The sequence below is a fragment of the Beta vulgaris genome, chromosome 3 (genome assembly GCF_026745355.1).
Source record: "Beta vulgaris subsp. vulgaris cultivar EL10 chromosome 3, EL10.2, whole genome shotgun sequence".
In the NCBI taxonomy this organism is placed as follows: domain Eukaryota; kingdom Viridiplantae; phylum Streptophyta; class Magnoliopsida; order Caryophyllales; family Amaranthaceae; genus Beta; species Beta vulgaris.
The window spans coordinates 47,111,409-47,183,497 of NC_079204.1; the positions used below are offsets into that span (position 1 = coordinate 47,111,409).

The 72,089-nt window shown below is 36.4% G+C and overlaps 5 protein-coding genes and 4 non-coding genes across 11 annotated transcripts; 4 read left to right on the forward strand and 5 right to left on the reverse strand.

The window, feature by feature from the left end:
• Positions 1–3,757: 3,757 nt before the first annotated feature.
• LOC104889175 (uncharacterized) lies at positions 3,758–7,493 on the forward strand. The gene is made up of 3 exons (XM_010674331.3): positions 3,758–4,768; positions 6,888–6,967; positions 7,062–7,493. Exons 1-3 carry the CDS (start codon positions 3,905–3,907, stop codon positions 7,153–7,155), a joined length of 1,038 nt encoding a protein of 345 aa, XP_010672633.1. The 5' UTR covers positions 3,758–3,904; the 3' UTR covers positions 7,156–7,493.
• Positions 7,494–27,000: 19,507 nt separating this feature from the next.
• TRNAQ-UUG (transfer RNA glutamine (anticodon UUG)) lies at positions 27,001–27,072 on the forward strand. Its single transcript has one exon. It is a non-coding gene; the product is annotated as a tRNA-Gln (tRNA).
• Positions 27,073–29,638: 2,566 nt separating this feature from the next.
• LOC125495726 (F-box protein CPR1-like) lies at positions 29,639–30,868 on the forward strand. Its single transcript, XM_048640529.1, has one exon. It carries the CDS (start codon positions 29,639–29,641, stop codon positions 30,866–30,868), a length of 1,230 nt encoding a protein of 409 aa, XP_048496486.1.
• Positions 30,869–33,037: 2,169 nt separating this feature from the next.
• TRNAQ-UUG (transfer RNA glutamine (anticodon UUG)) lies at positions 33,038–33,109 on the forward strand. Its single transcript has one exon. It is a non-coding gene; the product is annotated as a tRNA-Gln (tRNA).
• Positions 33,110–33,657: 548 nt separating this feature from the next.
• On the reverse strand, positions 33,658–33,739 carry TRNAS-GCU (transfer RNA serine (anticodon GCU)). Its single transcript has one exon. It is a non-coding gene; the product is annotated as a tRNA-Ser (tRNA).
• Positions 33,740–34,522: 783 nt separating this feature from the next.
• On the reverse strand, positions 34,523–44,644 carry LOC104889176 (thioredoxin-like 3-1, chloroplastic). Of its 3 annotated transcripts, XM_048641562.2 has the most exons (6): positions 44,426–44,639; positions 44,004–44,192; positions 43,392–43,466; positions 35,005–35,071; positions 34,874–34,891; positions 34,523–34,767 (listed from the first exon to the last, which is right to left on the reverse strand). In XM_048641562.2, exons 1-6 carry the CDS (start codon positions 44,449–44,451, stop codon positions 34,669–34,671), a joined length of 474 nt encoding a protein of 157 aa, XP_048497519.1. In that variant the 5' UTR covers positions 44,452–44,639; the 3' UTR covers positions 34,523–34,668. The 3 variants fall into 3 exon arrangements, with proteins under 3 accessions (XP_048497519.1, XP_010672634.2, XP_048497518.1); XM_010674332.4 differs by having other exon boundaries at positions 44,004–44,637; XM_048641561.2 differs by lacking the exon at positions 43,392–43,466 and having other exon boundaries at positions 44,004–44,644.
• Positions 44,645–46,267: 1,623 nt separating this feature from the next.
• On the reverse strand, positions 46,268–47,526 carry LOC125495728 (serine/threonine-protein phosphatase 7 long form homolog). The gene is made up of 3 exons (XM_057393399.1): positions 47,375–47,526; positions 46,524–47,261; positions 46,268–46,444 (listed from the first exon to the last, which is right to left on the reverse strand). Exons 1-3 carry the CDS (start codon positions 47,524–47,526, stop codon positions 46,333–46,335), a joined length of 1,002 nt encoding a protein of 333 aa, XP_057249382.1. The 3' UTR covers positions 46,268–46,332.
• Positions 47,527–47,594: 68 nt separating this feature from the next.
• Positions 47,595–48,876, reverse strand: LOC130590829 (uncharacterized). Its single transcript, XM_057393400.1, has 2 exons — positions 48,634–48,876; positions 47,595–48,227 (listed from the first exon to the last, which is right to left on the reverse strand). Exon 2 carries the CDS (start codon positions 48,222–48,224, stop codon positions 47,595–47,597), a length of 630 nt encoding a protein of 209 aa, XP_057249383.1. The 5' UTR covers positions 48,225–48,227; positions 48,634–48,876.
• Positions 48,877–52,332: 3,456 nt separating this feature from the next.
• LOC125496166 (small nucleolar RNA R71) lies at positions 52,333–52,439 on the reverse strand. The gene has a single exon (XR_007272868.1). It is a non-coding gene; the product is annotated as a small nucleolar RNA R71 (small nucleolar RNA).
• Between the last annotated feature and the right edge of the window lie 19,650 nt (positions 52,440–72,089).

A 72,089-nucleotide genomic window follows, 5' to 3' on the forward strand; every position in this document is an offset into this window, starting at 1 on the left:
TATGGTAAGGATTTTAATTTCTCAATCAAACTTAATTTTTCCTATTTTGATTGTCAATCAACCTTAGTTTTGGGTAATTATATAGATTTTCGATTGTCACTTAAACAATTTAAATTTAAATATAGTAATATCAACATCTATGATGTGAAGTTAGAAAAATTCATCCTATGTATTAATCTCCAAAAGCATACGTCCAATTAGCAGCTACAAAATCCGTAGTTCCGTAAAAAAAATCGAAGTCCATGTGTACTGAGCCTAACTCGAAGCCATGTGGCATCATGAGCAATCATCTTTTATAATCAAAAATGATATAATAGGCATGATTTGCAGCAATGAGTTAGGATCTAATTAGTATATTTATCAAATCATGCAACAATTATCGTCTTCTTGGTACGAATAAAATCCTACTCATTGATATATGTAGTAATAGTAACAAGGAAGATCTTTAGGAAACGGATGTGGTAGTTAATAATAAATTATAGTATAATGTTCGAAAATCAAAATATACAACTTAATGGGAGAATTGAACTCTTGAAGGATGTATATACAAAGTTCAATCTATTTGATATAATGAGCAAAGCCGGGGAAGGATGTATCATCATATAGATTGAACTTCGTTTATTGAGCAAAGCCAAGTTCCAAATTATGCAAAAAAAAAAATCATGACTTGCTTATGTAGCTTCCGTCAATCAAGGAAATAATTTGCATATATGATATAATGGACGTATTACTTATTGACTAAAAACAAAACAATTAGTAAAAGAATATAATTTGTGTATGTGTTTTAGGGAGTTGGGGTTTACATATCAACATTTTTTTTTGAAAATATAACTTTTTTCTGAATATACCGGATCAAAAAAAAATAAGGATTTATCATATGTTGAAGCGTGATCATGTGCCATTTTGCAAAAAAGAAAACATAAGACATGTTTTATGCAGCTTGATTTCTTTGCCACATAAATACCATGTCAGTTAAACAATATTATTAGGGAACTCTTTGAATCTCAACAAGAGAAAAAATAGGCAACTATTAAGTTAAATAAAGTTAGGAACTGATTAGGTGATCAGTTCAATAAGTATATATTAAGAAAATAATATGAGAGAGTATTATACTTATTATTCGAAATAAGTCATAAGTCATCAAAATCGTATAACACATTTAGTGGCGGATCCAGGATTTTACAGTTGGCGAGTTACCACTGTCCACAACAAAATGTCAATCAATAATCAATGCATGAAGTTAAAACTTCATAAAAAGTTTCATTCTGAAAGTAATACTCCGATCCAATTTTTCGAGATTTAAACCATATTCATATAAAATATGTTTTCATTAAAAAAAACCATAATGAAATCAAAGACAAACTAATATAAGATACTCAAAATACGAGTTTTTAAATATAAAACTAAAGATTTGCTAATTTCAAGCCAATGGGTACATTGGTACCACAACTTGAAGTTCTTCACCACACCCTTCTAAACTTTTCTAATTTTATCAATTAAAACTCAGTAGGATACATTACCTACTTGAAAATTAACAAAAATCCATTAACAAATTACAAAATCAAAAGAAAAAATGTATGCAAAATGAATGGAAAAAGGTACATGTAGATTATTGCAAATAATGGTGTCCACTGAATGGCCTAATGCTGGTGGTGCAAGGTAGCAAGATAGGAAGGTGAGAGAGATTGTAGGTAGCGGGAACAAAAGTGGCTCAATGGCTGAGTACGAGATGTGGTCAAATTGTTTGATCTGATCTAATCCTTTAAATGAAGTTGTAGGCAAAGCAAAAAAAAAAATCAATCAATAAAAGATTAATAGTGGGTTACGTAATCCACAGATATTAACTACATCAACTGCTAAACACACGGATCATAAGCCATTTTCAAAGTAAATAAATACATGATTATAAAACATTAAATCACAAGATACTATTTATACAATGATTTAGGAAAAACAACATAAAATCTTAAATTTATGGAACAAAATTTCCCGTGCAATTTGCACGAGTCTATTAGCAAATTAAAATTTACATTTGTGTATACACTTATTTTTTTATTCCTAACTTTCATATCATCTATTTGATAGATAAACGGGTTAAATATTGTCACCCTAATTTTAGGGAAAATAACATAAAATATTCAATTTATAAAAGAAAAAACTCCCCATCAACTACACGGGTATAAATTTAAAATCATGACTAAGTGGACAGCTACCAATGGATGGCCAAATACGATGCATCAGTGGTGCAAGAAGATAGAATAAGACTTCCATAAGTGGTTGCTGAAGCCAGCGTATGACTGAGTGTTATTGATGGTGCGAATTGTGATTTCATCAGAAACTCTATAGGAAGCAATAGATAGAGAAAATACTATTTCTATCAACTTTTAAAAAAAAAATATAGGTGGGTCATGTGATCCACCATGACATTAACTACATCAGCTACTTGATACACGGGTTATAAGTCAGTTTCTAAAATAATCTCAATACATGATTATAAGATCTTAAATCACAAGTTAATATTCACCACCACGATTTTAGGACAAACTTCTTAAAATCTTCAATTTATAAAACAAAACATTTTCCGTACGTGTCGTATGCACGATGCACACGAAGTTACTGTTATTTCCGGAAGCAATGTCGGAGAAAAAATATTTATCCCAAGAATGACACTAATCCCGTCTGGCTTCACTATTTCCTATTAGATTTCAGAGACGACAATTTCCGTTTATTAATGAGTTTTTTTTCTATGACTATAAATAAAAGTCAAGGACAAACTGTCTCATCTAGGCATGTATCTTTCGATACCTGTTTTCACCCATGAACAATTTTATGTTGTCGTTTCCAGAGTTACGAGAAACAAAAGGTCTCAAGATCCTTCTGTTTGATAAAAGCATTGTTTCCATGCAAATACACCAAATGTAGTTTACAATGAAGTATTCGCAAATATATAAATTGATTTGGAAATTTCATTTGTAATTTTTGTTCATCACCACTCATACTTTATGTTTTATGATTTTGTGTAATATGGGAAGTTAACTCAATGTTATTATGTAACTTTCTTTAAATATGTAATAAGGCAATAAATACTCCCGTGCATTATGCACGGGTCTTAATACTAGTAGTCTTCTATAATAGAATAATCTAATTATTACAATTTATTCTAATAATCAAATGGAAGTCTTATATAGTACAAATAATTTAAGGGAAAAGCTATATGCAGCCCTAAGGGCTGTTTATAAGAAGCCAAAAATGGAAATTAGTTGCATTAATTGATCATTTATTACATCGGTTAATGCAAAAAATTTCCATAAATTCACGACTTATTTCTATTTTAAGTAGTGTATTTATGTCTTATATGCAACCATAAGGGCTGCATATAGCATAACCCATAATTTAAATATTACTATTATTTTTAGCAATCATTTCTTTAATGGGAAAATCCTATATAATACAATTAGCTAAAAGTTGAAGTCTGGTTATACATAACTAATACATTAACATAAATAAGAAAAAAGTATTGGTTGACTCGGAGTCGGAGTCGGATTATTTTATGAGATTTGACTCTGACCCTTCTCCGACTCGGAATCAGACTTTTAACGGAGTCAGAGTTGAATTACTTTTTTCAGAATAGACTAAATTTTTTTTCTTCAAATAAGAGCGGATCAGAAACAAATCCGAACTGAATTGTCATCCCTACTCTCAAGTAAGGAGAAATTATAGTAATCAACATTCTAGACTATTCTCTAAGTCGGAACCCTCTAGAAAAATCTCTCAAACACTCACACACACTCTCTTTTATTTTTCACCCTTCTTAGTTCTTCCTCGCCTCCTTCATCCCCATTTTCTCTCTCTTTTTCTCTCTGCAACTTTCTATCACAGTCTGACTTTCTCTCTCCTCCCATCAATGGCGAAATACGGTGAAGGAGACAAACGTTGGATAGTAGAAGACCGTCCAGACGGAACCAACGTCCACAATTGGCACTGGTCAGAAACTGATTGTCTAGAATGGTCCAAAACTCAACTCTCAAATTCTCTCTCCTCTCTCCCCATCCTCACTGGTGAAGGAAATCTCTTCATCAAACTCACTAAAATCGACAAAATCGAAGGCGAAGCATATGTCAACATTCGCAAGGGCAAGATTATTCCTGGGTACGAGCTTTCACTTTCGATTCTCTTCGAAGGCGAAGCAATTGATGAAGCTGGAAATTCTATCCTTAAAACAGATGGTAAAGTTGAAATTCCTTACATTGCGGATGAAAATGCAGATGAAGATCCTGATTTTAGGGTTACAGTTAACGACGAGGGTCCAATTGGGAAACGGATAAAAGAGGCGTTTTTAGGGAAAGGGAAAGAAGTTGTTTTGGAGAAGATTAGGGAGTATGTGGAGAGTATGGCTAAAGGTGGGCCATGTAGGGATGAGCTTGAGAGTAAGAAGGTTGTGCCGAAACCGGGTTCGAAGATTGTGGCATCCAGTGAGGTGAAGAAGGAAGTGAAGAAGGAGGTGAAGAGTAAGGAGAGACAAGGGTTTAAGACGATTAAGTTGAGTGAGAAGTTTAGTTGTAGGGCAGTTGATTTGTATGAGATTTTGATGGATGAGAATAGGTGGAAAGGTTTTACTCAGAGTAATGCTAAGATTAGTAAGGATGTTGGAGGTGAATTTAGTATTTTTGATGGGTCTGTTACTGGGACGAATGTCGAATTGAAGGAAGGGAAGTTGATTGTTCAGAAATGGAGGTTTGGGAATTGGCCTGATGGAATCTTCTCTACGGTATGTAAAGTCTCATCTTATTATTGCGAATTCGACTTCTTGCTGTGGGTTGTCATATGTAGTTAGTGGTGATTGATTTTCACTGTTGTTTTCATTTGTTGTGGAATTTTAGTTATGAGCACATATTTTATGCTTGGAATTGGAAGTGGTATTGTTAATTAGTGTTGCTTAGATTTTCAATATTGAATTTGATTAGGCTTGGAATTATATAGTGAAGGTTATTGGTTTCGAACTTTGGAGGAAGTGATGCTATTTCTTTTATGAGAATTTGTGTTCTTAGTTTGATCGATATCGATTGAGTGAGTCTACACATCTTAGAAACTTGTCATTTAGGCAATTAATGAGAATAATGGTAGATGAGGAGAGGGTTGAAGTGTAATGTTAGTATATCCGAGAATATTGATTATTGATCTTGAGGAGGTGTTTTGGCTGTTTGTTGAAAAGATTGAGCTTCCAACTTGTCATAGGTCTTGCTGGGCTGTTGGAACGTTTTGTGCTTTTATCTTCAAGGAAGTCTCCCTGAGGTTTGATGTATGATTTTATTGTTCAAATGTCGACAATTTCCCAGAGGGTGTAGGTTTGGATTATATTACTTAAGTGATAGTTAGATTGAGTTACAGCGCACGACTGCATTCTGAAAGTCTAGGAGCTTGCCTCAAGTGTGATATGACATTGGTAACAGGACCATTATTTCCATCGTGACGCGAATATCATTAATACCTCCTTTAGTCCTTTACGATTCATGTAAGTCTAAGTGGGGAAATTAGTGGAGAAACTTAAGGTTACTTTTGTGCTCTATGTGGCTGGAAGTTTCCTGCGTCTAGTGAAGACTTATCTGCCTTGCTAGGCTCTTGGGTTTGTGTTACACATTGAGTAGTTTAGTTTCGGCTTGAATAAGTGCTGCCCATGGCTTGAATTTAGTTTTTCCATGTACTGGTTTAGTGTTATGTTTCTTTTGTGTGAATTGATAATCTTCTACACATGTAAGTTTGGCTTATTTACCTTGCCGGCTAAGGGATGTAAGTATGCAATACTTCTTGTTTTTGCCCTTTGTCAAAGGGGGAGGGTGTATGGGGTAAGTTTGAGGAGCTTTTGTTGTTGAAGCTGTTGCTTTGTAATTTGTAGTATGCTTTTTTTGAAGGAGTGTGCTCATATTAGTAGATTAATCTGTCAGGCTCGTCTCAAGCGAATGCTCAGTGGGGATGGGAAATGAAGTCATCATGAGATGTTACTGCACAGTGCACACTGAAATTCATGTCTTGTAGTGGAAGTGTGTGCTTACATATTCGACTTTTAGTCGAGGCCTTCACTTGATCAGATTTTTCATATCCTTAACTGAAATAGTTTTACCAAATAGCCTAGTGTAGTACTTGGACCTAGAGACATTTTTTTTTGCAATAGTGATGGAGTGAACTGTGAATACTTATCATAATCAAGGACTTCTTATATTTTGCATTGTATATCAACTATCCATATGAAGCCCACTTCATTGTTGAAAGTTTTAGATCTTTGATGCCCAGAGTCTCCTCTTACCTTTAGGATGAAGTATTTCCTTTTTTACCTAACGAGAGCTATGCTGATCAGTTGAATTTAACTTCTAGGATTGCAAAATAATAGAGTCCATCATGTTACAGATGATTTCCCTATCATAGGAATAGAACTGCCACCTGCTTGTGAAAGTTTGAGACGGACCTAGTGAAGAATTTGCGTTTGCAAATTTCTATTCGGAAAGGAGAACCTTTTTCTCTTTCTTCAATATCCATTTCCCCACATATTTCCCCAAATATTTGAGCATCGAGATGAAAGCGAAGCTGAAAGCCTTTCTCCAGAGACAGTTTATGCATTGTAAATAAAGAGATAAGTTTAGTTGCTCGATTGGGTTTTCTAATATATAATTTTTGGTTTCGTAGGGGTTGGAACGTTTACTACTGAATTCATAAACTCATATACATGTTTTAAACCACATTTTTGTGGTGTTATTAATGTTTCAGTTTGGTATTTTGAAGTAGTAGGAATCTACAATGTTATACCATTTTGCAATCACTTCGCATGCTAGCATGTCTGTGAACAAGTTAGCAGTGTACTACTACAGTGTTCTCATGATAGTGGGTGTGTTCAGGTGAAACTGACTTTTGAAGAGCCAGAATCAGGAGTCACAGTTGTGAAGTTGGTCCAAACTGATGTTCCGGAAGAAGACAGGTTGGTGGGAGTTTAGGGCTGGGTTACTTGGTGTACGACATACAATTCCTCTTGTGCTACTGATAGACTAATGGCGCTTATGTATGTAATGCAGGTATGGGAATGAAACTGTGGCAGAGAACACGGAGAGAGGCTGGCGAGATCTTATCTTCCACAAGATACGAGCTATTTTTGGCTTTGGACTGTGACCGCTCAACCAAAAACATTCCTTTGCTATTCGAAGTGTAACAACATCAATTGATATTCCTCTTGTTGTTTAGCCATGAATGTTATTTGTTGAAGTGGCTGGACTTATTTTATCTCATCATCTGTGGACAGTTAGTGTCTCCATCTCTGCAATATTTTTGGAAGTAATGGAGGAGTCTATCTTTGGGTCTTTTGTTGGTTTCAATTCCAAAGTGTTCTCATCTGATCTTGTTGTTTTCTTCTTTTCCTGTGTCGTTTCGACTTTAGGTGTTACTTCCTTTTATCTTTCTTATACTTGTGAAACTCTTGATTTACGGGATGAAAATATTGCTTTCGATAATGTGGCAATGACAAAGCTGTGTATCTCTTCGTTAGCCTACGCATGTATTCTGGATGTCTACAACTTTCGGAACTTGTCTTAGTCTCTCTGTCTATTTGATTTGGGCGCTTGTTCGATTATTATAGTGCTATGATGCTTGGCTCTCTCCCCTTTCGTTGGTGGAGGTTGAAAGCAGCCCTTCGGAGCCATGCAGGGTGCGATCTATAAGATTTTACAGTTAGCTTCTGTTGGTTGAATGGATTAAGGTCATTCAGATTTCAGGTTCGGGTTCGGGATATAGATGGAATCGAGAGGGCAGAAAGAGTCCGGTTTCAGAGGCTTGATCAACTGTGTAATCATGGATCATCAAGAAATCCCTAAATGCTTCTTTATACTGTCGCCACGGAAAAGGTTCAGGTAGGGAGAGGAGAGTGTTTTTAGGAAAATTATTTGCAACACTTTCTTCTATTTGGTTTGGATTGTCTCTGGGGTGGGCTGAAAACCTTTTTTAGGGGGTCCTTTAAGGAGGCAAGGAAGTTACACTTTTTCCTATCCTATCAAATAATTACACAACACAAGCATATTAAATAATTACACAACACAAACAAATATAATTACACAACACAAGCATATTAAATAATTACACAACACAAACAAATGAAAATATGTTCAAAGAAGAGTTACTTTCCTTGTAATTACATAAAAGAAAATTAATATAGAATCAACTTTTTTTGAAAATGATTTTCATGAAAAATCATTTTTTCTTAGAAATGCTTGTCGTCTAACCAAATATACCTCTTAGGTTTGTTCTTCCCACCTTATTTTCAGTTCAGTTCAATTCACTTCAGTTCAATTCAATTCAGTTTAATCTGGATAATCCTTTTACTCTCACATATCATTATTCATTTTAATTCAATTCAATTCAGTTCAGTTCAATTCAGTTTAGTTCAGTTCAATTTAATTTAGTTCTGTTCAGTTGAGTTCAGCTGTTTTATGCTGAAAAAAACAGGTCCTTAGTTTGTCCTTGTTTGGTTCAAAAGATAAGTAGTAAAGGCAAAAGGTAATGGAATAGGGAGGATGGATTAAGGAAAGGTGAAGGATGGGAAGGAGCAACGTATTATTCTCTCCCATGTCGGGGAAATTATTTTCCACAAGTTATACGAGTGTTCTCCAAAGAAAAAAAAAATCAAGGAGAGTGTGTTATGTCATGTCCATATATATTTAAAATTCATAGCACATAAATGTCATATTGTCACATGTATCTTTCTCTCTGAAATAAAAAATATAAAGAAATTAATGAAAATATATGTGTGAAGATGCAACCTGTCATTTGACATACAGATATATTAACCAATTAATTTGCAATATCATTTTGGTTTTTTGTGGGGAGAAAAAAATAGTATAACATACATTTAAATTCAACATTTAAAGATATTTACATCCCACAATATACCCCATAATTATTGAGTAGAACCACCATTACATTCAATTATCTCAAAAGTTACGACCTACAGTAGCTTATGTGACCCGCCAACATTATTGGAGCAAAAGTGCACAGACTACCGCTAATAGTCCTTCCTTCATTTGCTTGCTTCATACCCATCAAAAGAAATCCATACCAACCATCATATACATACTCGTGTGGCTAATCAAACCCAAGATTATCATATAAGTAATAAGTAGTACAACTACTAATCCTTCCTTCCCCATTTAGGTGGTGCATACATGATGTCATATGTACTCCTTCCTTCCCCAAACAAATGATGCAAAGTAAATATGATTTGACATGTCGTCACATATACTCCCCTCCCTAATCAAATGAAAAAAAAAAAAATTATAAAAATATAGTGCTTAAGGCTAAACACATGACCTCCTATTGAAACGCATATGCATTAACCAACTAATTTACAATTTCATATTTGTCATTGTGGGGGGTAAAATTATTTATAGACAATATAATATTCGAATTTCAAGAAAACGGTATATGATTGACATATTTGGAAAGTTTAGTATCTAATATCTCATACTCCCTCCGTTTTTTTAATTGCTACATTTTTCTTACATGATTGTTTCTTTTTAATTGCTATATTTTTCTTATTTGGGGTACTTGGCCCACCATAAAGTAATACATTTATATTTGTTTTTCTCTTTTTCTACCAAAAAGTACTACTTTTTCTCATTATTTTACATTAAATGGATCAAAAAATACTCTCTTTTTTTTTTCTTTTGATAAGGAAAACAGACTTAGACTGACACCCTAGTCTGGGGGCCAGCCTAAAACATCCTTTCGGATGATAAGGAAAAGATTCATACAGTACAGGGGGAACCGGTACAGTAAAGAGGGGTAGCCGTGCGCCTTCTTGGCCATAAAGTCAGCCGCCTTGTTTGCTTCCCGAAAGCAGTGACGAAACTGACAATCCTGGAACCGACGAGAATCCTCACCTGCATCTTTTACAATATTAGAAATCTCCCATGGAATACGCCAAGAATTCTTCATAGAATTAATGACAATAAGGTTATCTCCTTCAATTATAATATGCGAGATATCAAGAGAAATAGCTCCTTTAACACCTTCTCTAAGGGCCCAAGTCTCGGCTTGAACAATAGAAATGTGAGGCCCCAAAGACTTAGCCCCATCCAGCAAAACCTCACCATTACTATTACGAATAACAAAACCTCAAGCAGCATTGCCAGTGCTATCTTTAGAACCATCAAAATTGAGCTTACAGAAATTAGCGGGAGGGGGGGACCAAACAAGATTGGGACTTGCTATGGCAACCTTTGAAATAGGCCTGATGATAGTAGGGGAAGGAACAATGATATTATTCCCACCTTCAACAGCAGACTTACTCCACTGAGCAAAAAAACTGCTAATCATAAAGCTAACCCTACGAGGGGAGAAACCTTTATCATTGAAAATAACTTTATTTCTGATGAACCAAATAAACCACCACACTCATGCCAACTTAGAAATAGCATCAGAATTAAGAACAGAATGACACACCTCAATCCAACACCGAAAAGAGGAGTAGTTAGACAAGTTAATATTACCCGGGAGACTAGGCCAAGCATCACAAACTTGGAGACAAGCAAAAATCTCTAACGTAAACGGGCACTGAAAACAAAGATGAGAGATAGACTCTGAGGCATTACAACATAACACACATTGCTGAGGAACAAAAACTTTGCATTTTTCAAGCCTATCCTTAGAGGGAACACATCATGACAAGCTTTCCATAAGAACATTTTAATTTTAGGGGCGACTTGCTCAAAATTTGGATTAAAAACACCCTGAGCTAAAAGTGACCCTGTTTTGACTGAATACTCACCGTTAGTAGTCAAACCCCAAACCCGAGAGTCTTTCTGAGAAGACGAAGGGAGATAATAAGAACATATCCTGGAAACAATATGTGAGGGAACTAATGAACCAATCTTGATTCGGTCCCACCCCCCAAACTAGTCCATAAGATCACTAACCCTAAAGTTTTCTGACCCAGGAAGAGGACTAACCATCATCCTAATAGGATACTGGAACACCCAATTGTCATCCCAAAAACTGATATCTCTACCATTCCCTACTTGCCATCTTAAACCCTTTTTAAACAAAGGCCTAAGAGACATGAGTTTTTTCCATTGCCAAGACGCAACTGAGGAGACTTTATGAGTAAGAATATCTTGAGATTTAATATACTTCTTTTTAACCAAATTAATCCATAAATTATCTTTTAGCTTGATAAGTTTCCAGAGAAGTTTCATCTGCAAAGCTACATTGTTGACATCAGCTTTTCTGATGCACAAACCCCCATATTGTTTAGGAAGACAAATTTTGTCCCAACCAATCAAATTTGCAGTCTTGTTAAGATTGTGTTTATTCCAAAAAAAAATTCCTATAGGATTTATCCAAACTAGAGAGAATTGGCTTAGGCAGATAGAAACTTTGCATCTGATAATTAGCTTTAGTCGCCAAATTAGCTTGAATTAGGACCGTTCTACCTGCTCGCAGTAGGGAATTCGCTTTCCACTTAGGCAACTGGCTAACCACTTTACAACAAACTTTCCCAAAAGTTTCCTTTGTGACTCGAGAGTCTATAATTGGGCAGCCTAAGTACTCGCCTAAATTGTCTACCTCAGTCATACCCAACATAGAAGCAAAATTAATTTTGGAAGAATCTGGAACATTCGGGGAACATTGAAAAGCGGACTTATGAAAATTTACAAGTTGACCAGACATAGAACAATATTTATCAAGAATCCGCTTAATAGTAGAGCAACTAACTTCAGAGGCCCTAGCAAAGATCATAGTATCGTCTGCAAAAGTAAGGAACGGGATACGAACACCAGATTTTCCTATAGAGACTCCAATTGGCTTGTCTCTTTGGGCATTAGCCGCAGAGAGTTGCCTAGCAAGGAGCTCCGCACAAAGAATAAAGAGATAGGGAGATAGAGGGTCACCTTGACGAATACCTCTAGAAGGGATGAATCTATCACCCGGGATACCATTGACTAGCACCGAGAAAGAAGGAGTTGAGATACAACATTTAATCCATTCTACCCATTGAGAGCAAAAACCCAACTTTATGAGAGTAACTAATATATAATTACATTCTAATCTATCATAAGCTTTTTCCATATCTAGCTTAATAGCTATCCACCCCTCAGAACCAGTTTTTTTACTGAAAGAGTGAAACACTTCATGAGCTATTAAAATATTATCTTGAATGACACGTTCAGGAACAAAGGCACCCTGAAGGGGGTGGATGATTTTTCTAAGGACTAATTTTAAGCGATTAGTAATGACTTTAGAAATTATCTTATAAATTGTGGAACAAAGACTAATAGGTCTAAAATGATTTGCACATGAAGGATTACTATTTTAGGAATGAGAGCAAGAAAGGTGTGATTAATTTCTTTCAAAATATTCCCAGAATGAAAAAAAGCTTTCACCGCTCTTACAACTGAATTTCCAACAAGGGTCCAATATTTTTGAAAAAAGAAAGGAGGAAATCCGTCAGGACCAGGAGATTTATCAGGAGCAAGATCGAAAACTGCATCTTTAATCTCTTCGGGTGAGACTATTGCTACAAGCAAAGCATTATCTTCATCTGAGATAATAGGAGATAGAAGACTAAAATCAACCTCTTCATTAAAGTTACATAAAGGGTTTGAGAGAAACCTTTTAGAAAATTCCTTTGAAATTTGACTAGAAATAGTCGCCGGAGATGAGATTATTTGACCCGACTCTGTTGTAAAACTTTTAATTTGATTTTTGTTTCTCCTTATAGACGCATGAGTATGATAATATCTAGTATTAGCATCCCCAAGATGAAGATAGATAGCCTTACTTTTTTGTTTCCAATATTCATGACTAAAAGATAACAATTTTTCTCTTTTTTGGAGAAATCAATCTTGCTGTAACTTAAGAGAGGAACACAAAGGATTAACAATTAGCTTAGCTTGAATATCAACCAGCTTAGAATCTACAATTCTAAGCTGTCTAAAAACATTCCCAAATTGAGACTTATTCCAGTTCTTTGATTCCTCCTTTAATAATTTACATTTCTTTACAAGATTAAACATATGAGATCCATTAAAGCGATTACATCCCATTTTCTTAACAAGGGTATCATAATCTTTACGTTGGCACCACATTTTTTCAAATCGAAAAGGAGGTGCTTATATACTTTTGTTCTTCGTTAAATCTAAGGAGACTTGACAGTGGTCTGACGAAGTAAATGGATGATGGAATAATTTTTCCAGAGGGAAGCAATTAAGCCACATGGGACTAGCTACCCCTTTATCAATACGGTCCAAGATATTATTTGGGCCTGTTCTTTTTTTTCGCCATGTATATCTTGAACCCAGGAAAGGAAGCTCAACACAAGAAATTGGAGATAAAAGATTTCTCATATTTTGAAATCTGTTAGAGTTAAAGGCAACACCCCCTAATTTATCTTGTTCACAACTAATATCATTAAAATCGCCAAGAATAACAAAGGGGGAAGTTAAAGAGTTTACATAATTAAAGATCTCATCCCAAAACTCTGCTTTGTGCTCATTTTTGGGAGGTGCATACACAAAGATGATAATAACAAAAGACAAATTATCATTTAAGAGAGTAATTTTACTAGCAATAAACCGAGAAGCTTTATGTAACACTATTAGATTAAAAGGAGACTGATTACAATCTTTCCAAAACAACGATAATCCACCTGCTAGACCAAGAGTGAGCACAAAATCAACATACTGAAACCCACATTGAGTTGCTGTGATAAGGGAGGGGGGAGCTTTAGACTTAACTTCATAAACCATGAATACTTTAATGGAGTTACTTGAACAAAAATCTTTGATATCAGTCAAAGAGTTCTTTTTTAACACACCTCTAAAATTCCAAAACCCAACAATCATAATTATTTAATAAGCAAAAATTCGAACCAGAATTTAGCTCGCATGGGGGACTGTGGGAAGCACTCAAGTGAGTGACAACTTGTATAGTAATATAGAAATACTTAACATGCTTTTTCAGTAAAAGATGCTTTTGTAAGAACGTACGACTAAGGAAAATGAGCGCCTTTAGAAAAAAGACAAAATGTAACCGGGAAGCCTTGTTTAATAGATGCAATAGAGCTATAATTTGCAACCTCATCTTAGTTCGAAATCTAGAAGTAAAAATCATCCACCTGATCAGCCAAGAGAATAAAAGATCATAAAACATAACCAAAATTCTAAAAGGCAACATCAGATTAGCTAGATGTCTAGAAGTGGAACTCATCCACCTAATCATCCAAAAGAATAAAGGATCATAACCTTTAAACCATCTATTATCATACAAAGCTAATACAAACAATCTTTGGCTATAATCAGAGAGGATTTCCGAAAGCATGATCTGCATCAAGTCCAAAATGGACAATTTCCACTGTGTCATATGAAAGAGGGGGATATCATAAATAATAGCACCAACACTTTCGGTTACTAAGTTATAGGATGAAATGCTAATGAAGTCTACAAACTTTAAATAAGTTAAGCAACAAGATAAACCTTGTATAACTAGGTAGATGATAATCAGAGCCAAAAAGGCAGACATCTTTTGCTGCCCATGAACCCAACCACCAATGGACGTCACACCCAAAGAGGTACTACCACCCTTAAAAGAGCTTCATCTGGATAGGAATTGACAAATAAAATTACAAGCAATGCTGCACCAACCCTTCAGATTAAGGATATAATCAATATATTGAGAAATTCTATAATAACAAACGATAGGCAGAACATGAATATGGCCTTTAAATTAACAAATTTACTGAAGATGAAAATCTGCCACATAATATTTTGAGCCAGCGGGTGATTATCAATATCAAACAAGCTAAGATTAAGCAACCACAGTTTTGTCAAAATCATAACTAGATAAAAGGCTATCCTATTTATTTTTTTTAACAAACGAAAGTTCTTACACAAGCTTCTAAATTTGAGATCGCTGACATTAACAAACATCCATAAGATCTTAAATGATAGCATTACATATTGAATGGCAGACAATCTATATACATTCATCGAAACATATCTAATAGCTTGCAAAAAGACATTGCATTTTTCTTTCCTAACTTTCCGATGAACAAAATAGTCAAGGCCCTCTTTTGGTACATGATGACAAAACCATTTTTCTCCATTCCAAAAGCTTCTAGGGCCTAGAATGGAGTGAAAAAATTCCAATCCAATAGCTTCGGTAGCCTAAATCGGAGTTTTTAGAAAATAACAAGTTCTTGCAATGCAGACATAATGAATTTCTGCAAATTTTTTCTAAGAATTGACAAGTCTTGAACAAGCTTCTAATGTTATTGGATAACATAATTATAGCATAAAACAAATAATTACTTGTACTAGAGAGCAATAGGACTATATAATGCCATACCATAGCAGCTAATTCAAGCTTCCATTGTAAGATAACAATGGAGACAAGTAACTGCAACTTCCTACTCACTTTGACCCCAAAAAAGGGAAGTTTGGGTTCTGAAAGAACAAGGAAGTCACAATACAGTGACTTCCTACTCACCAACACCCCCGAAATCTTTTGAGAGAAAAACACCATCACCTACTCGAGCACCATTGATGAGCAGCAGCGAGCTGCAGAAAGCAGAGAAGAACCAAATCCAAGCATCCACCGCAGAGAAACCCGAAACCCTTAAAACCCTAGCTAAGAAACCCACTTTAAACTTGAAGGGAAGAAAAAAGAATTCTTTAATACCATCAACAACATGGAGCGAAATCTGAACTGAAGAAGAAGATGAATTTAGTTGGGGAAATTCAGATAGAGAACAATTCTTTCTCTTAAAACTCAAAATTTTCTTTTGAGAGTTTATAACCCCAAATTGAGGAAATCTTCTGGTATGAATTATGGAAATCTTGGATAAATAGATTCCATTGCATCCTACAAACAATGGTATAATGGAGATGATGATGATTAATCTTAGCAAATATTTCGCAAATTGGGTGACTAGGAATTTCTTGAAATCGATTTGGGGAAAATGCAAGGGGATAGGTTTTCTATTTTTTCTGATTTTCAAAGACTTTAGTCTAGAGCCTCTCTCTCTCACTTTCTCTCTCATCTTTTTTTTGCCTCAAAAAAAACTCTCTAAAAAGCTTGAAAATTACATTGCATAAATTGTTATGCATACAAAAATGTAGCAATAAAAAAACAGAGGGAGTAATTTATAGCTACAAATTATATTGCTTCTGATTTAAGAACCAAATTGGAACCATGTTTGGACGACATGTTGACCCGTCTATCCGAAAAAGCCAATAAATATGAAAATTTATTGTTATAGGTCGGGTAACCGACACAAATGAGATGCGAAAATCGGGGGGTTAATGGGCTTGCTTTTAAGTTGAACGTGTATCTCGGATAAACAAATCGTTATATACTGTTTTTCTCTTTCTTTTTTCAGAGTTACATTAATCTCTTCTTACAATAAACAATTGTGAAAATGTATTAAGTTAGCCAATTAGCTACTCAATACCACATTGTTGTGCTTGTTGTTAAAAACTAATCTAGAAAAATCTAGGAAGATGATGAAAAATCTAGAATTTAAAAATCTAATGTAACTAGAAAATTCTACTTAGAAACATATTAGTAATCTAGAATATCCTAGGAATATGACTAATCTAGAATATCCTAGAAATGAATGTAAATGAAGACTCTAAAAGAAAAGTCTAGAGCTACCTAAAGTCGGTTGACATTGCCGACATAATGTAGTATATTGTATCCTACAAGAATGAATGAAGAAAATAAAAAAAAAAACCATTTTGTCTTCAACCTAAATGCTCTAGCCATATCACTCAAATAACCATCTTCATAATAAATTTTGCCTACAAACACAAAACCCACTAACTTCTTCTTAAAACATAAAACCATCAGTGGTATCAAGAGCCACTATAATCCAAAGCCTTCAACAATTAAACACAAAATAAACCAACTCCCTTAAATTAAAACCAAACACCACATAAATTAAAATGACTTCTCTAAACACTTCAACCTCAACCACATTTAACTACCCCCAAGTAAATTGGGTACCTACATTTAAGGGAGAAAAATATCAACAATGGTTTATTCAAATGAAATATATATTTATCTCATACGATTTGTGGGAGTTAGTACAAAATGGTTATGAGCAACCAAATGATTTAATCCAAGAAGCTACTTGGGATGAAACATGACGAAAGCAATATAAACAAAATCGGATAAGGGATAATTATGCCATATCCTCAATATATCGTGGAGTAGATGAAACAATCCTCCCTACTATTATGGCTGCTACAATGGCCAAGGAGGCTTGGAGTATCCTAGAGACAAAATATAGGGGCTCCGTAAGGTAATACTCTTCAAACTCCAATCTTTATGGAGAGACTTTGATAATTTATTAATGGTGGAAAATGAAACAATTCAAGAGTTTTTCAGTCGAGTAACAAATATTATAAATCAAATCCGAACTAATGGAGATAAAATTGAAGATGTCCAAGTTGTTCGGAAAATATTAAGAAGTCTCCCCAAAAATTATGATCATATAGTGGCTGCTATAGAAGAGTCTAATAAAGATTTATCTAAATTAAGTTTAACTGAATTAATGAGCTCCCTTCTAGCACATGAAGATAGAATGCGGAGATTTACAAAGCAGGCACTAGAACAAGCATTTCAAGCTAAATTAAAATTCTCTAATAATGGAGAATATAAAAATGGCTACGATAAAAATTTCGAAAGGAGGACTCATATAACCGTGCAGGGGGAAAGGAAGTTATAAAAAAACAAACTCAGAAAATAATCAATCTTGGTCCTATTGCAATTTATGTAAGAAAAATGGCCATAATACACAAGATTGCCGGTATAAGTGTAAAAGATGCAAAAAAACACTCATTTTGAAAAAGATTGTTGGTTCCGGCAAAAGGAAGAGGCCAATTTTACAGAAAATAAGGAGCCCAAAGATCAATTATTTTATAATGTTTAAATGCTCACCAAGAGTCAAATGATATATGGTATATCGATAGTGGTTGTTCAAACCACATGACTGACAACAAAAATTCATTTGTCAGTCTGGACGAAAACATAAACACACAAATTACTCTTGGTGATGGAAGCAACCAAGAGGTTGCTGGCAAGGGGACAATAGCCGTTAGAACAAAAAACGGCTCGTCTAAATTTATTTCTGATGTATTCTATGTCCCCGGGCTTGCACAAAATTTGTTAAGTGTAGGCCAACTAATTCAAAGAGGCTATATGGTGAAATTTGATGCTAATAAATGCCTCATATTTGATAAGAGAAAAGGACAATTAACTACTACTCAAATGGCTCCTAATAAAATATTTCCATTAAGAATGCAATTGGAGCATAATGTTGCCCTAAGTTCTATGGTGGATGAGTCCACATTGTGGCATTTAAGATTCGAGGATCTAAATTTTAACAGTTTAAAACTGTTAAAACAAAAAGAAATGGTGATAGGGCTTCTACCTATAACTAATGAAAGAAAAATATGTGAGGGCTATATATATGGAAAAATGCATAGATTGTCATTTCCTACTTCATCCTGGAGGGCCAGAGCTCCATTAGAGCTTGTTTATGCAGATATATGGGGCCCTACCAGAAATCCGTCTCTTGGCATAAAAAGATATTTTCTATTATTTGTCGATGATTTCACTCGCATGATGTGGTTTATTTGTGGAGCAAAAATCAGAAGCATTTTCCCACTTATGCAATTTAAAGCCCTCACAGAAAAACAAAGTGGGCATTCAATAAAAATTCTAAGAACAGATTGTGGAGGAGAATTTACAAGTAAAGAATTCAACAACTTCTGTAAGGAGCATGGAATCAAAAGAGAATTAAATATCAGACGCACACCTCAGCAAAATGGTGTTGCGGAGAGGAAAAATCGGACCATTGCTGAGATGGCCCGAAGTATGATGCAAGGCAAAAACTTGTCCAAATGTTTTTGGGCCGTAGCCGTACATACGGTTATCTACATTCTCAATCAATCTCCCACGAAGGTCGTCATGGTATGACACCTTATGAAGCTTGGCATAAAAGAAAGCCAAGAGTGGAGCACCTCAAAGTATTCGGGTACGTCGCATATGCCCACATCCCGAAAGAAAATCGGGAAAAACTCGATGGAAAAGGAGAAAAATCACTAGTAGAATAAATGCTATTTGCTGCGGTGGTATTGCTGCGGTTTCACCCATACGCAGCAATATATCACGTTAAAAGAAAAGGTAAATATAAAATAAAGATATTGCTGCGGTTTCTACCAAAAACCGCAGCAATATCGTGTAATAGAAAAAAAAATTTAAAAAAGTTGACTTTTTGACCAATTATATTGCTGCGGTTTTTTTTAAAAAACCGCAGCAATATATTAAAATATTATTATTAATAATATTTTAATATATTGCTGCGGTTCTTGTACAAAACCGCAGCAATATCAATAAAAAATATATATATAAAGCATGCTCAGTTAGGGTTTGTCTTATTTCCTCTCTCACAACTCACAGCCGCTCTCTTTCTCTTTCACCCTCACTCCTCTTTCACGCTCACTCCTCACTCCTCTCTCTTTCACCTTCACTCTTCACTCCTCTCTCCTTCGCCCCCTCACTCTCAGATCCCACTCGTCCTCTCACCTTGACCCTCACCCTCACCCTTCATCTCGACAGTGGTGGTGGACTCTAATATCGGTTTTTTTTCCCGATCTGTGTTCTGGTGGAGACGGTCGTTCGCCCGCTTCGTCGATTTCATTCGCACCGTTCGCAACGTTCGCACCAGCGCCGTCGACTTCATTCGCACCAGCGTCGTCGAGTTCGTTCGAACCAGCGCCGTCGAGTTCGTTCGAACCAGCGCCGTCGAGTTCGTTCGCACCATTCGCACCAACGCCGTCGTGTTTGTCGCACCGTCCGGCTGTTTTGGCCCTCGTCCACTTATGTCTTTCTTTTTGTTTTTAATTTCCGTTTTTTTAATTTTTTTTCCAGATCTGTTTTATTTTTGTTATATACTCCCTCTGTTTTTTTTTATCTTTCTCACTTAGAATCTTGACACTATTCATGCATAGAGAGAATCTTCTCAAATGTTCTCAATTTATAAGAAAAAACATAGTCATGTGGGGTCTTGTTTGATTCGTCTCAATTAGTACTTTATTAAAATTCAATCGTTATAATTTTTACTAATATATAATGAAAGATATTTAAGTTTTAAAACGTGCATTGGCAAACGTGCAAAGTCAAAGTAGGAATGATAAAAAAAAACAGAGGGAGTATTTTTGTAATTAGGGCTTAATTTAATTTTCAATATTAATTTTATGTACTTCTGTCATATATGGTTACGAGTTCTAGCAAAGAAAGAGATATTTGCTCACGAGTTTGAAGCGGTCAATGAAATGCTTTACTTTAGTAAAGGAAAGATCCGACTTTTAGCAGTCTCACTTGAATTCTCCCTCTCTCCGGTGGTGATCTCACTTCAGTAGTGGGATGAATCTGAAGGGTGGTCCACGATTTTGACTCTGGTGGTGATCTTTCAAATTTGATGACAAAATACCAAAAAAAAAAAAAAATTTTTTTTACCTGTACTATTACATATTGCTGCGGTTTTACGGGTAAAACCGCAGCAATATCCCTTATAAATCTGATAAAAAAAGTAATATTGCTGCGGTTCTGGGCCAGGAACCGCAGCAATATTACCTTTCTGGGCCACCTTATTTCACCACAATTCCTAATATTGCTGCGGTTTGGTTATTAAAACCGCAGCAATATTACGTTATATTGCTGCGGTTTAAAACCGCAGCAATATTATTTATACCTATTGCTGCGCCCTTAATTGCTGCGCGCCCTATTCCGCAGCAATAGGGCACTTTTTAACCGCAGCAAGTAGCCTTTTTTCTACTAGTGAATGTATCTTCATCGGATACAGTGACGAGTCTAAAGGATATCGTCTCTATCAGCCCGAATCCAAGAAGCTAATCATCTCAAGAGACGTCATCTTCGATGAAGGAGCTCAATGGATATGGATAGAGAAGGAATCTCAACCACATAAAAGGAGATTTTCTTCCACCAAACCCAAGAGAAGATGAAGACCCAAATCATACAGCAACACAGTCATCCTCAAGTCCATCATCACCGAGATCTCCAACAACATCCTCGAGATCGGTGAGTCCAACATCAGGATCAAGCTCTCAAAGCTCAGCTCCAGTAGTGCGACGTTCACAAAGAGATCGGCGACCACCAAGCTACTTGGAGGATTTCCAGTGCAATCAAGCTATCATGGCTCTCTTCACAAGCGAACCACAAAGCTTTCAAGAAGCATCACGAGAAGAGAAATGGATCGAGGCCATGAATGAAGAAATCAAGATGATCGAGAAAAACAACACATGGGAGCTTGTTGAGAAACTGAAGACAAAGAAGTCATCGGTCTCAAATGGGTCTACAAGGTCAAGTATAACGAAGATGGCTCCATCCAGAAGTACAAGGCACGTCTCGTTGCAAAAGGTTACTCTCAACAACCAGGGATTGACTTTAACGAGATATATGCTCTCGTTGTCCGCATGGAGACTATCAGGTCAGTCCTTGCTCTTGCTGCTCAACTTAAATTACCAGTCTTTCAATTAGATGTCAAGTCAGCATTTCTAAATGGGGAGCTCGAAGAAGAAGTATATGTTGAGAAACCGTAAGGATATCTCATCGAAGGCAAAGAGGACAAAGTATACCGCCTTCGTAAAGCCCTTTATGGGCTTAAACAAGCACCCAGGGCCTGGAGTAGCAAAATAGATGGCCACCTACTTCAAAATGGGTTTATAAAAAGCCCAAGTGAGCCATCACTATATATCAAGGCCCAAGGATCACAAGATTTTCTCATATTGTGTCTCTATGTAGATGATCTAATCTACAGAGACACTAATTCAAAAATGATTAAGGAATTTAAGAAGGCAATGATGTCGGAATATGAAATGACCGACCTTGGAGCCATGAGATATTTCCTTGGCATGCAAGTCAAGCAAAGCCCAGGAAGAATATTTCTCTCACAAGAGAAATATGCAGACGACCTACTTAAAAAGTTCAACATGAGTATGCAAGCCATTGGCTACCACTAGGGGAAAAAACATAAAAGGCTGCGCAGGAAGGGCTGCGCTTTTCGTAAAAGCGCAGCCCTACTAGTGAAGGGCTGCGCTTTTTTAAAAAAGCGCAGCCCTACTAAGAAGAAGGGCTGCGCTTTTTAAAAAAGGCGCAGCCCTTCACTAGTAGGGTTGCGCTTTTTCAAAAAAGCGCAGCCCTTCTGTAGGTAAGAAGGGCTGCGCCTTTTTGAAAAGCGCAGCCCTACTAAGTGAAGGGCTGCGCTTATTAAAAAAGCGCAGCCCTTCTGCTTAGTAGGGCTGCGCTTTTTTAAAAAAGCGCAGCCCTTCCTGAAAAATTTTGAAATTTCGGAATCGCGCGCTTTGAAATATTGAGCGGGGATTCGTCAAATATATTATCCCTCATTCTCTCTCCTCTCTCACGTCCCTCATTATTCCTTTCCTCCTTATCTCTCACCCTCTCTTCTCTCTCATCCTCTCTTCTCTCTCAAAAACTCCCATAAACATTTGTCTCAAAAACCCATTTTAAGTTTTTCCGATTTGCACTAAACATGACGATGGAGTCCGATTGCCTATTGTGATACCTTTTCGAAAGCGGAACGAGCCAACGAGTCAAACTATGTTTTTCCGAGTTCGTTTAAGCCTCCAAATACCCATTTTAAGTTTTTCCGAAATTTTTTTTTTCCCTTAAATTATGTATTTGGGTTTTGTTTTATGTATTTAAACATTATTAGGTTGTAGTTCTTGTATTTTCAGATCTATAATGTTCTTGTATACTTCTCTTTGTTTATATGTTTGATTAATGTTCTTGTATACTTCTCTTTGTTTATATGTTTTGATTAATGTTCTTGTATACTTCTCTTTGTTTATTTTGATTAATGTTATTCTTGTATGCTTCTCTTGTTTATTTTGATTAATGTTCTTGTATACTTCTCTTTCTATATAATTTCTTGTATTTTCATCTTTGTTTTGATTAATGTTCTTGTATACTTATTGTATACTTCTCTTGTATATTAGTTTTTGTTCCTTTTTTTCATTTTCGTTTCATTCTTTTTATTGTTTTGGGTTTAGTATTTTCGTTTCGTTTCTCTTCTCTTCTGTTTAATTTCAGAAAATGTGAGATTATGAGTAAAAAAAATGACAAAACAAAAAAAAAATTTTTATTTTTTTTTTGGTAGGAAGGGCTGCGCTAGTTAGGAAAAAGCGCAGCCCTTTAGCCCAGAAGGGCTGCGCTTTTTCTTAACTAGCGCAGCCCTTCTGGGCTAGAAGGGCTGCGCTTTTTCCTAACTAGCGCAGCCCTTCTAGCTTAAGGGCTGCGCTTTTCTAGCGCAGCCCTACTTAAAAAGTGAAGGGCTGCTACTGAAAGGGCTGCTGTCAAAAAGCGCAGCCCTACATGCCTTTTTTAGCGCAGCCCTTCTTCATTTTTCCACTAGTGTACACTAATGGCACTTAATGAAAAGCTATCCAAGAATGATGGCAAAGAGAAGGTCGATCTATCAATATATCGAAGTCTGGTCGGCTCTCTCATATATCTCACACACACAAGACCAGACTTAGTTCATTCTGTAAGCATTGTGTCAAGGTTCATGAGTGAGCCAAGTAAATAAAGCTCACCTGGCAGCAGCAAAAAGGATTCTCAGGTATGTCAAGGGAACAAAAAGTTATGGAATTCTGTACGAGACAGAGGAAAATCACAAGCTTACAGGATATACAGACAGCGATTGGGCCGGAAGCATGGACGATCGGAAGAGTACAAGTGGCTACGTCTTCCAGCTGGGAACCAAGGTTATTTCTTGGTCATCAAAGAAACAAGCTACAGTAGCTCTGTCATCAGCAGAAGCAGAGTACGTAGCAGCAACAAGTGCAGCATGTGAAGCAGTATGGGTTAGAAGAATTCTCGATGATCTACAACAGACATCAGAAGAACCAACAACTATCTACTGCGACAACATGTCTGCAATAGCGATGACAAAGAATCCAGTCTTTCACAGTCGCACGAAGCACATCGAGATACGACACCATTTCATTCGAGAACTAGTCGATAAACAAGAGATCGAGCTTCAATTCTGCAAGACGGGGGAGCAGCTAGCAGACATATTTACAAAAGCAATTCCAATAGAGAAATTCATCCAGTTCAGAAGACAACTCAGAGTGCAAGATTTTTCAGATTAGGGGGAGTGTTAAAAACTAATCTAGAAAAATCTAGGAAGATAATGAAAAATCTAGAATATAAAAATCTAATGTAACTAGAAAATTCTACTTAGAAACATCTTAGTAATCTAGAATATCCTAGGAATATGACTAATCACTAGGGGAAAAAAAGGAAGGGCTGCGCTGCGCTTTTTCCAAAAGCGCATCCCTTCTGTTATGTAGGGCTGCGCTTTTGAAGAAAAGCGCTGCTTCTTAAAAAAATTTGAAATAAAAAACTCGCGGGCTTCAAATATTAAGCGAGCTTCGTCAAATATATTTATTCTCCTCTCTCACGTCCTTCCTCCCTTTTCCTCCTTCTCTCACGTCCCTCCTCCCTTTCCTCCTTCTCTCTCATCCTCTCTTCTCTCTCAAAAACTCCCGGAAAAGTTGCGACAAAAAGCCTGAAATGATTCGCACTAATCATGCCGACGGAGTCCGATTGCCTATTGTAATACCTTTTCGGAAGCGGAACGGGCCAACGAGTCAAACTCACCGTTTTGCTGTGATGTTTAGGCTTTTAAAGCCATCCGAGTTCGTTTAAGGCTCCAAATAGGCATTTTAAGTTTTTCCGAATTTTTTTTCTTCCTTAATTATGTATTATGGTTTTGTTTTATGTATTTAAACATTATTTAGGTTTATGTTTGGAGGTAGTTCTTGTATTTTCAGATCTATAATTTCTTAATCTTTTTTTTTATTAATGTTCTTGTATTTTCAGATCTATAATTTCTTCTCTTCTGTACATTAGTTTTTGTTCCTTTTTTTTTCATTTTCGTTTCGTTCTTTTTTTTTTGTTTTGGGTTTAGTTGCATTGTAGATCTATGATTTCTTCTCTTCTGTATATTTGGGTTTAGTTGCATTGTAGATCTATAATTTCTTCTCTTCTGTAATTTCTTCTCTTCTGGATTTGGATGGTTTACTTTAAAGTTTAATGCAAATGTTAAAATTCTGAAAATGTGAGATTAATAGTAAAAACATGTCGAAAATTTTTTTTTTTTTTTGGTAGGAAGGGCTGCGCTTTTTAGGTAAAAGCGCAGCCCTTCTAAGCTTGAAGGGCTGCGCTTTTACCTAAAAAGCGCAGCCCTTCCTTGTGAAGGGCTGCGCTTGTCTAGCGCAGCCCTACTTAAAAATTGAAGGGCTGCTATTGAAAGGGCTCCTGTCAAAAAGCGCAGTCCTACAAGCCTTTTTTAGCGCAGCCCTTCTTCATTTTTCCACTAGTGAATCTAGAATATCCTAGGAATGATGTAAATGAAGACTCTAAAAGAAAAGTCTAGAGCTACCTAAAGTCGGTTGACATTACCGACATAATGTAGTATATAAGACACTTGTATCCTACAAGAATGAATGAAGAAAAAAAAAAAAACATTTTGTCTTCAACCTAAATGCTCTAGCCACAAATAACCATCTCCATAATAAACTTTGCCTATAAACACAAAACCCACTAACTTCCTCTTAAAACATAAAACCATCACTTGTGACTTTCAGAAGGGAAAGAAAAGATAAATAATAAGAAGAATCAACATTTTATAGGAGAAGTTGGACTAGATGAATGAACAATTCATCATTTTAAAAAAAAGGATATGATGATCAAATCAACATGTTAATGGAAAAATTAGTTGTGATGCAATCTACAACGGAGCATATTTACGTTATGGTTGATCGGCAGTAGATCTTTCGAGAAATGAGGATAAAGTTAGCATGCAATTGACTTGACACTAATGGTAGTACCCTAAAAAACTATAATTAGCATGGATCGACATTTGACATTCATATTAGTAACTTATTCTATAGCTCATTTAATGATTTATTTTTCATAAAAAAAATGACACTTTTGCGAGCATCTGGTGGTTTAGGGTCGAAATCATGGGTTGCTTTTCTTAGCTACCCGTAAATACGGGTACCCACATATTATAATACCCGCATATTTGGGTATCCGGATAACTAGGTTATCGGTTATGAACATCCCTAAACAACAAACCAATCTCATTAGTCGATTACGTTCTTTAAAAAAAAATGCGAGAAAAAGAACGACATTAACCATCTTGAGTAACTAAAAGTGTAATACAAAATTTAGATTAACCTCAGGGCATCGAGCGGGCCAACAACTAGTTTTGTTTTAATATTTAATAATCTTAAACGGTAACATAAATGTTTCTAGTAATAGGACGTCATGTTATCAGTTTTAGTGGCTATCTTTTCGAAAATGATAGTTGGGATTGAATTTTATGAGTAGATGTTTCGAGTAATAAGGCGTCATGTTATCGGTTTTAAGTGGCTATCTTATCGGAAATGATATTTGGGATTGAATTGTATGATTCCGAGAAGTTAATTGCTTGCTACATATAAAAGTAAAGGGGGCTGTTACATTTTGGTACCAATAACTCTATTTTGGTACCATTTTGACTTAACTTTGGTACCAAATTTTCGTGTGATGTTATTTTGACATCTCACTGAGACGCCTATAACACCTCGTTAGGGGGTTTAAATTTCTGACTTCTTCTTGTATCTTACCCTGTATGTAAAGGGGTCGATCATGAATGGAAGTACTTTGTTTATCTTATATACTATTTGAAATTTCTTATTTTTCATTACAATAATCAAGGAGACGCAAATTTATTAGCCGTCATAACTGTTTCCAGTTGTCCAAGTTCCATGAATAAAAATGCATATTTAGTACAGTAATATATGTAAATCCTAATAGCATCAGGAATTTTCACTGTTTAAAATTTTCAAGGACAAAGTTGTCGTCATCAAAGGTTCTATGGTGTAGTGGTTAGCACTCTGGACTTTGAATCCAGCGACCTGGGTTCGACTCCCGGTAGGACCTTTTTTGCTTATTTGCTTATTCCTAACAGTTTGCGCATCTTCACCAATTGAGAAGCACAAGTCTCTCTCCCCCGGCCCTTGCTGGCTTGAATTTTTATTTTTATTTTTTACTTTTTAAAAAAAGGTAAGAAGAAATCTTCTGAATTGTCCTCGCATAGGGCTCTACTCAAAGGTCCATTACAAGTCAGGTACTTCCCAACCTCCCTCTCAAATCCCAATCAAATGCTTGGAGTAGGAATTGAACCCTACATCTTGCTTGAAGTATTATTCAAGATGATAAATTGATAATCTTATTTAGCTTTCGAATCTATATGAATATATTAAAAAGCACACTTAAATAAGGAATTGTACCATGTAGCGCTGTCTTTAGTGAGTTTTACTTCATGTAATCCATGTACAATAACAAAAACTTTGCATAGTATAGGTTTTGATTTTGTGACCTCAAGTTTATATACGAAAGTTTTAACCACTAGACCAAGTTGTATTTAATGTTATCATTCTAAAGTACAATAATAATAAATGAAATTTTTTCTTACATGTGGCATAGCTCGGCGAGCCTAATAACTAGTTTTATAATAATTAGGAGCTATAGTTTGGTAGTAATATATAGAGTAGCACTTCAAGTTAGGAATTAGAAACCTCTTACAACTTTTTATGTTTTTTTTAATGAGAGAAATTTCATTAATTGAAGACCAAATCATATCTACAATATGTATTAAAAAAAACAATATACAATCAAATAAGATCAAATCAAATTCAACTTTGAAGAAACTATAATGAACTAGATCGAACAATACATGCAACAAAACCTTCTTGTATTTGCTGAATCGTGTAGGTATTGATAAGGAAGTCCATCATTTTAACAGAGTTTGGGGAAGAACATTCTTGATCGAGCCATGTTGACTGTATCTGAATTTCCAATACCTTCATGTTGATAGTCTTGAACTTCAACCAATGAGAATAGTTTGCCATGCCTAAAGACAAACAAATCAGACTCACAACTCCCATAGGGGAGAAGGAGATCCTCACAACAGAGACTAAAAACCCCATAGCAGGGTTCGAGAAACTCTCATAAAGAGAGACTAATTTATTCAATAAAATGAAAATAAGAGCGGAAGAGGGGCTTATCGTGGACAAAATCATCCATGATAGCCCCTCATTGATGAAGAAGGAGGGGGGAAGAAGAGAGGGGAAAGCTAGAGAGAAAATTAGGTTTTGGGAGAGGGGAGGGGGTAGATTCTTCTTTACAAATTTATATGTTAATGGTAATGCTTCATTGATTTCTATTTGTTCCTCATGCTTTTCTCATTGGGGTATGTCATAAAGTTTATCGTGTAGATAATATTATTTTATTTCGACAACTAAAAGTATGAGAGAAATGTCAACATATAAGAAAAGCTCAAAAAGTAAGAGATTAGTTCCAAAAGTTAAAAGAGGAAAAGTGTAAAAAGTATGTTCATTTCTTCCTACATTATAAGAGCAAGAAATAAAAATGGAAGAATAATATTTAGTATTTACACATATTGTGCAATTCCTATAGTAGTTTTTCTAGTAAGTTATAGCTTAAAAAAGTTTTTGGTCATCATCACTTATTTTTATGCCTAAAGGCTCTGTGGTAAAGTCGATGCAATATTTTAATTATTGCATTATTTACATGTCATATTTTAATCATAATTTCTTTTACTAATTGATGCGGAATAGAACTAGGGCTTATGTTTAGTTTGCTTTTACTATTGTTTTTTTTTATTGGACTTCCTTAGGTGTTTTGAGCCTAATCCAGATTGTACGAGTTAATTATTGACTTTACTTTAGCTCACTAATTAATTCTTTAGGTACATCTTCAGTGATTTTATATAAGGACATACTTATAATTTTTGCTAAAATGTAATTGTAGCTTAATCACTAGAGAGAAGAACATTAAACTTGTAAGCAGGTGTGTAGCCCAAACAAGCAGAGTAATTATGATATGCCATGTAGAAACTTTTATTAATTTTTTTTTTTAATAAAACGATAAGCTACAAAGTTTTTGTAGCTTAAAATTAGGAGACTTTGTAATTAGATATGTGACAAGTTAAGCTACAAGGTGTTGTATTGTAGCTCATCATTAGAGTTAATGCTTGAGTATGTTTTTTGGTTGAATACTTGAATTACCATGCAAGACAACTCTACCTATAAGGCTATAATTATGAATATAGATTTAGGGTTGTACAATAAATTTAGAGATTATTGGATATTTGGACCTGGCCTCGGAAAAGGCCCTTTAGAAATCAACATTAAAAAGTTTATAAGAATTAGGTAGCATAATATTATAATTTTTTTGGCTAGTACCACGATTAGTGGTAGACAACCCATAGTAAATAGCATAATACTGTTTCTTTACTCTCTTTTTTGTTTTTCTTCTTCAAAAAATAATATCATATTTATTTCCTAAATCCTAACAACAGAGGATACCAAATCTTTGTCAGAAAACAGAATCCTAATCCGAGTATAAGTTGGTAATAGCTAAAATTTTCTCTATATATTCTTGTGCAGCCAGAACAACATTATTAACTGATGAAAACAAAAATATGGCAAGCAATGATCTTCTCCTAAGCTTTCCTAATGATATTGTCCACAACATTATGGAAAAGCTACCTCTAAAATCAATTGTTCGATCCAAACTTTTCAACAAAGAATGGCAAAACTGCATCAGAAACTCTGATTTCGTACAACATCATCTGAAACACTCCCTCAAAAACTCTGAAAATAATGCTTTACTCTTCTTTAAGTCTGGAACTTCCCTCTACTTTGTCGATGATCTTAGCATATCACCCCCTCGTCCTATCAACCTTCCTATACCTTCGACATCTCAGTACATCTCGATCGTAGGCTCGTGCAACGGCGTAATATGTATCGAAGTAGGCTCGTTTTCGAAGTCATATATATTGATCAACCCAACCAATCCGACTGTTTTCGAAACCATTGATTTTTCACTGTCTCATATATTCTGCAATGTTAAGCTGAAGCATAATCCCAACTTCTTTGTCACTATAGTATCAGGATTCGGTTATGATGACAAGAACGACGATTACAAGATTGTGTATATTTGGTCATGGAAAAATGACAAAAATTCTGTTAAGATTCGAGGAATGATTTATTGCTTAAAGTTAGGAAAGTGGAAAACATTACACCCTCCAAATGTAGGAACAAGTTGGAATTATTGTGGCATTGTAAACAATTGCTTACATTTTGTCACGGAGAGTAACAACGTAATTATTAGCTTTGATCTCCATGAAGAAAAATGGGGTGAGGTGAATTTTCCTGATATAAAAGCAAAATACGAGGTCAAAGAAGTATCTATTTTCGAGGGATGTCTAAGTGTTCTGATAAAGACTTGGATATATCATGAATTATGGGTCATGAAACAATATGGTATTACAAAATCATGGACAAGATTATTAATTTTACCTATTCCAGAAACTTGTCGTGTTCTATTTTATTCTACAAGGGTACAAAAATATTTGTTATCAGTAAATTGTAGAAGACTAGTTTGGTATAATGAGGTAGATGAGTCTATAGAGGAGGTTAAGATTGATGGCAAACTCGACATTGATGATTTCAGAATGGTTATTGGAAGCCTTGTTCCGATTCAATTCAAGATGTTAGATCACCATTTGAGTAGAGAAAGGAAAGGTCTTTTTGGAGGACAAGATGATGGCGATACTGGCGAGTGTAGAGAAGGAAGTAAACAAAGAAGATCGAAGAAGTGCAGAACAAAAACACAATATGCACGAGTTATTTTCAGAAAGGAACTTTAATTTAATGAACGATCTTAGTTTAATTCATTTTTATTAGTAAGATGAATAATTCCGAGCTATCATCGCACAAAACTCGTCCATATGTCCAAGCACTTGGAAGGTGGGGGAATTGTAAAGAAAATCTTCCTCCAAGTGCCTCTCCTTTGGTGGGATTTGAATTCTTAACCTTGAGGACATGAGGTAAACAAAATCCCCAACAAGTGAGTCAAGCGAAGCTTGATCATTGATCTTTAACTATGTCTTAGTAGAATTTATCATATGGTGAAATATTACATACTTTTCTTCTACATTGGCTTTTGCATCGAAATCATCATAAGTTTGTAAAGCTCTGATTATTTTAGGAGAAAAACGGGAATTGCGTTAAAAGCTATTTGTTGGCCCACACGATGCCCCGAATCATTTACTAATGTGAATTTGAAGTTTTAATTTAAACTTCTTGAGAGAAGTGGGAAAAAAGAGTTATATGCATTGATTGTGCTCATAAAATTATCTTCCGGTTGATGCTTTTAAATTTTTTATATAATATATAATAATATGAATAAATGTTCATCTATACAAATATAACCCTCGGCTTCAAGAGAGTACATATATTAATATATATGATTGCATACAAAGAATAGGATACAATCTTGTTTTAAATTTAGTTTAATGTGTAAGGATATAACCGATGTAATAAAATGGTGTAATAATGTTAACTACGGAGGTTATAAAAATTTTGAAAAGCTTTTTTTAGCATAAGATTACTACAAGGTACGACATGTTATTTTTAGCAGTAGCTCAATGAGTACTAATATATATATTTGCATTTAATTGTTTCTAAAATAGAAATATTATCTTATCTAAATAATTCTTTTTACCACAAAGATCAATATAAGATTGTAGAGTACTTTGTTTGTGCATTTGTATCTTAAATGAGAGGTTATGACTTCGAGTCCTATAACACATACTTTTATTATTAATATGTCTCATTAATTTGATTGTGTGAGGGAAAGGAGTGGAATGAGTTCATATATACTTACATGAGAAATGAGAATGAATTTTACGTGCTATAACTCTTATAAATTAGTGATGTAACTCTAATGAAAAACTGAATAATCAAAATCCTATCATGTTAATTTCATGAAATGCTATGTGTTATTTGGTGCATATTTCTGAATTTTTTTATCTTGAGATGTTTCAATATGTTGCAGGTTTGTGATTGTAGTGCTCAACATATTTATTTGAGTCTAAGGTTGTGTTGTCCTAGTCAATTAACCCTTTAATAAAATAAAAGGTAAAAAAGACATAGTATATCGCTTTTTGAATTTGTAACAAATGAAAGTTTTAGTTTGATAGTAATATTATGACACTTTAAGACTCCGTTTGGTAGGGTGTAAAATATTTTCCATGAAAATGAGTTTTCCTTTTCCTTTCATTTTCCGTTGTTTGGTTTAAGAAGAGATGTAAGACAAGATTTCCATCAAGGGAGCTTTAGGGGAAAACACATTTTCCTTTCAAAATGAAGGGAAAACACATTTTTCTCCCTCTTCCTTAGCAACCTTTTACTATCTTCTTATCCCTCCTCTCCCTTCCCTTCCCCTTCCCCTTTCATTTTTTTTTTCCATAACTCTTTTTACATTGAACCAAACAAAGGAAAATTAGCTTTGCATTTGAATTTTCCATTTGTAAAATGTTTTACATGAAAAATCATTTTACATCGAAAATATTTTACATCCAACTAAACGGAGCCTAGATGATGGATCAGGAGTTTTAAAACCTCTCACAAATTTCTATTTGAATGATGATGCTCATCATTTTCCAGTTCTTTCTGCTATTATGACATTATTTTCAACTTAAGGGCCTAATCATCATTTTTGTCGTTGGGCTTGCAAATAAATGATATTGAGAGAAAAAAAGACGTAGTGTATAATTGAAATATCATCCAATTTAAAGGAGCAATTGCGTAAAATATCCAATAATTATATAATATTGAGAAAATTAGATAAAATATTTCAAGGCATTGAAATTCGAAAAGAAAATATTTAATTTATTTTTATTTTCTGACACGGATGGAGTTTTTTTCCCTAATCTTTTAATTAAAAAACATCAAGTGAATCTCCCGTAAATTCGCCAATCTATGTAACTTGCCTATCCAAACAATTTCTAAGTAAAGCAATTTCGAATATCAATGGTTCTATGGTGTAGTGGTTAGCACTCTGGACTTTGAATCCAGCGACCTGGGTTCGACTCCCGGTAGGACCTTTTTTCTGGATGGTATCTCTTTTCTAATTTGGGCTTGGCTCTAGGACGCTTTTTTTTTTTTTTTTTTTTTTAATGTTTGCCAAAATTTCAGCACTATAACTCTTAGGTCGCTAAGGTCTAAGATCCGGGTGTAGGCCAAATTTTTTTATTTTTGCCAAAATTTCAGCATCATTTATATGCCCATGGTCTATAGGCTTTAGGGTTCGGGTTTAAGGTCTAAACGACATGTAATGTCTGGATAAATACAAACGTTTTTCTCTAAATACAAATAGGCAAAAAAATATTAAACAACTTTAATGTCTAAGGATAAGGTTTGACACCTAAATTAAGCTCCGGTCTAAAATATTAAGACCCAATCTCATATTCTAAAATATTAACTCGAGCCGTCCAAAAACTTAGACCCAAACCCTTAAATTAGGCTGCATCCATATTTTTCAAGTAATCCCAATAGATTACCATTTCATTAATGGATTTCTCACAAAAGTCTAACGCCAGAGGCCCAGAAAATTTCAAATGGAAAAAATAACGTCGCCTGAGAGAAAAAATAACGTCGCCTGAGAGATTCGAACTCTCGCGGGGAAACCCCATGTACTTAGCAGGCACACGCCTTAACCACTCGGCCAAAGCGACAATGTTAATTATTCGATCATAAAACTGCTACTAGATTGTGAATTCTTGTCAATTGTTTCAAATCTCCATGCTATGCAATCAAGTCAAATAAAACTGAGTGTTAGTAACTTTGATCTGCACAAAATAATAACCGATAATATGTATAACCCTGTTACATTTTTATTGATATCAGTTAATTATCCAATATTTCAATTTACAAATCTAATGTAAAGTTAAATTTATTTATTAGCACCAGCAAATAAAAGTTGATGCTTTGAAATAATCAAACTAGAGATTATTTGAATGATGTACATGGTCGAATTGTATGTAACTATCAACAATAATCCATGGTTATTTAACTTATTCAAGACAAGGGTTTTTCAAATATTTTCCTTTGATGGATGGTCAAGCATGAAGCATATCATCACTTTGGGTTCGTTAACCCCACTATCTTCCATTTGTTTTTATCAGTAAAATCCTAAATGAAAATACAATGTGAAGTTAAATAAGTAAAAATCACTTAGCTCGAAAAATCTAGATTTCAATCAATAAAAATCTGGTGTTCATCAAAAATATTAGTTTCAATGAAAATAGAATGAAGTGAACATGATCAAAGTATAAAAATTAGATTACATTATGGACATTATGGAAATTGTCAAAGATAGTTTATCGAAGCCGAAAAGAAATTGTTGCTAGTTTTAATATATGGTTACGGTTAGAAGTTAGGGTTAGTTAGGAGTGGACATGGGGATATCTGGTGAATTTTTTAAAAACTCGGGTATCAGGTGAAAAAACCGTTTAATATACAAGGAAAGAAATGTAGTTTTCCAACTGACTTTATATACAAAGTCACTAAGATACAGAACAAAAATGATCAACATATACTGAGGAGGTTGAAGTAAAAATAAAAAGAAATAAAAGTGTGGTAGTTAAGATAGAGGTATGTAGATTTATATGAACTGCTGAATCATTTCTTTCACTTCTTCCATCACTAACCAAGCTTTATGCCCACCAATTACTTCTGCTTTCATTTCTCCATCTACCCATATCTGCAAACAAAATAACACTATCCTCATTTCATTTCATTTAATTCACATTCACCATTACAGCAGGAAGTTGAACAATGTGACGAACAGGATAGTTGAGCTAACGAACCTGTATCGTAGGCATTTTCTGATGAAACATGCAAAATAGGAAACTAAATGTTATTTATGTTTAGGGACAGCAAGACTTAAATAATGGGGTTGGGTAAAAATAAACATGGATTATAAAGAAACTTGTCTCACTGATATATTTCCGCGCTTGACAAGAGTTTGAGGCACGTTGTTCACATCGACGAAGTAAAATTTGAGCCTTACAATTGGAAAAAAACATAGCATGTCAATTATCAAGAAAAAATAAGACATTAAGTTTTTCTTTGGTTTATATAAATAGTAAGGACAATAAGATTCTTAAAAAGTAAACAACAATATAATTAAATTGTAGGATGTTCAGAAATTTATGGCTAAATCCTACTTCATGTCTACATGATAGGATTAGCCAAGCAGATTTCTGCAACACCACATCTCGCACTTAAGCAGACAGCACCTGTATTCTTTACTTATAAGTAGTAAGTACTTTGCTACTTAAAAGAAATAGAAGCTGAAGCTTCCTCACAACACATGATAGAACTCAGATTTGGATATGCTGACATATATTAGGACAGACTGTCCATCAAAAATTGAAGTTCTCAAAGAAGGTTCTACTTTGCTCAAAACCGGATTTAGGGAACCCGGGGAGGGGGTGGAGTCTATACGACGTTTAAAGCTCTTAAATAAGGGCTTGAGATGAGCATAATCGAGAATAAGAGAGCTTTTCCATCCAGCCATTCAGATCCTCAGCAATTTGAGTCCATCAGAAGAAAAGGGGATGAGATGGTTAAAGATGCTATCACAACTCTCCATTGAATGTTCACAGTTTGATGTCCTATCATTGGGTCTCAATTTCCTTTACAATGTAGGAGGTTAGACTTATCTTTTGTTATTAATTATTAAAACCGTAAAACCATAAACATCCATAACATCAACCATATTACAATAATAGTAATTAGCTTTGGGACTAGAACATGCTTTAGAAGCAACTATGAGCATTTAGTGAGCTACCAACTAGTTGTTGTTGCTCGTTTAATGTTGTATATTTTGTTGTATGCGAAGCTGTCTTGTGGTAGAATAGAGGATATTTGGGATCACAATAAGTCTGTAAGACTGATTATCGATGTAAATTATAGAGCCAATTAAGGGTTTTCTTTCCGGAGCTGGCATTTCATGCTTAAAAGAGATAACTCAATGAAGGTGGTAGGAAGATGGCTAAGACCCGTCTGGGGGGAAAGGGACGATCTGAATTCTAGACATGGGAGAGAGCTTGCATATATAATGCTTTTGTACTTATGAAGATCAGGTTTCAAACGAACTAGAAGAATGCCAATAAGATACACTCTTTATCAGACCCCTTATAAAAGGAAATAGTGGCCTTCCTCTTTTTTATGATGGCTAGAGCCTAAAGGTATCAAGTTCTATTCCATGGCCTCCCCTCTTGCATCCTCTTTCATACCACCAAATTTAATAAAACTGCAATTTATCATAAAGCTGGCAGGTAGCCTACCCAATGTTTCCTGGCACATAAAGATGCAGATGCTTGAACCCACAATCATATACTTCCTCCGTTTCCTAAAGATCTTCCCTCTTTTCGTTTAAGTGCGTTTCCAAAAGATCTTTCCTCTTTTACTTTATTTCTTATTTGGAATTTTTTTCCCCTTTTTACCCTCTCATGTCCCTATCATATGATCCACCATTACATTATTAATTTAATTTACTCCTTTTCTCTCTCCTACTTTAACCTCTTTTTATTTGTTTATTCATCTTAACCCCATACTCTCTCCTACTTTATCCACCCCACACCCCACACAAATTAATTCTCATTGGTATCTGTAGTAAAGTAACAAGGAAGATCTTTAGGAAACGGAGGTAGTAAAGCATTACGCTACGAGCTGATATTTGGGGAGATGGTACTTTAGGCAATATCTCTATTTTCTAGCTTGAGAATAAGTTAGGTAGTCTGTTAAGGGAAAACTCTATATATTATGAGGGTGTTTGGTATGAAAACTTTTGATGTAGGAAACGGATTCAAATAAGCGTTTCCATTTCTAATTGTTTGGTATGAGTGTTAAGTAACAAATACCGTTACCGGAGGGAAACATAATCCCCCCGTTTGTTACCCTTATCAAACTAGTGGAAACAAATCACGTTTCCTTCCTCAATCATAAACCTCTCAATTGTTTCTATTCCACTAGGATACCAAACAACTATTAAAGGTAACGGTTATTATTTCCATTTCTCCTCCTTATCAAAATCCTTTCCATTCCGTTTCCATTAATCTTACCAAACACCCCCTATATAGAGCAAATTAGAGAGAGGGAAGGGTGTGGAATGTTGTGAAGTGTTAATTAACTTTTAAGAGTCAATTGGGAAAGAATCAAGTCTCTCTAAAGAGTGAGGTTTGTATTTGATTAGTTGACCCTGAATTAATGAAAAAAGCTACTATCCTAGCTAATATGCTTGCTGTTACTTACATCTGATTCAATCAACAAGATACTGTGCTGTTACAATCAACAAGATGAATTTCATGGGGGAAATATATTTAAAAACATGGAAGGTATAATAGGACTTGGATTGAAATTGTAACAAGGGAAACGGTGGAAGGAGAGTTTACATAGCTTCTTACAAAAAGAGGAAAACTTACCCCGAAAGAAAAACCTCAAGTGAGCATTCTAGTTTTGAATAACACCCTTAGCAGCCCAAAAGAAAATAAAGAAAGTGAAGCATCACTAGGTGTTTTTTCATTTTTCATGTAAACACCCAAGCCTAATTCAGTCAAATGCCAGCTAGTTTAAGTTTCTAGACTTCCCTCTCACTTCATAAAGACACCATCCCTGAAAAATATCTATACCTTGTCTTTTCTCGGAAAAAATGTCAATAGAAAACCAAAAAAACTAGTGTTTATCAAAGAGGGAACTAGGTCTTTTTAGGAAATGGGGAGGTTATTGTTGACAGATGAGACCTATTGTATTCTTCAACCAGAACATTCATGCACTAGTTGCAATGCTGTATTCAATAGGAACATAAGTCCACAGTACTGTGAAATAAACAAGTCTAAATGCCTAATTATTCATGTATGCATTAAGTAAGTCTTGCTTCTGATGCTGTTATGCATGTATTACATGGCTAGGGAAAAGTTGTACTGGTATTACAAAAACCCAATCAAATGAATGTGTAACTCAGATCAGTTTTCAGCCTCAATTCTTGTAAGTTCTATTGACTATCAATCTAGAAATAATAGCAAACAATAATAGAATATCAAATAAGAAAGCAGGAAAGAACACACCAGAACTTTTACGTGGAAACCCAAGAACTGGGAGAAAAACCACGAATATGCACTAGAAATCGATCAATATTCAAGAAAGATTACAAAAACACTCAAGAACTCTCTCTAAAGCTTTTTCTCTCTTAAATATGTGTTTAAAGATGTAGAATACATTAATCGTAATTAGGGCACCTATTTATACCCTCATTAAGAAAAACTGGAAAAATAACGCGTCCTCGATAGGTGCGGGCGCACCATCCCTTGGTGCAGGCGCACCAGCCCTTGGTGCGGGCACACCAGGCCTCAGGTGCGGGCGCTTGAGTCTTCTGCCGTCAGTTTCGTCAGTTCTTCGTAAAACAGTCATAACTTTCTCGTTTCTCACCAGAATTGGACATATGACCTATCGCTGGAAAGCTCTCGAAACAAGCTATCACCTCCAATTTGAATCACCTCAAAATCATTTATAGATTGAATGATATGTCCATTCAAAGTTAGCCTTATGCCTCATATGACGTTTTCCTTCTACGCAACCTCATCTCCACACCCATACACCTCCATGAGCTCCATATGACGCCATATACCCAACAATCTCCCACTTGAAGATAGGTGTAAGTGAAGAAAACTTCATACCTTCATCATCCTCTCATTCATCTCAACTCCTACACACAACTCCCACTGCAAAAGCAATCTCTAGTCGTATCCAAACCATGACATACCTCAAACATCCCATGACAACACATCTCCTCTACACGAAGGAAACTTACATTGAAGTTTGCACCAACTCCAATACAAAAGACATCAAAGTCTACACCGACTTTGATTCTTAATCCTCCAAATCATTGCACCATCACTCCATGAACCTACACACCCTTCTATCCCGGAGGTCGGATCACCTTAGAGACAAGCACAACCAAATGAAGATCCCTTCCTCTACAACTAAGGAAGATAACCACTTCCTCTCCAACCAAAGAAGCACATTGAAGTCTCATCAAACTTCAATAAAACAAATTACCACCTAAGCCAAAGAAGCTTCTCATTGTTCTAAAAGCAAACTCACATTGCTCCCACTCGAACAATACACCCTTTGTTCCACTTAGGATTTCCGGCACAACATGCTTGTGTGCGTCCTTCACCTTGTGCGCTTACCGGTCAATTTGCCACCGGAATACCGCTTCACCACGGTTCTCATCCCTTGGCCCACTATCGATAGTTTTCCGACCAAACGACACTTTACATGAAGTTCTCATCCCAATCTCGGACCCCTTTATTGTGCTCCCATGGTGTAAAGTGTTCCACTCCTTGTCCCACGAGCTATGATCATTGCTCCCTTGACAATCTTCCAAGAACCACCATCAAACATAACCTTGTAACCCGATGTAGCAAGTTGGGCTACCGATATCAAGCTTTTCTTCAACCTTGGATAAACTTGACATTCTTCAACTCCAACAGCCACCATGAGTGAGTTTCACACTCACATCACCTTTCCCCATGACTTCCATGCTTGCCATCCGCAAGTAGACCTTTTCAATTTTCCGATTTGAAATTCCGAAACAACTCCTGCATGGTGAGGAATATGAGAAGAACCGAATCCAAGACCCATGATCCCGAGCACCCAACCAACTCTTCCTGATCATCCATGCTTACCATCAAAGCATCGGAATCGTACTCAGAAATCAAGTTAGTTGATGCATCTTCTTCATCATCACTTTCTTGAACCTTCTTCTTCCCTTTCCCATTCACTTTCTTAGGACAATCTCTCTTTAAATGTCCTTCATTACCACACCCCCAGCAAGTAACACTAGCCCTGCCTTTTGACTTACTCCGATCCCCCTTTGACTCCGATTTTCCCTGAAAGTTCCTCCCTTTTCCCCTCCTCTACCTTTGCACTGTATGCTCCAGATGATTCTCCACTCTCCTTCCTTCAATGCTCTCACTCAAAATCAGATCACGGACAACATCATAAACCAATTTTCTTTACCAGAAGAATTACTAACAGCAGTTACTAACAGTTTCCCATGCAGTAGGTAAGGAGGACAACAAAATTAGGGCTTTCACTTCATCCTCAAAGACAATATTAACCGAAGATAACTGACTTATTAATGAATTAAATTCATTAATATGTTCAGCAGCAGAACTACCATTATTCATCTCTAAATCAAACAAACGACGCATCAGATATACATTATTCATTGCAGAGGGCTTCTCATACATATCTGACAGTGCTTTTATTAATCCTGCCGTTGTTTTGATATCCTTGACATTGAACGCCATAGTCCGAGCCAATGTCAAAGCACCACCGTAGTGCCTGCTATCCAGTACCTTCCACTTAGCCTCCTCAATCTCAGCAGGCTTTTCAGACAAAGGTTGATACAGATTTTTCTGATATAAGATGTCTTCTATTTGCATCTTCCAATATCCAAAATCTGTCCCATCAAACTTCTCAATTCTAATCTTTGAATCCTCCATTGTTAATTATTCTAGATCTAGACAATAAACAACCTAGCTCTTGATACCAATTGTAAGTTCTATTGACTATCAATCTAGAAATAATAGCAAACAATAATAGAATATCAAATAAGAAAGCAGGAAAGAACACACCACAACTTTTACGTGGAAACCCAAGAACTGGGAGAAAAACCACGAATATGCACTAGGAATCGATCAATATTCAAGAAAGATTACAAAAGCACTCAAGAACTCTCTCTAAAGCTTTTTCTCTCTCAAATATGTGTTTAAAGATGAAGAATACATTAATCGTAATTAGGGCACCTATTTATACCCTCATCAAGCAAAACCGGAAAAATAACGCGTCCTCGATAGGTGCGGGCGCACCATCCCTTGGTGCGGGGGCACCAGGCCTCAGGTGCGCCCACCTGAGTCTTCTGCCGTCAGTTTGTTCTTCGTAAAATAGTCATAACTTTCTCGTTTCTCACCGGAATTGGACATATGACCTATCGTTGGAAAGCTCTCGAAACAAGCTATCACCTCCAATTTGAATCACCTCAAAATCATTTATAGATTGAAAGATATGTCCATTCAAAGTTAGCCTTATGCCCATATGACGTTTTCCTTCTACGCAACCTCATCTCCACACCCATACACCTCCATGAGCTCCATATGACGCCATATACCCAACAATTCTCCCATAGTTCCAACAAGTGTTATCACTAGGCTAGATATAATCCTTGTAAAAAAAAAGGTCCAATACTAATCTGGGTAAAAAAAAAGATGACAAAAACACAGATTATATTCAAGTAAGGCTTCAACTTTTAAGCATTTCCAACATTTATAACATGTGCTGGAGAAAACTGTGAGTTTTACAGTGTAAAAAAGAAGCTTTTTGTAAAATCTAATATCTATGGTCATTGGGAAATTGTTGAGGCAAGCTTCGAGCGAAAAGAAAAGGAGGATGCAGATACAGAAACATAATTAGCAAAAATGAAGGCATATGAGAAGGATGTGAACACACTTTCTCACATCACATGTACATTGCTGTTTCAGAAAAAATTTCATCAAAATCGTTAAAGCTTTGACAGCAACGAAGGCGTGAGGCATCCTCTAAGAGGAGTAAGCAAGAGGCAGTTCAATGGGAAGCCTGAATGCATATATAGGAAGAGGTTTGGCCACATTGAGTAGAGTTATAGAGTGAAGTAAATCCCAACAAAATCAGCACCGTAACCCAGCAAGAACATAATTCGTATTGCAAGAATGTCTAAGATCATTTACTTGTACTCTAATCAATATACAAATTATAGTGGCAAAAAGATGTGTTATGGTTGTACAGATCATTTAAAATTCCTGTTCGAACCAGAAATGGTGAGTTTACAAGGAAAAAAGACATTATGGTTGTGGAGACAAAGAAACTACTAAATTTATTTGAGATGTTTCTCTTAGTACCTCACCTCAAAGAAAAAATATCAAGTGCGCCTATTCACTTATCTGTGACTGTGAGCATGGTCTGCAAAGCTTTTGAGTGAGACATCTTTACTGAAAAGACAAACAAAGGCCAAATGGATAAAACCTGGTATAGCACAGAAGATCGGGTCAACTAATCTCTTCCATAAGAGGATCAAACTTTTTCCAGCTCTCTTTGCTACTCAAGATCCAAGTGAAGCTTGGCCAATCGAAAACAACATAGAAACTTTGTGCAACTGAAAATGCATGGAGAGGAAAGGGAAAACTAAAGCTAATACATATTGATGTTTGTCGTCCTCAAAGGACTGCATGTCTCTGAATACAATTACTTAATCTTGTTTTGTCGAGGATTTTACCCGCATGACAATTGCATATTCTCTGGAGAAAGATGTGAAGTTTTTCACATGTTCAAAAAAATCTAAAGCTACAAAATAGGCTAAACGTCTACAAAATTGGAGTATATTTTACCAAAAATCTACAAAATATTGTGCGAGTGAAGGCAATGAGAATCAGTTGATAATTGGCTAAACGTCTCAAGAAAAAAGAAATGGCAGGTGTATAGTAGCTGAGGAATTGCTCAGAGGCAGAAGCTATCTACATCTGCGGTATGCTTTCTCAATAAGCTGTCAGCAAAAGATGCACAGCACAGAAATCCTAACGAAGCTTGGAGTTGATAGAACAAAACCGTCTTGCATCTTTAGAGTGGTTTGCTCTTTTGTTATGGTTAAATTTCTTCTTACGAAGGACCAAGTTGGATGACAAGTAACAAGGTGTCTATCTTAAATAAAGATCACAAATGAGGGGCTATTAAGTTTTCAACATACTCACCACAAGAAATGTTCAATCTTACGTATGCAAGAATGTAAGACAACATGTTTGCAACCTATCATTGATGGCTACCATAATTGGCCTTCTACTATACATTGATCCTTTATGTAGACGAAATTGTATGTGATTATTATTCAACGTGGTTGGGCAAAACAATCACTTACAGGCCTTGGTTTATATAGAGCACGACAAGACACGAGTTGCTTGGGTGTGCACGTGCAACAACATTGCAGGTGCGCACACCCACCAAATAGGGGAAACCACACAAGTGCCCAAACAAAAACAAAATGAACACTTTGATCCAGAAGGACGGCAACACCACCTCCACCAAGTGGATCCTGAATCAAGTAGGCTAAAGCTATCCTAAGATGTATGCAGCCTTACCATTGATGAGCAGACAAGCTGTTTCACTATTTGGCCTATTCAATGTGCATTCTATCTAAAGTACCTTTCTTGTTTGCCTCACTATTTTGCAACCCCTCCTCTCCCAATACATATATCTAAACTTCTCAGCAAATTAGAGAATTCTTACTTGGTATCATATTCGGCCGCTAATTTTTCCAATTTAGGCTTCAGATAAATGCATTTCCTGCACCAATTAGCCATCCTAGCATCCAACAAGAAGTAATATAAGAAGCTAAAGTTAGCAACTGCAACAAACAAAGACTCTGAATAAGTAATGCTTAAGAGTTAAGACTGTGCTTAACTCTCAAATCATCAAATTACTCCACAACCCAGAAACTCAAATTGCACATTTTTAAGTTAATATATACAACCCCATCAATAAAACAAAATTAAAAACAAAAGAAAAACTAATAAGACTTGCTTAAGAGTGTGCTTACCTCTCAAATCATCATATTAGTCCACAACCCAAAATTTCAAATTGCACATTTAAGTGGAATATAATACACAACCCAATCAATTAAATTTTCTTTTTAGAAAAAATAGAACTGGTAAGAAATGCTTAAGTGCTTAACTCTCAAACCATCAAATTACTCCACAACCCAGAATCTCAAATTACACATACAACTTAATATAATACAACCCCATCAATATAAAAAACTCCTAATTCACTGGACACCAAACAAACTGAATAAACTTGCAAGTTAAACAAATTAATTTAAGAAATGGGGAAATGACAAACCAATCAATAATAATGGGTTGAGAATTTTCTTTAGCTTGTTGTAGAATCTGATCCAGATGATCACAATCTTTAATGGGTTCCATTTCAACACTATTGGGTTGGGACAAATCTAGCCATGAAGCATGTGTCTTAATCTCTCCCCTCTTAACTCTTCTGTAACTTCTGCTGCTGTTCATTCTGTCTTCTAATCTAAACCGAGATGGTTTTAGAAGAAACAAACACCACCCATTATTCGATTTTTGCGAAAACTGGTCATTATGGGTTACATTTCGGCAGAAAAATTGAGAATTTGGAGCTAAAACAGACATTTTTGTTTGTGTATTGTTATTGTATCACAAACTTTTTTGAAAGGGGTTTTAAAGGTTTTTATGAATTAGGCAGATTATGATTATGAAATTAGCATAGTTATATGGTTGACTTACTGAGTAGAGCATGTAAAATGCTTCATTGGAATTTGGAGGTTAAGTGATTTTAGTTAAACTGATAAAAGGGGTCGCAAAATGAGGACTTCTAGTTGACACTTGAATATATCAATTGAGATATTTCTGTGGGTTTTTTTTTAAAGTTGGCATTATGCAAAAGAATTAAAAGAAAGAAATGCTTATCCGAAAGGTGAGTTGGAGATTTGGGTTTAGACGATGGGAAGCAAATTGCAATGAAGCACCCATCACATACATTTAGAATTTTTTCCTTGAATAATGCTAAAAAGGGGATTAATTCCCAAAATGTGCCACAAAATTTTTTATTTCCCTGCGTACCGTCCACGTAGGACGGCACGCGAAAAAAAGTTTTTTTTTTGTTTTAACGGAGATAAACCGCTACTCGGAGTAGCGGTTTACTTTAAAGAAAACCGCTACTCCGAGTAGCGGTTCATTCACATAAACCGCTACTCAGAGTAGCGGTTTTAATGAATTAACCGCTACTCTGGGTAGCGGTTTTCTCCCTCGGGTAAACCGCTACTCCGAGTAGCGGTTCATTCATTAAAACCGCTACTCCGAGTAGCGGTTTTGTACCCATTACACCCACACTGCATTGTTTCCACATAACTGGCCAACTGCCAGAAAGCCAAAAAAATTCCAGCAATCCCAAACAAGCATCCAACCTCCAATTCCAGCAATTCCAAACAATTATCCAACCTCCAATTTCAACATTATCCAACCTGCAATTCCAAACAATTATCCAACCTCCAATTTCAACATTATCCAACCTGCAATTCCAGCACCATATTCTATTCAACAACACCAAATATAAGCCACACATTGATCACTCATCACCAAGTTCATACACATTCAAATGTATGTAAAAAAAATTTAGTTACAAGTTAGAGTGAGAAAATAATGTTAACTAACTACATAAACAATAAATGAAACTTCTAAAACCCTCTCTTCTTCTTTTTTGAAGGTGTAGATGAGCTAGGTGTGGTCTCATGAGTCTCTGCAATGGCATCAAGAGAAGGGGGAGTAGTGTCAGAACGTCGTCGATAGGCCCTCTGAGTGACTGGAGGTGAAAGCAAAGCTGACGTGGTAGATATATGGGCAGCAGACGTAGAAGATGTAGAAGTCGATGTATATCCAGCAGAAGTAGGCACGCCCTGCACCGCTGCACGATGTGGCCATGTCCAGCTCGGCCAACAGCATAACACACAGTCCCCTCATAGTCTGCAATGTCTGCGCATACAAGTCACGCACCATATCTGGAGGCAATGACTCAGAAGCCTCTAGTACAGTACCGCACCTATGAGCAATATCAGATAAAGTATGTGCCTGAATAGAAAGAAAAAATACATATTATATAGTTGTATAAAAATAAAAGTGCAACTAAAAATCAGTGAACTTACCAGTACTATATCTGCAGACGCAGGCTGATAATGTGTAGAAGGTGGTCGCCTCGATGGATTCGTCAGGCGTAACCTCGTGATGCGACGAAAACATATCATATACTCGTCAAAGGCATGAGTACGACCACTAAAAGGAGTGCCCTGAACTATGTGTCCCTCGCGCTCATCCCAATGTGCAATGTAAGGTCGATGTCTGAGCGGATAGTTCTTGTTCTTCGACCTCCGATCTATGGCATGAAGGGTTGTGCTCGTATCAGAAGGTGCGGGAATCGTCTGCTCGAATCCAAACTGGCGCATAACTCGACCAGGGAAATGGAACTCTACAATGTCGAAACAGATAAGTGGGGCCATTGTGCGCCATACATGTCGATCAGCTCGACATATAGCAGGTAACAACGCCAGTCTCGCATCAATATATATCTGCCAAGTCATCTACAAAAAATAGAATCTTACAAATATTAGGCAAAAGAAGAGTCTACCAATGTATATAAGTTAGGCAAGTACGAGCCTATGTACCTGCTCGTCCGTCTGATGGTCAAGTGCATCCCTGTAGTAAGGAAGCCCACCTGCTGTGTGGGACCTACTGATGTGTACTCGAAGCCAACTGAAAAGAAATATACGTCATTATCCATGAGAAAAATGAAACTAAAGAATGTCAACAAATGTGAGACATTGAATATTACCTGACAGCTAAGGGGTCAATCCCCGGAACATGCTGGGAGCCTAAAATAGGAACGGCCTCGTCAAACTGTGGAGGTGGGTCCCGCACCCTCGAAATCCGAGGTCTGCCAATGTGTATGTGCTCCCATGCCCAAATCTGTAACAACAACACAGGGCCACCTAACTCCCTCGCACCCCTATGTGATGCTCGACATAGCTGCCGATACAGGTATGCAAGGGTCGCACTACCCCAACTATATGTCCCTGCTACGTCGAGATCAGCTAAAAGCGGGAGATAAAGAACCTGGACTGCATCTCCACTCTTGTCGGCAAAAAGAATGGACCCCATCAATGCAAGAATGTAAGCCCGGGCAAATCGCTGTACAGTCACCTCATCAGCATCATTCGGCAACAAGAAAAAATGTTGCCGAAGCCATGTCAATCTCAAAGACGAACCCTGGAGAACTTTGGGCTCGTTCTCCGGTGTGTTGGGCCAAATCCCTAACAACTCGAAAACTAATGCAGCCCAGTTACCCTCGCCTCGACCAGTAACAGGTGCCCCGTGCACTCTAAGTCCAAGGATAACAGCGACATCCTCCAAAGTAATCGTCGCCTCCCCAACAGTCAAATGAAATGTATGGGTCTCCTGCCCCCAACAGTTGAATGAAGGATCAGTCCTAATGAAATCCTCGATAAGATCAGCAACGAAATCTGATGAAATGAGAGGATGGTCTCCACATGTTATGTCTCCTAAACAATTGCTTGCATGTGGACCAACATATCGTACAATTTGAATGAGAACGACTTAGTCATGATTGCACGCAACCTCCATGGACAGTGACACACTTCCTTTCTAGCACATTCAATGACATACTTTGTGGGCTCTGACTCTAACACCCGAAACATCTGGTTTCTAGAGATCGACCATGCTTTCACAAAATTCTTTAATTGCTGCAATGAGGCGAACTCTTGTCCTATCTCAAATTCAGAAGCCACAGTTAATGAACCAGTGACATTCCAAGTCATCCATGAATCTATTAACCTTTGATCAACTTCGTCAACTCTAAGCCAATCTTGTGAAGGAACACCAGCCTTTATTGCTTGTCAGCTAATTCTCTTGCATCATCATCCTCATCCCTATCAGAATCCACATGCTCCTCCTCGTTTCCCAAAAAATCAACATCATTTTGATGTAGAGTGTCCAGATGGAATGTGGATGGTATGTGGGGAGACGAAGCAGGAGAAATAAACTCATTCATGTGCTGATTTACATAATGTGGGTCTGACAACATGCTAGTAAATGATTCAAATTGCATATTAGGAGCTGATGTCGGTACCTCCATGCTATCCCTAAAGTCCATTGAAGGTACATAACCCACATTACTTTGCACATTTATCTCTTTGGGAACTTGTTCAATGTACACCTCCATTGCCATGGCTGACGTTTGTGTCACTGAAAGCCACATAGCACTCAGTGACTCGTCATCCTCTAGTGCAATTGGCACATATTTTCCCGGCATCGGATATCTCATAAACAATTTCAGTTCCACATACATACGATCACATCCAACAACGTCATATACCCTATTCAGAATCTCTTGAAACATCATACCGGAATTGATGAACAAAAACTTTTTCCTTCCACCTCTATACACAATATCAACATCATTTTGAGATAATTCACCATTCCAATAAAGGTATAGAGGATATTTAGGTTGTTCCATATTCTACATACAAAAACATAATGTTTAATTAAGTTATTCTTATTCTACATATTCAAACAATATCAACACTATTTTTCACCTATACTAGTAGTATTTACAACATAAACACAACAATTCATGCAAAATCAACCATCACAAAATGCTCAAATTCATTTTTAACCAACCAACAACTAAATTATACTAATCAAACAACTAAACAATATCTAATAACCTTTGAATTATACTAATCACCTTCAATTATACTAACCTTCCAATTGATACAAAATCAACCATCACAATATCCTAAATTTTTAATCATCAACAACTAAATTATACTAATCAAACTAAACAATTTCCATCTAACAAATATGGCATGCTACATAAATTAAATTAAAAAAAAAAAACAAAAAAAAAACACAAAATAACTCACAAAGATCGCTGTGGTCGGAAGAGAGAGAGGGAGAAGTGACGGATCGTTGAGGTGCCGCTGTCGTCGGAAGAGAGAGAGCAAGAAGTGACGGACTCCGGTCGCCGGCGGTGATGATCGTGCGGCAGCGTCGTCGGAAGAGAGAGAGAGGGAGAAGTGATTGTGAGAGAAAAAAAATTTCGAGCACCTGTAAATTGGGAAATTGGGGGATTTAGGTCTGAATTGGGGATTTTTATAAACCGCTACTCAGAGTAGCGGTTTACAACGCGTCCAAAATCTTGTAAACCGCTACCCAGAGTAGCGGTTCATTAAAGAAAACCGCTACTCCGAGTAGCGGTTGATTTTAAATATAACCGCTACTCTGAGTAGCGGTTTTTATGCATTAACCGCTACTCAGAGTAGCGGTTTTACTGCAGTTTTAAAAAACAAAAAATTTCGCGTGCCGTCCTACGTGGACGGTACGCAGGGAAATAAAATTTTTTGTCACACATTTTGGGAATTAATCCCCTTTTTAGCATTATTCAAGGAAAAAATTCATAAGTTGCTTTTTTATATTTATTTTTTTTATTTAGGAAAAACTGATAATAGAATTCTCAATTTTGGGTGATAATTTTTAAAAGATTTGAACTATTGATTAACCTGTGTATGTCCCAATTTTGAGGGATCTTAACTATTAGCGAGTCTTAGTGACTTGAAACTGGCTTAATAGGTCATAACTTGTAAAACTAGGGTAACACTAGAAGGGTTAATTGAGGGAGGAAAGTAGGAACTAGGTGAGATTTTTAAAAAAAAAAATCGTCAGTTTTAAGTCACCTAGGCCCGCTAAAAGTTAAGACCCCCTAAAGTTGAGACCTACACGGGTTAAGCAATAGTTCAAACCTTTTAAAAATTATCGCCCAAAGTTCAGACTTATATTGTCAACTTTTCCTTTTATTTATATTAGTTGTTCGGTCGTGTGCGATTTATATTGAAAAATATGCATGGTGAATATAACCTTATGGAGTTTATAATTTGGTTAATTATATGGGGATATGGTCTATGAATGTAATCCTTGTATCTCTAAATCACTAGAGGAAAAAACTGGAAGGGTTGCGCTTTAAGGCTGCGTTTTTTTATAAAAACGCGGCCCTTAAGTATGAAGGATTGCGGTTAACCAGAAAACGCAGCCTTTTGATACGAAGGGATGCAGTTTTAAGGCCATCTGCAACCCTTTATGTGAAGGGATGCGGTTTCCCAATTAACCGCAGCCCTTTTGAAATAAAGGGTTGCGATTTTTTTCACGCTCGTTGCCCTTCAATAACGTGAATGGTTAAATGCAGCCCTTTCTTGACTAAAAAATATGCGCATAACTTTTACTAAAAATTACACGAATTTCCCTCGCTCACTCACTCACTTACTCCCTCTCACTCCTCACTCACTCACTCACTCTTCACTCTCTCCTCTCCTCTTCACCATCGTAGCCCTAACTCAACCACCGACGACGCACACCTTACTCCCTCTCACTCACTCTCCTCACTTTCTCCCTTTCACTCCTCACTCATCTTACGCCACTGATATGTCTATTTTATATAGAGTTTTTACTCCCGTCCCTCATGATTTATTGGTCTTAATTGCGCTCTTTGGAGCCATTTTCAGTACTAATGTGCTTCTTGTAGTGTGTTTGAACTCTCAGATTGATTATTGTAGGAATTAGCATGTTTTAGTGCGTTTCCTATTCTTTTATACCACTACAAGAGACGATGTATTTTTGGGAGCACGATCACTTTGCATGAGTTGGATTCTATGGTTCAAGAGCTTTCCAAGGAGTGGTCATTTGCTTAATTCCGACAAATAACGCAGAAGTTATGATATTTTGAAGATCGATTTTGGGCTTCAAAAGCTGATGACGGCCCGACCGGGCGACAACGGCCCAGGTTAGTTGGGCGACTTGACTTAGCCAAATTCAGAGACTTGAAAAAAGCCATAGAATTTTACTTGCGGGCCCGACCGGGCGAAATTCTCCCGGGTTGGTCGGGCGAGACGAGAACAAGTGAAATTGAAGAAGCTGGAATCTGCCCGGTCGGGCGCGACGAAGCAATTCAATACCTGATGACCGTCCGGTCGGGCGCAAACTTTTAAGGCATTGTTTGGGCGCGTGTTGCGCCAGTTTTTGATGGATATATAAATACTTATCTTTTCATAATTAAAAGACGACGTTTTATGATTAGAGTGTCGACTTTTAGTTTCTAAGCACTTTTTATTTACCTAAGAACTCTAGTATTACTTTTTCATGTTTATTCATTAAACTTTTAATCGAAGTGTGGATTTCACAAGATTGTTTTCTACAATTGGTATTCTTTTGCTTCCCTTATTATTCTTGTTTAGTTCTTAATTGTTTATTCATCATGTTTATTTAGTTCACCATGAGTATGTTTGTTTCAAATATGATTGAGTAGTCTATTACTAGGGTGTAGGAGATCCATGATCAATTATGAAGGGATGTTTATAAAGTATTGATACTTGATGATGTTTGTTGATTCCTATTGAATGTATTATCTCTATTCAATCTAATTTGGCCAGATTTGATTGTTGTAGTATTGCAATATTAGGTTATGCGCCGAGAGGTATAAACTTGGTATTAAGGCTAGTTTCAATAGGTAGATTTGGTATTAATAAATTGCGAGAGCCTGTTAATATCATTCTATGGTTGATTTCGATTCGAGAGAACAAATCAACCTGTTTAGCTGCATTATTAATTATTGATTGTTGTGTTTCATCTTGGATTATTGTTCGTTGGTGAGCCCATACCCTAGGCTCTTTATTATTGATATTCTTTATTTAGTTATTGTCCAGTTTAGCGTAATAACCAACAACACTCGTTCCCTATAATCTACATTTGATCGATAATTAGGAAAAGAACATTGTTTTTCCCCGTGGATTCGACCCTACTTCCCTGACTACTATTTGTTAGAGGACTTTAGGATTACTTTTGATTTGGCGATATGACTTTAGCCTGTCAAAATTTGGCGCCGTTGCCGGGGACTAACGATATTGTTCCATTTTTCTTTAATTGTTTTAGAGTCTAGATTATATATTCTCGTCTGAGAGAACACTCGTTCTTTGGGACACAATCTCTTAATTGTTTATTTCTTTAGTTCGCCTATGCGCAGGAGCTTAAGTTCGGGTGGTCTTTCATTTGATCCTGAAATTGAAAGATCCTTTCATAGACAAAAGAACTTCTTCAGACAATTGCGAGATAATTCAGGGGGGGATAGACCCTTGGATTCTGCATCTGATTCTGACTCTGATTCTAGACGTTCTGTTCCTACTATTCCCGGAGAATCAGAAATGGCTCGGAGACTTACTAACTTTTCCGAGCCCTCCTTGGCTGAGCTTCCCCAGAGCAATCAAATGCCCGAAATTGAAGCTGTCAATTTTGAGATCAAACATACATTGCTAAATATGATCGAAAGGAAACAATTTGGTGGTGGACCTAATGAAGACCCTAATCTACATTATCAGGATTTCTGTCAATATTGATCTACTATTAAGCAGCAGGGAGTAATACAAGATCAAAATCGGGAGATCCTTTTTCCATTTTCACTTCTGGACAACGCAAAGATGTGGTACAACAGGATTAATCGCACCGCTCTTGGGATTACATATTGGAATACCTTGGCTTTAGCTTTCTACAGGAAGTACTACCCTCTTGAAAAGACTGATAGGTTGCGTAGTCAGATCACGAATTTCACCCAAGGTAACGACGAATCCTTACATGAGGCTTGGGAAAGATTCAAGGACCTCCAGAGGGAATGTCCCCATCATGGTCTACAAAAATGGTTCTTAGTTCAGGGATTTTACAATGATTTGGGGAACAACTCAAGGCTTATTCTTGACTCTGCAGCAAACAGGATATTCATGAAGTTAGAAATTGATGCTGCACATGACTTAATCGAGGAAATGTATGGCTATTTATAACTCTCAATATGGCAACCCTCGAGGACTAGCTAACAAGGGCGGCAAGCATGAGATTGATTCTATTTCCCTATTGGCTGCACAGATGAATGTTATTAATAATAAGCTCGACAATATCCAACTCACCTCTTCCGCGACTGTTGCTGCTTTAGGTACTACGTCTGAGATCTTCTGTGATAATTGTGGTATAGTTGGACATTGGTCACAAGAGTGTCGGAGTTCGCTCGAACAAGTTAATGCCTTCCAGTCATTTTGGCCGAATAACCCATATTCCAACACATACAATTCGGGATTAAGAAATCATCCTAATTTGTCATACAAGAGTACTAATTTTCTAAATCCTCCTGCACCACAACCACAGGCACAACCATTGAACCAGAGATACTACCAACAACCTTCTCACCAACCCCCTGGTTTCTCTAGACCACCTTTCAATCCATCTCCATAAGCACCTCCTGTCGATCCCATGATGGTAGAGATGAGGAATATGATGCCGCAAATGCAAAAAGACAGACAAAATGACAAAGCACAGATTGAGTCCATTCTAGCTCATAACAAGATGTTGGAGAACCAGATAGCACAGTTGGCTACTTCGAACTCTACTCGACAGCAAGGTGCTCTACCAGCACAATCTATCTAGCCAACAAATTCGGCAAACATCACTCTCCGCAGTGGTTCTCATTATAATGGACCACCCATGTTTACTGATGATACTGTGAGTGTTAGCGATGGGTAAGGGGTCCAAGATGAACCAGAAACTGACAAGGAGAACTCTAAGCAAGTGACTGAACATAGAGAAACAAATGAGGCCAAACAGCATGCTATTAAGGTTCGTCCTATCAAACTTCCTTTTCCAAATCGTCAACTTAAGAGTAAGCTAGACCAACAATTTGGTAAGTTTTTGGAAGTCGTCAAAAATCTTCAGGTAACCGTTCCTTTTACAGAACTAATTACTCAAGTGCTTGCTTATGCAAAATTCATGAAAGATATCTTGACTAGGAAAAGGGCTTTTAAAGAGGTGGAGACTGTTGCATTTACTGAAGAATGCAGTGCCTTTTTACAAAATAAGTCTCCACCAAAATTAAAAGATCCTGGTAGTTTCTCTATTCCCTGTCACATTGGTAGACTATTCATTGATAAAGCATTGTGTGATTTTGGTACTAGTGTGAGTGTTATGCCAATATCTGTTTCATCGATATTAAACATGGGAAGTTTAAAAGTCACTAACATTACTCTGCAAATGGCTGACAGATCTGTTAAATACTCCCTCGGTATTCTAGAAGATGTGCTTGTTAGGATAGGAAAATTTTTTATTCCCGTTGATTTTGTTGTGCTTGACATGGAGGAAGACACACAAATTTCGATTATATTGGGTAAGCCCTTCCTCCATACTGAATGTGCGGTAATTGATGTGAAAAATGGTAAACTTACACTATCGGTAGGAGATGATGCATTCACTTTTAATCTGAGCACCGATTTGAAAAGTCCAACGCTAGAGGAAAAATGTTATAATATTGATGTGGTTGATGTAATTTGTCATGATAACATGCCCCAAGCTCTCTTTGGAGATCCCTTGGAGGTGGTTCTTTGTCTTGATTTTTTCTCAGGTGAAGGTAGTACTTGGAGTAATGAGATCGCTGCTATTAAGGAGCCTCTGGCAAGTGAAGAGGTTGACCTTAGTGAATGCCACAAGTTAAAGAGGTTAGTTCACTATGCGTGCAATGCTGAGGTAAAGAAACCCGAACTTAAACCTATCCCCTCTCATTTGAAGTATGTGTTTTTAGATGAACATGAGTTAAATCCTATAATCGTCAGTGCTGCACTTGATAACAGCCAACTCTCCCAACTTTTGACTGTTTTGAAAACTCATAAGAAGGCTATTGGATACAGTGTTGATGACTTGAAGGGTACAAGCCCCGATTTTTGTATGCACAGGATACACCTCGAGGATGATCATAAGCCTTGCATTCAACCACAAAGGAGACTGAATCCAAACATGCAAGAAGTGGTTAAGAAAGAAGTGATGAAACTATTAGATGCAGGTATTATCTATCCTATTGCTGATTCTAAGTGGGTAAGTCTTGTACAAGTAGTACCTGAAAAGGGTGGTATGACTGTTGTAAAAATCAAAAAAATGAGTTAATTCCCACTCGAACCGTGACTGGATGACGTATGTGTATAGACTATAGAAGACTCAATATGGCCACTAAAAAGGACCAATTCCCTCTACCTTTTATTGACCAAATGCTTGAACGGTTAGCGTGTCACAAATATTTCTGTTACTTGGATGGGTATTCTGGGTTTTTCCAAATTCCCATTCATCCTGATGATCAAGAAAAGACAACCTTTACTTGTCCTTATGGCACTTTTACATATCGTAGAATGCCCTTTGGTTTGTGTAATGCCCCTGCTACCTTTCAACGTTGCATGATGAGTATCTTTTCTGAGTTCATAGAGTCTATTATGGAAGTCTTTATGGATGATTTTAGTGTGTATGGCTCTACGTTTGATACATGCTTAGTTAATCTCACCAAAGTCATGAAAAGATGTGAAGAATGTAATATGGTTTTAAATTGGGAAAAATGTCATTTTATGGTGACTGAAGGCATTGTTTTAGGCCATATTGTTTCTAATAAAGGCATCCTAGTGGATCGCGCTAACGTCCAAGTGATTGAGCAATTACCCCCACCTAATAATGTTAAAGGAGTCTGCAATTTCCTTGGTCATGCGGGGTTTTATCGCCGTTTCATTAAGGATTTTTCAAAAATTGCTAAACCACTAACAGAGCTCCTTCTTAAAGATGCTCCATTTGATTTTACTGATGAGTGTCTTGAGTCATTTGACAGGATCAAGAAAGCTTTGATAACTACACCTATTATTCGTTCCCCTGATTGGGAACTCCCTTTCGAGATCATGTGTGATGCAAGTGATTATGCAGTTGGGGCCGTACTCGGTCAACGCCAGGATAAGGTCTTACATGCTATCTATTATGCCAGCAAGACGTTGGATGAGACACAAGTTAACTATGCTACCACAGAAGGAACTTTTGGCTATTGTTTATGCTTTGGAGAAATTCAGATCTTATCTGATTGGCTCTAAAGTCATTATATATACTGATCACGCAGCCCTGAAGTACCTTCTCTCTAAGAAGGAAGCCAAGCCTAGGCTCATTCGCTGGATTCTCTTACTCCAAGAGTTCGACATCGAAATTCGTGATAAGAAAGGAGCAGAGAACGTGGTTGCAGACCATTTGTCCAGGATTCGGCATGAAGATGCTATTAACTCCACTGCAATAGATGATTCTTTTCTTGATGATCATTTGTATGCAGTCACCTCACAGATCCCTTGGTTTGCAGACTATGCCAATTACCTGGTAGACGGTATCCTACCCCCTGATTTGTCCTACCAACAGAAGAAAAGGTTCCTCCACGATGTTAAATTCTACTTTTGGGATGATCCCTTCTTATTTCGTGAATGTTCAGATGATCTTTTTCGCAAATGTGTTCCCGAGTGGGAGGTCACTGGAATTCTGAACCGCTGTCACAACTCGCCTTATGGAGGTCATCATGGTCCTTCACGCACTGTAGCCAAGCTCCATGAGTCGGGTTTCTTTTGGCCTACAATGTTCAAGGATGCTCAATCTTTTATCATATCATGTGACACTTGCCAGAGGATCGGCAACATTTCGAGACGACATGAGATGCCTCAAACAGGTATTCTTGAATATAAAATTTTTGATGTTTGGGGTATTGACTTTATGGGACCGTTCCCCTCTTCCAATGGGAATTGTTACATCTTGGTTGCGGTCAATTATGTCTCTAAGTGGGTAAAAGTCGTGGCATCCCCTACCAATGACTCTAAGGTAGTCATAGCTTCATTCAAGAAAATCATATTCCCAAGGTTTGGGGTCCCACGAGCTGTAATTAGTGATGGAGGATCTCATTTTCATGAACGACATTTGGATACTCTTTTGAAGAAATATGGAGTTTACTATCGTACTGGATTGGCATATCACCCTCAAACAAGTGGGCAAGTAGAGGTTTCCAATCGCGAAGTTAAGTCCATTCTTGAGAAGGTGGTTGCAAGGTATAGGAAGGATTGGAGTACGAAGCTGGATGACACACTTTGGGCTTACAGAACTGCCTTCAAAACACCGATTGGTACTTCCTCCTGTAGACTTGTGTATGGAAAAGCATGTCACCTACCCGTTGAATTAGAATATAAGGCTTTATGGGCCATCAAAGAGCTTAATATGGATCAAAAGCTTGCAGGGGAGAAACGGCTTCTACAACTCAATGAGCTTGATGAATTTCGATTGTTGGCTTATGATCGCACGCGAGTATATAAGGAGAAAACGAAAAGATGGAATGACAAAAAGATCCTACCAAGAGAGTTCCCTTTGGGCGACCTGGTTTTATTGTACAATTCTAGGCTCAAACTTTTTCCTGGTAAGTTGAAGTCTAGATGGTCCGGCCCCTTCACGGTTACTAGAGTGAACAAATTTGGATCTATAGAGATTATGAATGAGAAAGGTGAAGTGTTCAAAGTTAACGGTCAACGCCTGAAGTTGTACCACGAAGGAGCTCCTGTGGGTCTAGTCGAGGTTCTCTACCTCTCCACACCATCATCACTTGATGAATGAGGGAGGTAAACAGTCGTGCGGGATCTTTATAAACCAGCGTTGTTCGGGAGGCAAATCGAATCTTCCTTTTAGTGTAGTTTATATCTTCTATTTATTTTTGTATTATTAATGTTATATTTAGTTTAGAAAATGCTTTCCTAGTTCTACCTAAATTAGGTTTTATATGATGTATTATAGATATCCCCTCTGGGTTAATAATAATGAGAGGCTTTTCCCTTCAATCTATTTTAACATGTCAAGGTATAATCAGATTTCCTTCTCCCTTTTCAATTAATGCAATTCAACTTATTTGGTGGTGGGCATTTTGGTAAAATATCTGGTAATTCATTGGGTTTAGAATGACTATTATGGGTTTTATTTTAATTTATAATTTCGTAAATGAATTCAGTTCTAATTATATTAGCAAAATCAGTTGAGATAAGAGTTTGTTAAACTCAAAGTTTGTATCTTTTATCTTTATTTAATGGATTGAAACTTATAATATTAATTAATTTTCTTAAATAAGTTACAAAATCTGATTTCTTATAAATCATGTTGTTTGATCATATTCTCTATAAATTAGATTTGGAGCTAATTAGCTATAATGGGAGATTGATTTTGTGAGTTGGATTAGTGAAATGATTGATATAAAATGATTTGCAGTAGTTCATAAGAGGGTATTTGGTTGAGAAAAAAAGGTATGATGTATGGGTTTAGAATGACTAAAACCTATGCCTAGTGTTTGTTTGTAAAATTTTACATTTCTAAACCCAAGGGGGAGGTGGGTATGACTCATACCAAACCTTCATGTATAAATTTAAAAGGAAAAAATTCATTTCAAGATAAATCCAAACACATGGAACCAAGTATCAAGTTCCAACCCCATACCACCTCAGTTTCATTCCTTATTCCAAACCTATACCACTTCGTGAACCAAACATCCCCTAAAAGAGTTTAAAAGGTATAGGCAAGGCAATTCATATATCTGAATTATAGTTGGGATGAATGTTAATTGTTGTTATTATTGTTTTGAGGTGATTATTGGAGGTTGATCATGAATTTGGAGATATTGGACTCTTGAAGTTTATTATGGAACCGAGTGTTATTTTGGAGAATAAAAGAAGGTATACACATGCCTTTTCACTTAATATATGGATTTCATGGGTTGAGTTCGATATGTTTTTATATCTTATAAACATAAATTGTTTTAACAACAGGATTTTCGATTTGTAAATCTATGGAGTTCGAATTCGATATTTATTTGATGAACTCGATTTTGCTTTAAACTATAGTTGTATTCGAAAGATTTGGAGTAAATAAAGGGATTTTGATTAAATGATGTTTGACTTATGATTTTGGTATACGACAATAGACAAATGATTAGCTACATAAGTTTTTGTGAAACTATTGGGTCAGACCGTCTGACCCAATGTGTTTGGTCGGACGGGCTGAGCCCAAAACATTTACAGAAGAAATTAGATATTTTACGCTCCACATCCGCCAACTCCTTCATCAACCTGTCAATCTCATTCTGTTTCTCCTTCAATTTGTCCTCTTTTTTACGCCTTGCCTCCCCTAATTCCTCTTTCAATCTGTCAACCTCCAGCTTGTTTTTCATCCAACTCCTCGTTGGATTTGACCCACTGATCTTCATATTCATAGTCAAGAATTTCCATTTTCATGACTACAACCATATTCAAGAATTTCCATTTGACCCAACTCCTCGTTCGATTTGACCCACCGATCTTCATATTCATATTCAAGAATTTCCATTTTCATGACTACAACCATGCTTTTGTTCCATTGACCCACCTCTTCAAAAGAAACTCACATTCAAACTCAGTGCTCATGGCCGCAAGTGGGACGATCCTTACCATTGGATGTCTAACATCAACGACCCAGATTTCATCTCTTATCTTCATCGAGAAAACTATATACTTTCATTTAGAGGTAAGTTACTTTCATTTAGACCTAAGTTACTTTCATTTAGATCTAAGTTAGTTTCATTTAGACCTACTTACTGTTGGGCCCGAAAAATTTCATATTAGCAAAGAAGGAATTAAGTATCAGTTAGCAAGAATCATGGGATTGGCATTGACTTTGGGTATAACTGTTGGAGGAAAATAAGGAGGAAGTTAGAGATAATCAAGGCACTACCTATCTTCAAGGGAGTTTGGAAGCATCTTTGAAGGATATCCCACCTATATATATATGTAGTTCAATGTAACCCTAGTTTTTCTCTTCTACTTCTCTCTCCACGCACACTTCATATTCTTTATTCTCTACTCTAATATTTTCCATAGTGGCACAAGAAAGCTTGATATTGTATTCTACCCTTGTATTGACGCCGTCGGCATATTAGTGGATTGGTGATCAAGAGCATCACCCGCGGTTTTTCCCAACATTTGGGTTTTCCGCTCAACAATTCATTTGTCTTTTTATTATTTTATTTCCTTTACATATTTAATTTATCCGTTAATGTTGATTGCCATAGTGTAAAGATCTCGTTGTTGGTTCCCTTTTCCTTTTGCGTACTTGGTACAAAATTGGCATAAACAATTTGGCGCCCACCGTGGGGCCACAGCAAGATCTCTATACATCCTTTGGCAATCACGTTTTTTCGTTTCATCTTATCTACGTAAGTTTTCCGTACTTTTCCATCCTTTCGTGTTTTCAATGACAGGACAATGGGTCACCACCCAAGAGGTCATTGATGAGCTCAACCGCGTCAAGGCGGAGATGGCGATATTGAAAGAAAGTTATGTCGCGTCCTGTATGGAGAATCAAAGCCTGAAATCTGCTCAAAAGTCCAAAGGCTCTAAGCGCCGCAACATAGACGACGCCGTCATCGGGCATGACGCCGTCATCGGGCGTGACGCCGACATCGAGCAGCGTCTTCAGCGACTAGAAGACATGATCGCCAAAATCCCCGGCGTCCCTCGTCCTATGGAGAAAGCGACGCCAGGCAGCTATGCAGACTCACCTTTTGCTGATTTTATTGCCATGGTCGAGGTTCCAAAGCGGTTCTCCGTCCCAACCATGAAGATGTACGACGGCACTACAGATCCAAATGACCACGTCGCCCAATACAAACAACGGATGATGACCATCTCAATTCCTCGTAGCATGCGCGAGGCATGCATGTGTAAAGGATTCGGATCGACGTTGACTGGACCAGCCCTGCAGTGGTTCATCCACCTTGGCAACGGCGCTATCTCTTCCTTTGCTCAATTGATTAATATTTTTAATTTACAGTTTGCTAGTAGTCGTAAGATGGAAAAACAGGCTAGTGACTTACATAGAATCGTGCAAAAATCTGATGAATCCTTGAAAGAGTTTGTTCACAGGTTTAACAGGGAAAAGGTGTCAATTCCAAATTGCGACGTTAAGACGGCGATTGAAGCTTTCCGACGGGGCTGGATGAAGACTCAGATTTGTACAAAGAGCTTACTAAGTATCCATGTCCAACGTTCGAGGATGCTCAAGCCAAAGCCTCGGCCCAGATCCGATTGGAGGAAGACATGCAGTCAAGAATGGAATTCTATGACGTCGACAGCAGGAAGTCGACGCCAAAGAAGAAAGTTTGTGGCGTCCAAAGCCTTATGATCGTCCACAACAAGTTTATAGCGTCCGTCAGACTCATCAAGCCAACGATTGGCAAAAACGATCCTAACTAGACGTCGCCCAAAAAGTGATCTCGACGTCCACAATTGCGACGGCGTCTGGCAACTGGACGTCGTCCAAAAAGTGACGTCGACGTCAACAATTGCGACGGCGTCTGGCAAGTGGACGTCGTTAATTATTTCATATCTCAAGGAGGTAAGCATGTTCCCTGAAGTTGGAACGTCGTCCATCTAAAACTCTATTACTTTTAATCGTATTATGTTGAGAACAAAAGGGACGCCACTACATGTAAGTAACCAACAAGTTAAATTGAGTTATTTCATTTCATTTTATTCTCAACATATTATATTTTCATATTTTAAGCGTTATTTCTTTATATTATACTAACTTGAGCATCCTAGGACCGTTGGGGGAAGCCAACGACATCTCACCTTTGTTGTATGAAGACAGGTATGGGGACGAGGATTAGTTGACAACCAACTTTGACACAATCGAACACCACAATGTTCACATTCACCTGACGCCATCATCAGCGTCAATGACGCCATCATCAGCGTCGACGACGTCATCATCGGCGTCGACGACGTCATCACAATTGACGCCGACCCTTATTATGACGACGACAGTTTTAAGCTGGGGCATCAAGGTTCGACGGCGTTCAGGTGAATACAACGTGACTTCTATACAAAAAGGGACACACACCTTAAGAAGTCATCACAACAACATACAAAACACCACAAGCAATTAATTAGAAGAGGCAAATTATCCCTTCTTAACAATTAACACTGCAAGTGGTTTCAAACATCAAAGGTACCTACTCACATACGTACACACATTCATACGAACATAAGGGCCCTACACTTGACGACATATCCTGGATGACATTTAGTTTTAAAACTAAACCTCTAGTCACGATGGAAAAGTCGTATACATACGCACATACATACTTACAAACATACATTTGGAATACACACGGTAAACATATGCAACGACTTTTACACACAAAAACTAACGCTGAAAATTAATTTATCTCCATGGCATCTTTGTCTTCTACAACAGGGGCATATTCAACAGTTGTCGCCGTCTCAGCAGCGGCAGTGACGCCCTTAGGAAGCAGGTCGTCAAGAGTTCTAAAAACAGCCAGGAGTTTATGGACGTCGTCATCTGGCGTCCTGACGCCGTCTGATGTCCATGACGCCGTCTGACGTCCCCTTGACGATTTTGGCGTCATCAAGGATGACGGCGACAGTAGTCATCACATCACCGGTGACGGCGGCAGACGACATAATGTTCTCTGATAACACGTCGGCGTCCGAAATGAACAAACTTGAAGCCATTTGAAGGATAAGATTAAGGGAATAGTGTAATTGATGCCACTTCCCAAGACGGTTGAGCAAGTGTCATCAATTAGGGGCAATTGTTGGGCCCGAAAAATTCATATTAGCAAAGAAGGAATTAATATCAGTTAGCAAGAATCATGGGATTGGCATTGACTTTGGGTATAACTGTTGGAGGAAAATAAGGAGGAAGTTAGAGATAATCAAGGCACTACCTATCTTCAAGGGAGTTTGGAAGCATCTTTGAAGGATATCCCACCTATATATATGTAGTTCAATGTAACCCTAGTTTCTCTTCTACTACTTCTCTCTCCACGCACACATTCATATTCTTTATTCTCTACTCTAATATTTTCCATAGTGGCACAAGAAAGCTTGATATTGTATTCTACCCTTGTATTGACGCCGTCGGCATATTAGTGGATTGGTGATCAAGAGCATCACCCGCGGTTTTTCCCAACATTTGGGTTTTCCGCGTCAACAATTCATTTGTCTTTTTATTATTTTATTTCCTTTACATATTTAATTTATCCGTTAATGTTGATTGCCATAGTGTAAAGATCTCGTTGTTGGTTCCCTTTTCCTTTTGCGTACTTGGTACAAAATTGGCATAAACACTTACTTTCATTTAGACCTAAGTTATTTTCATTTAGACCTAAGTTACTTTCATTTAGACTAACTGAAAAAAATGAAGACCAACTGAAAAAAATTTAGGACTAACTGAAAAAAATTAAGACTAACTGAAAAAAAATTAAGACTAACTGAAAAAATTTGAAGACTACCTGAAAAAAAATAAAGACTAACTGAAAAAAAATTGAAACCAACTGAAAAAAAAGAAGACTACCTGAAAAAAAATGAAGACTACCTGAAGAAAAATGAAGACTACCTGAAAAAAAAATGAAGACTACCTGAAAAAAATAAAGACCAACTAAAACCCAAGTGAAGTGGTCCGACGAGAATATTGTGTCGGACGAGTCCGACACAATACGAGCTCTAAGTTTTTATATAGAAATTATGGAAGTATAAATAAAAGTGTATCTATGGTTTGGGAATTTGATAATATATGATCATTAACTTTAAAAATCGTGAATCTGAGTTATGAGAAAGTATGAATTTGTGACACTGTGAATTAAGTACTTTAATTATGTGTATTATGGCGAAAATGTTGCATTAGCAGTGATAAACACATTGTGGTATGTGTGACACATGTTCGGAGAATAAGTCTTGCAAGCTATATAAATATTGGTAGGGGAGACGTCCCCATGAGTTTAGAGATGGTGTAGTCCTCTATTTGTGTATTTTCCCCAATTATTCTGTAAACCGTTTATATGTGAAGCTATAAAATATTCTTGGGGAAACTGATAATAATTATTTTCGTAAGAGCTTTTGTTTGTTGTAATGACATAAGGGTTTGTACAGAGGGTATGTATGAGATAATTGTATGTACAAAAGGATAATTGTATCTAACAATGTACGAATTGAAATGCCTAAAAGTATGCGAAGATTTGTGGCTTTGTTGTAGTATATATTTTCATCTGGTCTTTTTTCTAATGTGTATGTTTTGCTATCTCGATATTGAGCTATTTGAATACATTGAATAACCTTATGGAAAGTGATAAATGACACAAATATATTTTGTGCCACTAAAACGGATTTTTGGTTGTACACTCTGTACTCAGTTTTTCTGATTTTGTTCTTGGAACCTATTATTAGATTAATAATTCGGAGGTTGTATCTAGAAGTATTTATTTGATAATAAAATATTCTATTATTTGGGATTGAGTACAGTATTATGTAATTCGATATTTGGTTTTGAAGCTCTTGTGTTGTGGGCCCATAAGCTATAGGTACGGGATCGATTTGTAAGGTTATGTTTCTGCTGCGAGTACATGTAATTTTGAGATTTATAAATGCTAATCGAGATTTGTGTATATTAAGTATAATTAGCTAGCAGCTCATATGTGCGGGCTGTTACACGAGTTATGGTTCCATTGCCATCTCTAGGTCGGTCTGGAGGATAAGGAGGGAGCAATTACTACATAGATATATTGCTATGACATCAAGTCTGAAACTCAAAATTTAATGTATCACATGTGTGGCTCAAACCATCATGCTATGGCTCATGAGGGTTGGCCTTTAAGATGTACTAACCAGTAACCATTCAACATGCGTATTTATGATGGAATGATTTAAATCAGAATAGACATGGAGAACAAGGATCCATTAGCTTCAGCATGTGATGATGTGAATTAAATAGTGTCAGACAAAAGTGAGTTAAGACTTCAAGGGATACGGGATTGAAGTGAGTTCACCTGTACCTTGAACAACATTACTCGTACATCGCACAAACTCTGCAATCTGCATTAATCCATTTACAGCTCTGACTAAGATAGGTGAACTGAAACGCGTAAGATGATGCATAGTTGGAGACCATCATATACCATATATTCAAAAGAAGTATATTCCTTTAGAAATTACATGTTTTCCATAAAATACCACAAAACAATCTTTAAAATTCATCATATACTAGAATTGATCAAATCAGCCCAGCCTAACTCTGTTCGAATTTTGGAAGGGTTTGAGCAGAATTTTTTGGCACGGGATTGGACTCAATTCAATCTTTTTGCTTTGACACGGGTCAGGCAAGTCAAAAATAATTTTTTAGGCTAATTTTTAACCCGGTCCGATTTTAGCTCGAAAATCAGTTCTTTTTTGCCTGAAATAGCGGGCTTTGGGCACAATTTTCGGCCCGATCCGGTCAATGGGAATTATTTTTTAAGGTACAGCCCGCCCGAACCTGACTCGTCCCATGATCACCTCTATTATATGCCTTTCAATTTCCTTAAAATTCATCATATGTCTTTAATGACCAGTGACCTCAACTTTTATAGTTATTTATCCTTCATTTTATTATTAATCCTAATTAACCTCTATAGTTAAGTCAACTACCCTAATAGATCACTATTAAGACACTAGCTATGGGCAAAAAAAGAGAAAGGAGAGTTGTGGAAGAAAAAGAGAAAAAAGGTATATAAAAAAAAAAGGCGTCTCAATGGTTGTCAATTACAGTAAATAAGTTGGGTTAAGTAGGGCTTAGGCTATGTTCAGTTCACCATATTTTTGCTTATTTCAGATCTAATCAGATTAGATCAGAAAAAATAAGTTCAGATCAGATTAGATTAGATCAGATTAGTTTAGATTAGATCATGCTTATATTTAAAAACTCATTATTACTATTAATATTATTATTTACTAGTACATTTGTTCAAAATGATTATTATTGTTGTTGTACTTATTAATTATTAATATTGGTAATTATTATTAATCTCGTTGTTATCTTTATAAATGTCATTGTTATCATTATTTTAAGTTATTTTGTTATTATTAAATAATAGAAAATTAAAAGCCACATGTTAAGAACATAAGATTGGCGCAAAAATAAGAAATATATAAAATATGATAGCTCAAATTCATGATAACGAAACTATTAAGTTCGGATTACATTTCGAAAAAAGCTAAGTGTGAGATACAAATTATAAATTTAGATTCGATATACCTGGCCTCTTCCTATCGAATTTCAAATCTCTCTAGTTATTTGAAGCTGCACGATATCCATTTCTTTCTTGTGCAAGTCATAGTTGTTTGTATATCTTATTTTATTTTATATGAAAAAAAAGAGTTGAGTCTGCCAACTTCTCAAGTGTAAAACGTTTTTTTAAGGGAAAGTGTCAAACATTTTATAAGTGCTTTTATAAATTAATGACTTAGGTTATATAATTATTTTTAGTAATAATTATTATTATGATTATAATAAGGATTATGATATATGCAGCTTTTAGGGTTGCATATAAGACATAAACACACTACTTAAAATGGAAATAAGTTGTGAATTTATGGAAAATTTTGCATCAATCGATGTAATAAATGATCAATTAATGCAACTTATTTTCATTTTTAGCTTTTTATATACAGCCCTTAGGGCTGCATATAGCTTTTCCCTTATAATTATTGTTGTTGTTATTATAATAATGATAATAATTATTATTATTAAATATTAATAAAAGTTGTGAAATAAATAAAATGATAATAATAGTAATACTATAAATAAGATCTTATAATGTATTGCATAATAATAAATTACAAAGTAATAATATAATAGTAATACTTCAGTCGTTTTTTATTAGATGTTACACTTTTGAAATTTTGGGTTCCCTAGGCAAAAATTGAAGGAGTGATTAGGAGAGAATAAGGGTAGGGGATTAAGCATGTGGGTAGGGGTGAAAGTTATTTGGATAACCAAAATCCAATCCAATGCAATCCGAATTAGTAATTCGGATCGGATTCGAACTGTGTTCGGATTGCACTCGGATTGAGATTTTTTGAAAAATTGGATTTTCGGATCGGATTGGATTGAGGGTAATTGGATCCAAAAATCCAATATGACAGAATAGTAATATGATTTGTATTATGTATTTGGATTGGGCTTAAGTGCTTAACTGATTATTTATTATAAAAAAACCTACTCCATAGTCCAATACACATAGCACTTCAATCCTTCCCCTAAAACACTAAATGCACTTAATTCCTCATTTCCTAAATCTACTAGGCTGCTTTTGTGCTTAATTTATTTCATCGAAAAACTAGAGTTTAAAAAGATCGAATTTTCGGATCGGATCCAATCTAGAGTATGAAATTTCGGATTGGATTGGATCAGATTCAAACCTTAATTGGCTTGGATTCGGATTAAAAAATTGAAATCCAAATTTTATTCGGATCGGATTGGATTAGGCCCTAATCCAAACCGCACACCGAACTTTCACCCCTACATGTGGGGACCGTTGCACATGGGGGTTTAAGGGAAGGGAGAAAAGAGGGACCACAACTTGGTTCCCCCACCCCCGCAACCCCCCTCCCTACCACTGCAACAGCCTCCTTCCCCACCCACGCCCATGTGAACTCCCACCACCCCCCCCACCACCCGCCCATGTGAACTCCCACCATCACCCCCACCACCTGCAGAAATCCCCACCCAGCCACCCGAAATCCCCACCAGCCACCCGAAAACCCCACACAGCCACCCAAAACCCCACCCCACCGGACGAAATCCCCATCCACCCGAAAACCCCACACAACCACCCAAACCCCATCCCCACCCACCCGAAAACCCCACCCCGGCCCACTCAAAAACCCCAACCACGCACTGGAAACCCCACCCCAGCCTCGAAAATGGAGGACCGATGTGGTTTTGTGCGAAGAATATGACAGGTTTTGCACGAAGATGGTGTGGTTTTCGGTGGGTGGGGTGGTGGGGAAGGTTTTCGTGGGTGGGGGTGGTGGAGGAGGTTTTGCGTTGGTGGGGCTGCTGTGGTGGTGGGGAAGAGGGCTGCGAGGTGGGGGCAGGGATTGGGCAGCTGAGATGGTGGGGGAGGGGTGGTGGAAGAGAGGGAAGAGGTTTAATTAATTTAGATTAGTATATAATGAGAATAAATTAAGTTAGTTTAATTTTGGTTAATTGTTATAAGTTAGGGTAAGTGAGTAATTTTGCAGAATAAAACTTTCCAATTTAGGAAATAAAAAAAAGTGTAACATCTATTTTGACACACTTATTACATAACTTACAAGAGAATATTAATGTCATATTCTCTTACCACAATTCCTTTTAAGGTATTGTTTTCAAATTCAAAGCTTTCAATTTTTTTTTTACTTATCACGTAGTGACGTGAATTTTTCAATTTCTTAATAGACAAAAAATACAAAAAGTAGCAAAATAAACTATAAAATATAATAATAATATATTTATTTATTGTAAGTGACCCGAGATATCGCTCGGACAAAAAAAATAAAATTAATATCTAAAAACTGTTCAACAACAGTTAGAAAAGGAGGGAATGTTGGAGTGAACCCAAATTTTTGACTAAGGTTAAGCGTCATGTAGTAAGCGAAATATCTATGTACTGTAAGTTGTAGACCATCTCAGTGGCAGTGGGTGTATAATACCGATGCCTACACCAATCAAGAGGCTATTATTGACTTTCTACATTATAAATTTATTATTGCCATTTTAGGTAGAAGCACATAATCCAAATTTTTCCCCACAATAATGCTATCCTACAAAATAATCCCCATTTTGTTATGAAACTAGATATTAAGTTCGGATCATGTCTCAAATAAGCAAAAATTTCTTTTATTAATATTTACTTTAAAATGTTAATACTAAATACAACTTGGTATAGTGGATAAAACTTTAATATATGAACTTGAGGTCACGGGATCAGATCCTATAATATGAAATTTCTATTTTTTTTATTGTACATGAATTATATAAAGTAAAACGCCTTTAGGGAGAGCGCCAGGTGACACCGTTCCTTACTTAGGAACGTCTTTTAATATATTTATACTAGCCTTCGTATGCACGCGATGCGTGCGTTAATTACAAAATTTGTTATTCTATTAGATACTCCATTCGTACTTCATTTATGATTAAACTTAATGAAAAATTCAACAGTTAGATGAATTTAGATATATTAATTCGCTAATGTAAAAAATAAAAAGGTTATGAGTGATTGTTAACATTAATTTTTTGTGAATGAATATTGAACAGAAAGAACAAAAATAATGAGTTGGTTTAACTGAATTAAAGAGTATCAAAGGTAGTGAATGTTCAGACTTTTCATGTGCACGTTATGTATGTCATCTTTTTATAAGGTATAAATATTTTGTCCATTTAATTTTTGATTGAAATATTTGATGCATATACCATTTTAAACTTGTTTTAAATGGCAAGTTGGAATGAGAAATTTAAATGATTTGTTTTTGTAATTTTTTTCATTCCATTAATTAGATCAATAAGGGTATTTTAGTCACTTCAAAAGAGGACATCACACCTCCTTCCTTGGCTTATATAATAGAGATAGATAGAAAAGAGAAATGCAATTTTTTTATCATAAAAACCCTCAATACAAACCACTAAATCATTTAGTCGTTAGCTACTAGAAATAATTGCTACTTGAGTTAACGTTTCACAATTGTTCAATCGCTAACTCAAGTACCGATTTGTTTTTAATAGTAGCGCTACCTAGAGTACATAGGGAATTTTTAATGGAGCGGTGAAATGCGTAGACTTTGCAAAAGAACACCAATGGCAAAAGCATTTCTGTTAGATTATACTGACATCGAGAAACAAAAGGCAAGGGAGCGAATGTGATGAGATACCCTAGTAGTCCTAGCCATAAACAATGGATACTAGGCAATGTGTGTAACGACATGTGCATTGTTCAAGTAAAACACTTCTAGGAAGAGCGTCACGTGGCACCGTTCCTTACTTAGGAACGTCTTTTAATATAATTATATAGATAGAAAAGAGAGATATAATTTTTTTTTTAAAACCCTCGATACAAACCATTAAATCATTTAGTCTTTAGCTACAAGAAATAATTGCTACTTGAGTTATCATTTCATAATTGTTCAATCGCTAACTCAAGTGGCGATAGGTTTTTAGTAGTAGCGCTACCTAGAGTATATAGGAAATTTTCAAATCCTATACTATGCAATTTTTAATTTTTTTATTGTACATGAATCATATAAAGTAAACGCCTTTAGGGAGAGTGCCAGGTGACACCGTTCCTTACTTAGGAACGTATTTTAATATATTTATATAGATAGAAAAGAGAAATGCAATATAAACCCTCAATACAAACCACTAAATCATTTTGTCGTTAGCTACTAGAAATAACTGCTACTTGAGTTAACGTTTCATAATCGTTCATCGCTAACTCAAGTAAAGATTTGTTTTTAATTGTAGCGCTACCTAGAGTACATAGGAAATTTTCAATGGAGTAGTGAAATGCGTAGACTTTGCAAAAGAACACTAATGGCGAAAGCATTCTGTTAGATTATACTGACACCGAGAGACAAAAGGCAGGGGAGCGAATGTGATTAGATGCCCTAGTAGTACTAGCCATAGACAATTGATACTAGGCACTGTGTGTATCGACCTGTGCATTGTTGAAGTAGCGATTTAGCTAATATACACACTACTCATCAACACAATAGTTAATTTTTATTAAAAATCCTAACCAAAACTTTGAAGTAAAATAAAAATTTTGGTTGTTTTTCTAAAACTTGTTCGTTGTCATTTTTTAAAAAAATTTTCTAATTTTTTTAAACCAAAAACAAAATAATGAAAATCTAAAAAAGTGGTTTTCTAGTTTTCTGTTATCAGTTTTTTCAAATTTACATATTTAGTAGTAGTATTTCTAACTTTAGACTTATTAAACCCACTCTATCATATGACCTTTCCATTCATAAAACATAGCTCTGGAAACTAACAATGATGTCGAATGGGCTTTGAGTTAGCAATTTTGGTTAGAGGTAAAATTAATAAAAGTAGCAGAAACCGCTAATGCCCAGTTCTTTTAGGCTGAATTGAATTGAATAGAGGTGAACTGAAAATAACTAAAACAACAAGAGGAAACTAGTTGAGCTAAATTGAAATTATGCCCAAAAGAACAGGACTTATAAGTGACTTAGCATTTACTTCGCGACGTTTTTATAAAATAGAATTGTACGGTAGCATCCTAAGTGAACAATAGATAGTATCCAAGGAATTATTTATAAAAGCAAAGCAAAGTGAGAAAAGTTTTTCCTATCATATTTTGGGGAAAATTCTAAATAGTATATCTTCCTAATAGTCTTACGAAAAAAATTACTCCCTCTGTCTCAAAATATAGTTCTTATTTCATTTTTCATGGTCAAACTTTTAAACCTTTGACTAAATATTCTCATTGACAATTACATACTACAAAAGTGTTAATAAAACAAGAAAATAAAGTGAAAACTTTGATTAAATATTCTCATAAAGTGTTAATAAAACAAGAAAATAAAGTGAAAACTTAAAATAAAAAAGGAAAAAGGGGCTTACCATGTGTGATTGTATTTGTGGCAGCCCTAACTTATGAAGGAGTATGGGAGAAGAGGTGGTCAGCTAAAGAGAAAACTAGGTTCAGGGAGAAGGGGGCGGGTGTATCTTCTTTCTATTTGTTTGACATATTACATTGTGAACTAGGAAGAAGATACACCCGCCCCCTTCTCCCTGAACCTAGTTTTCTCTCTAGCTGACCACCTCTTCTCCCATACTCCTTCATAAGTTAGGGCTGCCACAATACAATCACACATGGTAAGCCCCTTTTTCCTTTTTTATTTTAAGTTTTCACTTTATTTTCTTGTTTTATTAACACTTTATGAGCGTTTATCTAGCCCCTTTGTGGAAAATTTAGTCTCTCTTGTGGATATGTCATTCTCTCTTATGGGAGTTGTGAGTCTATTGGTTTGTCTGTCATTAAGTATGAAAAATTATTCTCATAGATTGAAGTTCAATACTCCCTCCGTTTCCTAAAGATCTTCCTTGTTACTGTTCCTACAGATAGCAAGGAGGATCCACTTATGTGGGGCGTGGGGTGGGTAAAGTAGGAGAGAGAAAGGGGTTAAGATAAATAAACAAATGAAAAGGGGTTAAAGTAGGAGAGAGAAAGACAGTAAAATTGAATTAATAATGTAATGGTGGATCATATGATAGAGACATGAAAGGGTAAAAAAAGGAAAACAAATTCAAAATAAGGAATAAAGTAAAAGAGGGAAGATCTTTTGGAAACGCACTTAAATGGAAAGAGGGAAGATCTTTAGGAAACGGAGGGAGTACTATCAAGAAGAAGGAATAGGAAACTATGATGCGGTCAATATGACCAGATCAAGAATATTGTTCCCCAAACTATGCCAGAATGATAGGCTTCCTCATCAATAGCCGCTTGATTCAACAACTACAAGGGGATTGTACTGCATAGATTGATCTGGTTCATTGTAGCTTCTATGAAGACGATTTTGATTTGATCTTGTTAAATTGTGTCTTATTTTTCTTTAATACCTAT

Coding starts and splice junctions, on each gene's coding strand:
- LOC104889175 (XM_010674331.3), top strand. CDS start 3,905: ATGGCGAAATACGGTGAAGGAGACAAACGTTGGATAGTAGAAGACCGT. Junction 4,769..6,887: donor CTGATGGAATCTTCTCTACG/GTATGTAAAGTC, acceptor GGGTGTGTTCAG/GTGAAACTGACTTTTGAAGA. Junction 6,968..7,061: donor GATGTTCCGGAAGAAGACAG/GTTGGTGGGAGT, acceptor TATGTAATGCAG/GTATGGGAATGAAACTGTGG.
- LOC125495726 (XM_048640529.1), top strand. CDS start 29,639: ATGGCAAGCAATGATCTTCTCCTAAGCTTTCCTAATGATATTGTCCAC.
- LOC104889176 (XM_010674332.4), bottom strand. CDS start 44,311: ATGTCTGTTTTAGCTCCAAATTCTCAATTTTTCTGCCGAAATGTAACC. Junction 43,467..44,003: donor CAACCCATTATTATTGATTG/GTTTGTCATTTC, acceptor GTTGGATGCTAG/GATGGCTAATTGGTGCAGGA. Junction 35,072..43,391: donor GCGGCCGAATATGATACCAA/GTAAGAATTCTC, acceptor TCCAATTGTAAG/GCTCAAATTTTACTTCGTCG.
- LOC125495728 (XM_057393399.1), bottom strand. CDS start 47,526: ATGACTTGGAATGTCACTGGTTCATTAACTGTGGCTTCTGAATTTGAG. Junction 47,262..47,374: donor TTAGAGTCAGAGCCCACAAA/GTATGTCATTGA, acceptor TCCACATGCAAG/CAATTGTTTAGGAGACATAA. Junction 46,445..46,523: donor ATTGACCCCTTAGCTGTCAG/GTAATATTCAAT, acceptor ATTTCTTTTCAG/TTGGCTTCGAGTACACATCA.
- LOC130590829 (XM_057393400.1), bottom strand. CDS start 48,224: ATGGAACAACCTAAATATCCTCTATACCTTTATTGGAATGGTGAATTA.